Here is a 72089-nt window from a genome sequence, read left to right as displayed (position 1 = left end):
ACATAAGGAATTAGCAGTCCTCTACACTAGTTAACGGCCGTGATTGTCTATAGTTAGCTAGTGGTGGGCATGCTACTAACTTAGCTAGTAAGTTAGCAGTGCAGAACACATGGTGCCCATGCAATTTAATGTTTACCTGCTAGGCAAGCTCGCCAGGCAGAGACAGGAACGAACAATTACGTAGCTTTCTACACCTCTCCTTGCAGAAACCTTGTTGTTCACATATTCACAACATGTTCAAGGAAGCAGTGCAAACCTTGACCTTGTGCAGAAGCCATTTAGTCAATAATCTAACAGCCAAACTAGCTAAATGAAACTGGGCTGGCTAGTAAGATAGATAACAAGTAGCTCTTCCAAATCAGCTAGGATTGAGATGTGTCTGCTAGCTATCTAAAGCTGAAGTCGAGTTTTATTGTCCTTACATTGTCATAGATTTTAATACAACTCCTCTTTTTTAGGTAACGTTATAGGTATTCACGTATTCAAATGTTCCTGAGTACTGGACAGACCATATTTTCCAGAATACATTGACAAAGTATGTAAATATCTTCAAATGTCTGTGTTTTTTGATTGTAGCTCACATTAGGGCTTGTAAAGCCCTATGATTTCTACAATGCGGATCCAGGAATTTAAACAGAATACACGGTACCCCTCCGACAGGATACGCAGGATATTTTTATTACAGTTTCCCAATATTAGTGTGAATAATAGGTATTAGATATATACTGTTTTTTTTAAATAAACCAAATGGATTGAACAAGTTAGGCAACAAAAAGTTAACACAGAATTTCAGAAAATAAAACAGCAAAAGTATTTCATAGGGCCCTATTAGTGTTTTACACAATGCGTTGTCGCCCAGGCAGGTATTGACAATGTGTGTCTTCCTTATTTTAGAATGAGAGTATATGGGATGTGATAATGGTTTAAGCTTATATATACACACACAAAAATAATTGATTGTATCTTAATTCCGTAGGAATCAGGCGGCACATGCAATGTAAGATGCAATGATCTGCAGTTTTGCTGCATTCAAATAAACAGAACTTTTGAATCACTATAGACTGAGGCATGGACATAATCGAACACTGCCCTTCCTCCACCCAGATTGCATCTGTTCCTTCAAAACATGGGGTTCCCTTAAGGTACATTTGTCAAGGCAACTGGCAAGTCAGTAAGGCCAGGAGAGGTCTTTTCTTTAAAATGTTAAATTTGCAGAGCTTGCCATTTTCCAACAGATTTTAAATCTTGAACACCTTGGAAACCATCTAAAGAAACACGAAACTGTCCAATCAATCAATCAAATGTATTTCTAAAGCCCTTCTTACATCAGCTGATGTCACAGTGCTGTACAGAAACCCAGCCTAAAACCCCAAACAGCAAGCAATGCAGGTGTAGATGCACGGTGTAGAAGCATGTCCTCTGCATATTTGACAAATGCGGATTGTCGTGGACATTTCCTCTATTTACCAAATCATGGGAGCAAACCACACACACAAGTCAGAGTTAGTTATCAAAGTCCATCTTTAATTATATGAGCTCTATCACAATCATGTGACTCTCAGGTAATTCAGTGTCTCTCAGTGAATTCTCTGAGAGCCCCCTTACAATGCAACTGAGATCCTTTAATAGCAAAGAACACACATAGTCAGACAGCATAGACATAATAAATCGTTCAGCTTTGTCTCGTTACTCAAACCCCAGAACCATAAACCAATCCTCCATATCAACAGGCATATATCAAATTGTCATTTAGATACAACCAATCCTGGACAAGCTCACAGAGAGGAGTGAGGCTATAGGTTAAGATAAAAGGGAGCATGAGAATGATTCCAGACACTGCCACCCTCCTTTCCCCACTAGAAAAAGGTAGGGAGTAAAAGATGTTTACACATGATGACACTTTGACCTCTCCCCTCTCTGTGGCCCATGCAACTTAGTCTCGACATATAACAGATAACTGCAACCTCGCCACAGTATTATACAAAAATACCATTCTGATGAGAAGTAACTTACACACATTTGAATATAAAACATCTTACATATGTTACCAACAAATTCTGAATCTTCCACGACAGGATTCAGAACAAATGTATATGGTACGCTTGCATCTCATAGGAGTCGAAAACACAATCCTCATTCTCTGGGCGACTTTATAACTATAATACAAAAACACATTGACCAGTCAAATACACAAGTCCATGAGGAGGAAACTATAGAAGAACAAGAATTACAAAATGACACTGAGCAAAAAATGTCACCTTTTGCTAAAATTGGAAAGTATTTACAATGTGTCAAACAAGTATCAATGAGGGAGTAGAGGAACTGCAGTTCATATCGTGCTCTGTGTCAGGTCCAGTCATAAAATACATTGTTAATTCCTGTTTAAGGAAACATGGCTGTGTAATTGACAATTACATATTCTCAGATTTGGTTCAAGATGTCTGTGAGACAAATCCCATGAGCACAGTTTTAGGGCCGGATAGACCCCTCGCCACACCGTACAAGAGGAAGCAGTTTTTTAAGAAAGTGTTTCTGTGACGGAGCCGGTAGAATATATACTTGATGCAAAGAAAGGAAGAAGTTTACAGTATGTTCCTATTCCGCAGTCACTGTCACAAGTATTGAGCAACAAGGACATTCAGGAGAAGGCTTTAAAAAGGAGTTTTTCTCAATACGAGTATTTTTATGATGGCACACATTTCAAAGAAAATGACTGTTTATCAGGAGATGAATTAACCCTATCTTTACTTCTCTATGTTGATGACTTTGCTGTGTGCAATCCCCTTGGAACATCCCACAAAAATCACATTACAGGAGTCTATTGGGTGTTGGCAAATGTCCCATTACAGTTTAGGTCTACACTTAAGTCTATTTAGCTGTTCTCTGCAAGGCTGCTGATGTTAAAACATATGGATATGGGAAGGTGCTAGAGCCACTTTTAAAAGATCTTGCACAATTAGAGGAGGAAGGACGTTTATTCCTGTGCTGGGAAAGATACTGAAGGGCATTGTTTTTTGTGTGGTGGCAGATAATCTTGGAACCCACTCTATTGGTGGATTTGTAGAAGGTTTTAGTGCAACGCATGTCTGCAGGTTCTGTTTGGCAGAGCTATCTGTGATCCAGGTAAAAGTAGTGAGAACTGGGGCATTCCGACCCAGAACAAAGCAGCAACATTCTGAACAAATACAGACAGTTTTACAAAATCCAACCTTAATACATTGCTATGGTGTGAAAAAGCAGTGTGCTTTGGCTGAGAAATTGAAACATTTTGATGTACTGTCTGGCCATCCACCAGATGTGCTGTATGATTTTTTTTGAGGGAATCCTGCCTCTGGAACTAGCATTGTGCTTAAAGGTTTTAATCAATAATAAATATTTTACTCTGTTGGAACTCAACAATCTTAGTACACAGTTACCCTGTAAGTGGCTAGATAAAACTGACTGCCCAGAATCAATTCCTCTTGACTTGATGAATCCAAGGAAAATAAGTATTGGAGGAAATGCTCATGAAAACTAGTGCCCTACTGCATCTGCTTCCATTCATTATAGGAACTAAAATACCTGTAGGTGAACCATCATGGGAAATTGTTATGGACCTCAAAGATATTGTTGAACTTGTGGTTTCGCCAATTCACACAGAATAATCAATTTGGTACCTTGACAGCAAGATATCAGAGCACAGGCATAGATTCTTAAAGGTTTTTCCTCGGGATAGTCTTATCCCAAAACGTAATTTCATTGAACACTACCTACCTGCAGCTGATAAAGGCATTTGGAATCCTTATAGCTTTTTGGACTATACGCTATGAACCTAAACAGTTTTTAAGTGGATTGTTCGACAGACCAACAGCTTTCAAAACATTTAGCTGTCTCTTGCAGTGAAGCATCAACTAATGCTTGTGTACCATCTGCATGGCACCAATCTTGTCAAGCCTGCCCTATCTGCCACAAAGCTGTCCACTGTTGCTTTGGAAGTGTTAAAGGATGACAAAGGAAGCGGTACAATTTTATTTTCCAGATGAGACTTTTGTTCAGATGGCAAACACACTTTCCTGCAATGGTACCAACTACTCGGTTGGAATGATCCTAGCCTACGGATCGACCGGAGGTCTAGCGGACTTTGTTGAAATACTTATAATGAACGTTGTTCATGGAGAACTCGCTTTCATTGCAAAGTGTTCAGAATGCTTGGTATAATGAGCACCTTAAGGGGTTTGAGCTGGAATCTACACAGAAGCTTATGGTCATTGAGCAAAAGGAATTGGCAGACATCGTGTCGGAGATCTTTGTGGGCTATACTCGGCCTTGTCTCAGGATGGTAAGTTGGTGGTTGAAGATTTCCCTCTAGTGGTGTGGGGGCTGTGCTTTGGCAAAGTGGGTGGGGTTATATCCTTCCTGTTTGGCCCTGTCCGGGGGTGTCCTCGGATGGGGCCACAGTGTCTCCTGACCCCTCCTGTCTCAGCCTCCAGTATTTATGCTGCAGTAGTTTATGTGTCGGGGGGCTAGGGTCAGTTTGTTTATCTGGAGTACTTCTCCTGTCCTATTCGGTGTCCTGTGTGAATCTAAGTGTGCGTTCTCTAATTCTCTCCTTCTCTCTTTCTTTCTCTCTCTCGGGGGACCTGAGCCCTAGGACCATGCCCCAGGACTACCTGACATGATGACTCCTTGCTGTCCCCAGTCCACCTGGCCATGCTGCTGCTCCAGTTTCAACTGGCCTGGGCCCTAGGACCATGTCCCAGGACTACCTGACATGATGACTCCTTGCTGTCCCCAGTCCACCTGGCCATGCTCCTGCTCCAGTTTCATCTGACCTGAGCCCTAGGACCGTGCCCCAGGACTACCTGACATGATGGCTCCTTGCTGTCCCCAGTCCACCTGACTGTGCTGCTGCTCCAGTTTCAACTGTTCTGCCTTATTATTATTTGACCATGCTGGTCATTTATGAACATTTGAACATCTTGGTCATGTTCTGTTATAATCTCTACCCGGCACAGCCAGAAGAGGACTGGCCACCCCACATAGCCCGGTTCATCTCTAGGTTTCTTCCTAGGTTTTGGCCTTTCTAGGGAGTTTTTCCTAGCCACCGTGCTTTTACACCTGCATTGTTTGCTGTTTGGGGTTTTAGGCTGGGTTTCTGTACAGCACTTTGAGATATCAGCTGATGTACGAAGGGCTATATAAATAAATTTGATTTGATTTGATCTACCCACTAACAGCATACGCTGTTGGCCAAAAGTGCATGGTAACCCTGAAGCACCATATTTGCCTGCAATATTAGGTAGCAATCTTTTAAAATATATTAGTTTTAAATGTGGTGTATTTATACATGGGTTTAAAAACAATGCATTGCTCATAGAGCTCATACCGAATGTAATATTTGGTGTAGAATAGAAATGCTTGGTTTTGCATGTTTATTATTATGAGATCTAGTAAGCAGCACTTGATATCGATTTAATGGAATACCAATGTTTGACATCATACCCATTTGATAACTTTTATTCATTTGTTCTTGACAGGATCACTTTCGCTACAACAGAACAGAAACGTCAGGCTACGGGTCCTATTGGAGGGCCCCTGAAATCCGTAAGCTAACATTGCCTTTTGGAATCCCTGCTACTGTGGCTGAGCTTGGCACAATTGTGCAAGACATTTCAGCTTCAAAAATAATTTGTTCTACAATACATGGAGAGTGCATATGGAGATCAGTTATTTTCTTTGCTTGATACTGTAGACCTAACGGATAAAGACACCATCAAAGTGGTTGACCTTGACGGCCCACCTCTTATTATTTTAAATGTACAAGAACTCAATAACATCTCCACAGATACATCAGATGAGAGGTGCTGCCTTGGATCACGTGATACTGTGATATTGTCCTCTCCAGAAAGTACCTCTTCCCAACGCTCCAGTCCGTGGCCATCTGAGTTTGAAGTTCCTTGCTTTGCTTATGATACAGAGCTCATTCTTGAGGCAGCTAATGAAGCACACATGAAGGATGGAACACTACTCAACAATCTGCCTGTGAAATCAGACATCCTGGAAAAACTGTCTGAAAGGATCTTCCAGTTTACAGCCTATCCGTCAAGTCTACAAATTTGTCAGGTTGCAGAAGCTTTCGTAAAAAAGTACCCATGTCTAAGAGCTTGGGTCCTTCTCAGGCGTATACGGATGGCAAACCAGCCTAAAGTACAAGATGGGCAATTACAGATCGAAACTGAGAGGAATTGGTTGCCTAGAACTGGAAGTGAACTCTGTCAAGAGAAAATCACCAGAGGACAAGCCCGTTGCCAAGAACATAAACAAAACAAAGAAGGCGGAGGTAAATTACCTCCCACCCCACCCTGCTGGAGAAACAGATGAGACCCTGGAGAGGGAGCGAGTGGGGCTACTGGGATAAGTACAAATACGTGACAACCACAACATTGTGAGTGCCAAAATGGCAAAGACCTTCTCATATCGAAGACAAGATGTCATTCAGGCCCTTCCTGTAAAGGACTTCAAAGATAGATGGCCAGCCTTGTTTGAACCCATCCAGGTACAAAACACAGCTGAATGAAAATAGTCAATGTAGGTTAAAAAAATGTATATAGATTTAAATATTTTGTGTTGTCTTAACCTAATATTCTAATCTACAATTAAATATGTATTAAAGATTAGTCTAAACATTCTCACTCTGCACATGCTTTGGGAGGGGTTCTCAGGGGTTCTCGCATTCTGGCTCTCAGATCATCCTTTGTCCTTATCTGATCAGAATATGTTTCCTCCCCCATCTCCTCTCTCTCAGATTAAGGAAGACTTCAGAAGAATTACAACTGTTGCTCTTGAGTCCATCTTTATCCAGAAGCTGTAAGAATATACACCAAAACTATTGGACTTGTTTAAGACAAAAGGAGGTGCTGTAAAGGAGGACAAGCAGAAAATCCTTGAAGTTCTGTATGGGGTATTCACAGTAACACTTTCACAATAGTATATAGGTTGTACTATGTATTTATTTGGCGGTATTAAATGCAATTATTTGTATAACATCATATTACAATGCAACACCAGCCAGGAAAGAAGAGACAGTCTAATCCGTGGCCTGATCATATACCTCGGTGAGAGGGTTGAAGAACTTATCACAGAATACAAGGTAAAGGTTTTTGTTTTTGTATCCTTGTTTATCTCTAAATGAGATCTTCCCTCTCTCTCCTCTCAAGTTGCACAGTTAATCAAGTAGCCTAGTCTGTTATTTCTTATTTTTTTCACTCCGGATGCTGATGACACCATGATCCGAGAGAACCTTGTTCAGCATGTGATAAAGGTGTTCACTGTGAAGGATCTGTACCAGAATATAGAGCATGGGATCTGCACCAGAATATAGAGCATGGGATCTGCATCGAAGGAGCAGAGGTCCTGGCTGGTATTCGCAGTGTTACACAGTCATGTACCTTGCTTATGGGCCTCATCTATGGCTTAAATCTAAAGTACCCCAAAGAACTGAAGTATACCTTTTGAGGTGTTCCAAAAACTATTCTTGGAACTTGTGATCTCAGGACCTCCCCACGCGTCCAAGCTCTAAAGATGAAGTTACTTGTTTTCAGAGATATCTAAAGATGCCTATGAGAACTCTCAAAGGGCCACTCACAAACTGTGGTCTAAACCCTACTCAGTAAGCTGAAAAGCTAGTTGCTAGGTGGTATAGGAGCTACAGTTCACATTATGCTCTTTGTCAGGTGAAGTCATAAAAGACATTGTCAATTCCTGTTTAAAAAAACAGCTTTGTTTTAAAACTTAGTCCATATGCACTAGTGGACAGTTCCCGCTCAGCCCAGTCAAAACTGTTCGCTGCTCTGGCCCCCCCAATGGTGGAACAAACTCCCTCACGACGCCAGGACAGTGGAGTCAATCACCACCTTCCGGAGACACCTGAAACCCCACCTCTTTAAGGAATACCTAGGATCGGATAAGTAATCCTTCTCACCCCCCCCTTTAAGATTTAGATGCACTATTGTAAAGTGACTGTTCCACTGGATGTCATAAGGTGAATGCACCAATTTGTAAGTCGCTCTGGATAAGAGCGTCTGCTAAATGACTTAAATGTAATGTAAATGCATTAATTTTTTAAAATCCCAGGCCCCGTCCCTGCAGTAGGCCTTTTGTCTTTTGGTTTGCCGTCATTGTAAATAAGACTTTGTTCTTTACTGACTTGCCTAGTTATATGAAAATTGTAAGTCGTTGATAATTTTGTATTATGTATTAAAAAAAATGTAAATGCTGCTGCTAGGGAAAAAACCTTGTTCAGAGGAAGAACGACAGATTTTTTACTTGTCAGCTCGGGGATTCAATCCAGCAAACTTTCAGTTACTGGCCCAACGTTCTAACCACTAGGCTACCTGCCGCCCCTACATTGCTACATCAAACATGTATAACAAAACAAAACACAGGTATAAAACAAGAAAATACTACATACAAAAAAAATATATAAATAATAATACAAATTCTAGTGCAATTGTATTCACTCTGAAATAACGTCTTAACAAGATGATTAAAATCAATCCAAAATATTTTAATTTGGGTATAGCATTCTGGAATTTTTGTTTGTGTATAAAGTATTTGGCAACAAGAATAAAAAATTCACGATCATTTCAGTGGTCTTGTTATCATTGCAATAGTAACATATACCCTTCATATCAAAAACATGGGTAGTGTTCAAAATGGTAAATAAATATTCAGGTTTTTACAAAATTCTATCACAAATTAACATTAGTGAGTCAGATGTTCACCTTTTTACAGAAAATGCAGATATCATCAATAGCCACAAATTTGGACAACATATAATTACATGGATATATTTTATGTAGAATATTGAAGTGCACTTCCTTAAATTTGTTTGGTATACAGATTCGTAAGGAATTAACCAAGCTTTTTTTACAGACAATGTCAGGAATAAGCATGTCAGGACCACTGGGAATGGCTTTGACAACAGAAATAAACTCTGAAAGGTATTGGAAACTCATTCAACGTTATAAATTGTTCAGATTGTAATGACTTGACTAGATGATAAAGGAACAATTATCCAGACAGAGGATGAGTTTACGAATTTACGGTTTATTAACCCAACTTCACATAGGCTACTGTTTGGCCGTAGCCCACGCCAAATAAATGAAGGATACCCTATAAAACAACCGTAACCTTCTCTTGTGAAGGCCAGATGTAAGAGAGAGAACAATGGCTAAACCTGGTGTTAACTTCCAATGCTCCATCCCCCTGCCCAACCCTCCTCCACGCAACTCTGCCAACCACCAGGATGCCCGGCAGATAGCAATTTGATTGGCATGTCAGACCCCACGAACACTGGGTACTGGTAAGTACAATACAACCAACTAATAGCCTAACACATAAAACACAGTTTACAATATGACAATTTAGCGGGTAATCTTTCAGGAATATAATTACATTTCAGTAAAAATTGAGGACCTCTCAATTTATTAAACACATTGTTTGGAATGAAATACCAAATTGATTCAGCGTTGACCAAACATATTTTCAACCAACTGATCTTGAAAGTGTTATTTATGGCAACACCTCCAGACCTCCTTCAGCTCTTTTACCTAGCAGCAGCATCAAGTTAACCGACATTTTGACTGTATGACGCCACCAGGAAATAGCTCACAACCGCTGCAACCATTGGCCACTTGTCTGCCTTTCAGACGGGTACACCGGCAAATTGAGGCAATTTAATTGGATCCGTCTGCTGTCGGTCACCCTACAAGCATCAAAAGGGGCGGGAGGTTTGGGATTGGAGATTTTTCGTCGGATCAAGTAGCAGATTAATAAACACAATTGATCATTGAGTTCAGCGGCCTACACGAATTAATTTTACTCGGAGTTAACGTATTGTGAAGAAGGGAAATGCTCGATATATGGCTGAGGGAAAACTGTACAAGTTATGTAAGGTTGATGATCGTCTGAACATGGTAATGAAACTTTCAAGCTAGCATAGCAACTTCATCAATAACCATTTGATATAACGGCGTTAGCCAGCTGGCTTGAAATCATAATATTCGAGCTAACTCGCGTAATAGTTAGTAGCGAACTAGTAGTATAGGAAAATACTATTTTTCTATACTACAAGCTAACACGACGTTATACAAAGTACACCGTTCTGTTGGATTGGTGATTTCAATTGTCGACATGTTTTAATTAGGCCAACTGGTCTTTCTAAACAGTTGACTACGCATCACTTTCTTGCTCGAGACTAGTAACGTTCGCTCGCTTGCTAGCTAGTTTAATTAGCAAGTAGCTAGCTAGCTACTAGGCATTGTGCCTGTGTGGCTAGGCTAACTAGCACAGGCCAGGGCTTTGAGTGAGCTGTGATTTGCTAGCCTATTAGAAAAAACTACGTCGGTTTAGACAAATAACCAAGAAAGAATTTTCAAGAGCGTCACTTGCTGGAACTTGGGCCAATATAAACTAACTTTATACATGTCGGTGATATTTTTCAGATCCATCAATCAGCATTGGAGTAGCTAACGTTACCTACGTAGAACGTTGCTTTGCATCACCATGTAGGTTCACACACTGGTGGCCTGGAACGTTGCAGGCGTTTCTGAAGACATCTCGAGCCAGCTAAACGAAAGGACACCAGGATGAGCAAACAAGAGAAGATGGAATTGGACCTCGTAATCCCATCAACACTAGTTCAGAGCGACGGACACCTGAGACGATCCAACAGCGCCCCAATGATTAATGGCCTAAGGTTTTCAGAAAATGTCTTTCACCTCACTTGTATCACTTTAAATGTCAATTTGCTCACTGCTCCTCACAATATTTCTGACTTGAGATGTTGATCTAGTCAAACTGCATGGCTGTGAAATGTAAAGTGTATATATATATCTTTTTTGAAGTGCCTTCATTTCGCTGGACCTCTGCAGTAGCTAATGGGGGGGGGGTCTGTAATAATTACACACCTTCTCTGATGTCAGGAGTGTGGACAATTAAGTAATGCCACAGCAGACCAGCGACGTTAACAAGGCCACCAGTTTCTCAAGATCAGGCTGTTGGTAGGATAGTGCTGACATTCAGCATAGTAGTAGATTAATGTGTTCCAAATGTCGTCCTATTTACAATACTGTGCACTACTTTTGACTAGAGCCCTATCTCACACTATTGCCTACATAGTGGGCTATTTTGGGACCTGGTGAAAATAAGTGTACTATATTGGGAATAGGGTGCCATTTGAGACTCCAAAGTGGTGGTGTTAATCTTTCTGTCCATTTTTAGTGACAATTCCCAGGTTTTCCACAGAGAGATTCTACGCAGCAGGCGAAACAGCACCACTGTTGTCAACCGCCCTAATATGGTATGGAAATTGGAGTATAATCAAAATAGTATGCATACTACTCTTACTAAGAAATATCTTATAGACTGGGGGAATCATTTAATTCATCTTGCTCACCTTCACACACACATGCAGGTCCCTTCATCGCCCATTCGTGTCCCCAGCACAAGGCTTCATCAGATCAAGCGGGTAAGTACCACTGCAGTGCACACACTTGTCATGGAACCAAGCGATGATTTTAGCTGCTTTGCATTTCAGGCCTTCATCCATAGGGTGTGTCAGTGACTGACAGACGTGCCAGAGCCATAGACTGCCTCTCAAATGGCACCCTATTTCCGATATAGTACACAGAGCTCACGGTTTCCCAGAGCAGACCAATTGGTAGTACTCTCCAACAACGTTCACTCTTGACTGTCAGCCCGTTTGATCCATAGGTGAGATCCTGTAATATCACTCACCAACTGTCTATGCTTCTTGTTTATTTCTGGGTGGGGGGATTAGATCAGCTTCAATATTGCAGATAGATTGTAGCTTCCATAAATGTAATTGTCTGCGTCACTTCCAATACCCCATCATATTTGCAAAAAAATATTATATATACATGTGATGAACATGCATATCGATCTCTCTTTAAAAATATTAATTTCCCTTTATTACCCTCCAACCCTATCACCCCTCCCCCAATTGGAGTAAACTAGTGAACAACAACGCTTAGGCCTTTATTTCCAGCTTATTCATACTATATACATTTTATGGACAGTTTATTTTACAATAGTTCTTTGTTTTTACTCCTGTCGACCCTCAACCTCACCCATCTCTTTCTGATGTCTATCCAGTTTGATTTATATTTGCCATATCTTTCAAACTGCTCTTTCACAAAAGGTCTTAACATATATGTTTTACGGGCTCTGTATGTTTTACATTACTAATCTTGTTATTAGTTATTGTCTGCTACTTGTTTTTGGTACTACAGGAGGAAGGTGTGGATGTGATGAACAGAGAGACAGCCCATGAACGGTAAGAGACTTGTATAGATTGGGACAAGTTGGTGCATGATGAAATTCAGTTTATTGGCCTTTGAAAGCATTTTATTTATTAACCGCTCACTTGTCTTGTGATGGTTTACTATGTCAATAACCGCGGTTGAGTATCATTGGATCAACCCTTTTAGGAAAAAAGCATATTCATAGATGTCTGTGTTATCATCACAGGGAGGTTCAAGCAGCCATGCAGATGAGTCAGTCCTGGGAGGAGAGTCTGAGTCTGGTGAGAAATGATGATGCTCCCATGGTAACAATAAATCTGAATTTGATTCCCCCCCCCCAAAAAAAATACTAGGCTTACGCACTCCAATATTTAGGAGTGCATCATTGCATTTTGTGTCCTTCGGCCAGTGAAAACTTGTCTATTTTGTAGGGAGTGTGGCCCATACTCGGCCACCAGTCTCTCAAGAACAGAATCAGGGGGACAGCTGTGGTGAGGGGACAGTTTGTCGGTTACATTGTGCAATATTTATGCTCCAAATGCAGACTCTCCTGAGTTCTTTCATGCAATAGTACAAACACTACTGGGATGTGGTGACGCCCCTATAATACCTGGCGGTGACTTTAATCAGATTTCAGACAGACGTTGACAGATCCAGCCCTTTGCCCCAAATCTGTAAATGAATTAAGGCTGAATGATATGTGAATACTTTTTAATTTATTATTAATATTTTTGACCCATCATGGCACTTATACCAGAATTGATAATTGGTGATTATTTATTTTTTAACCTGGTGAACGATATTAAGACATTGGAACTAAGCTTTTCTCACTCTAGAGACCACAATAGGTAAGATTATTCGAGGCAAGTACAGTATGAGCTGAATAAGTTTTACCACAAAATAAGATGCTCCATTTCAACTGAATCCTGAGAAAATCTGAGCCGCTGCATATACACTGAGTGTTCAAAACATTAGGAACACCGTCCTAATATTGAGTTGCACCCCCTTGGGCCTCAGAACAGCCTCAATTCATTGGGGCATGGACTCTAAAAGCCGTTTAAAGTTTTCCACAGGGTTGCTGGCCAATGTTGACTCCAATGCTTCCCACAGTTGTCAAGTTAGCTGGATGTCCTTTGGGTGGTGGACCATTCTTGTTACACACGGGACACTGATGAGTGTGAAAAACCCAGCAGTGTTGCACTTCAAAGGCACTTAAAATATTTTATCTTGCCCTTTCACCCTTTGAATAGCACACATACACAATCCATGTCTTAATTGTCTCGAAGGCTGAAAAATTCTCATTTTAAACTGTCTCTTCCATCTACACTGATTGAAGTGGATTTAACAGGTGACATCAATAAAGGATCATAGCTTTCACCTTAGACAACCTTATACCAGGGATTTTCTAACTGCAGTCCGTGGCCCCAAAGTACTGCAGGGGGTCAGTTTTATAATTGTTTTTATTTTTAATGTTTTGGGGGATTTTATGGTAAGTATTTTATATTGCTAGCTGCAACAGAATACCATTGTGGATACCGTTTTTATGTTTCTGCATCCCAGATGAAGGAAGTTAAAGGTAGTTTCACAAGCCAATGCTAACTAGTATTAGTGCAATGACTTGACGTTTACAGGAACAGTTAGCATAAATGGCTTCTTTGAAAAAATCTCAAACTATCGCTTTAATATGGAGGAAATTAGTATTTATATTTTTGTAAGAAAATGTCACTTCCCCACAGTTCAATGGCAAGAGGAAGTTATAACAATGTAACTGTCTACCAAATATATTTTAAAATGTTGATTACGTAAAAAAATAAAAAAAATCTTAACATATGATGGGGTGGTCGCCGGTTTGCCTGTGCAGGCGTCCCTGGGCAAGGAACGTTTGAAAACCCCTGCCCTAACCCCTACGTTTACAGGAGCACAGAAGTATCCAACAATTTCCTCGTCCCGGGAGGCTCTGATAAATGTATTTATATTGTACAAAAATCTAAACGCAACCATGTGTAACAGAATAACATTACGTCCGTCCCCTCGCTCATACCCGGGCGCGAACCAGGGACCCTCTGCACACATCGACAACAGTCACCCTCGAAGCATCGTTACCCATCGCTCCACAAAAGCCGCGGCCCTTGCAGAGCAAGGGGAACTACTACTTCAAGGTCTGAGCAAGTGATGTAACCGATTGAAACGCTATTTTAGCGCGCACCGCTAACTAAGCTAGCCGTTTCACATCCGTTACACATGCTAACAGATACCCATAGACTTCGAGTCATTGCACTAACAGTAGTTAACATTGGCTAGTGAAACTACCTCTCAACTTCATTCATATGGGACACAGACATAAAAGTTATATCTTGAGTTCATCTTGCTCTTGATAAGTAGATAAAGGGTCTCATTGCCATACTCCTGAAGTATCCTTTAAGGGCACTGGGTATGGGGTCCATTCCTGCAGTGGTCAGCAGGTGGGGCTACTAACTAGTTATCCATGTTCTTAGATGCACAATGATCTGAGAATATAATTAATGATATAGAAATATTGGGGTAACTATAATCAAAAATATGCCACATTATGAACTGATGAATGAAAATTGGTCGTTGGCATGCCTACCTCTTGATGGGGTGGGAATAGAGAGAAGAAAGTATGGTTTGTTTGTCTCGCCTGAATAAATAAATAATATATTAAAATAAGTCATTCAGTAGCATATTAGCAACAACCACCTCATTGGTATGATTTGTATGCTCACCACCACCACTTTACAGTTGAATGAATGGTGGTACAATAGTTTGATTAATGCTGATTTACAGTTTTGCTTGTGCTAATCCCCATAGAGTGACAATGACTTTGAGAAATCTGCTTCGTCGTCCCCAAAGCGCATAGACTTTGTGCCTGTGTCCCCAGCACCATCCCCTACAAGAGGGATAGGGAAGAAGGTATGTGCATTGTGCAGCCACTGCAATTTGTATGGATGCCTGGCAGTTAGGACCACAAATGTTTTTCTGGCAGAGAGTCCTGGCTCATAATTATATATTTCCTTCCTCCAATGAGCAGCAGTGCTTCTCCCCTTCATTGCAAATTCTGGTGAGCAGCAATGGCCTATCCCCCAGCCCTATACCTAGCCCAACGCGACGCTTCAGGTGAGTGCTCTAAGGGAAGCTCTGATCACTGACAACTCCCATTCATAGTCCTACAACTGATGATCAGAATGCTTATTTAGTAACTGCTATAAATGTTGCTTTGTCGGTTTTCTCTTTTCTCTAGCCGGCGGAGCCAAAGCCCCATTAACTGCATCAGGCCCAGCATCCTGGGGCCCATCAAACGTAAAGGTGGGTCTGTATTATTTTTTTTTATATAGATATACACTACCGTTCAAAAGTTTGGAGTCACTTAGAAATGACCTTGTTTTTGAAAGAAAAGCTTTTTTTGTCCATTAAAATAACATCAAATTGATCAGAAATACAGTGTAGACATTGTTCATGTTGTGAATTACTATTGTAGCTAGAAATGGCTGATTTTATGGAATATCTACAACCATCACTCCTGTGTTCCAATGGCACGTTGTTAGCTAATCCAAGTTTATCATTTTAAAAAGCTAAATTGACCAATTTTCCTTATGAATTGTAACGCTGTAAAATCGTTAATTGTTTCAGCCAGTCAATGAGGTTTTCCCCACAAGGGTTTTATTACAGACATAAATACTCCTCAGTTTCATCAGCTGTCCGGGTAGCTGATTTTAGACGATACCGCAGGTGAACAAGCTGGATGTGGAGGTCCTGGGTTGGCATGGTTACACATGGTCTGCAGTTGAGGCCGGCTGAACCTACTGCCAAGTTCTCTAAAATTAGGGAGGTGGCTTACAGTAGATAATGTAACATTAAATGCTCTGGCAACGGCTCTGGTGGACATTCCTGCAGTCAGCATGCCAATTGCACGCACCCTCAACTTGAGACATGTGTTGTGACAACTTAACATTTTAGTGGCCTTTTATTGTCCCAAGCACAAGGTGCACCTTTGTAATGATCATGCCATTTAATCAGCTTGATATGCCGGGCATTGTTAAGAAGCAGTGCGATTTGGCTGGGTTGTGTTTTGGAGGATGCACGGCTCTCGACCTTCGTCTCTTGAGTCTGTATGGGGGTTGCAGCGACAAGACAAACTTCCAATTGAATAACACAAAATTGGGGAGGAAAAAAACGTTAAAAAAAAAAACAGTTGTATGAAAACCCAGCCCTGTTGCAGTTCTTCTCCCAAGCTGGTGCACCTGGCTTCTACTATACCCTGTTTAAAGGCACTTAACTTTTGTCACCCTCTGAATGGCACACATACACAGTCCATGTCTCAATTATCTTGATGCTTAACAATCCTTTAACCTGTCTCCTCACCTTCATCTACACTGATTTTAAGTGGATTTAACAGGTGACCCCCTAAGGGATCATGGCTTACACCTGGATTTACCTGGTCAGTCTGTTATGGAAAGAGCAGATGTTCATAATGTTTTGTACACTGTACAGTACAAATCAAGTTTGGACACCTGCTCATTCAAGGGTTTTTCTTAATTTTTTCTACTTTCTACATTGTAGAATAATAGTGAAGACATCAAAACTATGAAATAACACATGGAATCATGTGGTAACCCAAAGTGTTAAAACAAATAAAAAATATATTTTGATTTTAGATTCTTCAAAGTAGCAACCCTTTGCCTTGACAGCTTTACACCGTCTTGGCATTCTCTCAACCAGCTTCACCTGGGATGTTTTTCCAACAGTCTTGAAGGAGTTCCCACATATGCTGAGCACTTGTTTGCTGCTTTTCCTTCACTCTGTGGTCCAGGGTAGTTGTCTTAAGTCTCCTTTTATGTAGTGTTGTCTCTCTTGTGTGTGTTGTCCTGTATTGTATTTATTTTTAATCCCAGGCCCCCGTCCCTGTAGGAGGGCTTTCGCCTTTTGGTAGGACATCATTGTAAATAAGAATTTGTTCTTAAATGACTTGCCTAGTTCAATAAAAAATTGGGTTGAGGTCAGGTGATTGTGGAGGCCAGGTCATCTGATGCAGCACTCTATCACTCTCCTTCTTTGCAAAATAGCCCTTACACAGCCTGGAGGTGTGCTGGGTCATTTTCCTTAACAAATTATTGTCCCACTAAGCGCAAACCAGATTGGATGGTGTATCTCTGCAGAATGCTGTGGTAGCCATGCTGGTTAAGTGTGCCTTGAATTCTAAGTAAATCACTGACATTGTGACCAGCAAAGCACCATCACACCACCTCCATGCTTGGCGGTTGGAACAAAAAATCTCAAATTTGGACTCCAGACCGAAGGACAGATTTCCACCAGTCTACTGCCCAATGCTTGTGTTTCTTGGCCCAAGCAATTCTCTTCTTATTGGTGTCCTTTAGTAGTGGTTTCTTTGAAGCAATTCAACCATGATGGCATCTGAACAGTTTATGTAGAGATGTCTGTTACTTGAACTCTGAAGCATTTATTTGGGCTGCAATTTCTGAGGCTGGTAACTCTAATGAACGTATCCTCTGCAGCAGAAGTAACTCGGTCTTCCTTTACTGTGGTGGTCCTTTATGAGAGCCAGTTTCATCAAAGGGTTTGCTTTGTTTTTGAGACTGCACTTGGAAGAAACTTTCAAAGTTTTTGAATTGTTTCGCATTGACTGACCATGTCTTAATGTAATGATGGACTGTCATTTCTCTTTGCTTATTTGACCAGTTCTTGCCATAATATGGACTTAGACCTATTTGGTAACAAACATTCTGTATACCACCACTACCTTGTCACAACACAACTGATTGGCTCAAATGCATTATGAAGGAAAGAAATTCCACAAATTAACTTAAGGCACACCTGTTAATTGAAATGCATTCACGACCTCATAAAGCTGGTTGAGAGAATGCCAAGAGTGTGCAAATCTTTCAAGGCAAAGGGTGGCTACTTGAATGAGTAGGTGTCCAAGCGTTGGACTGGTATGAGCATAAATATAAACACAACATGTAAATTGTTGGTTTCATGAGCTGAAATAAATGTTCCATGTGCACAAACAGTTTATTTCTCATAAATGTGTTTACATCCCTGTTAATTACCATTTCTCCTTTGCAAGGCTCTAAAGAAGATGATTAAACAGCATGATCATTACACATTTGCATCTTGTGCTGGGGACTATAAAATTCCACTTTAAAATGTGCAGTTTTGTCACAACAATTCCACAGATGTCTGAAGTTGAGGGAGCATGCAATTGGCATCCTGACTGCAGGTATGTCCACTTGAGCTGTTGCCAGATTATTGAATCCCTCATTCAATAAAGATTCTGAAGAGTATTTCTGGCTCCAATAAAGCCCTCTTGTGGGGAAATACTCATTCTGATTTGCTGGGCCTGGCTGCTAAGTGGGTGGCCTATGCCCTGCAAGGTCCACCTATGGCTGCCCCCCTGCCCAGTCAGGTGAAATCCATAAATTGGGGACTAATTTATTTAAATTGATTAATTTTCCTTATGAACTGTAATTCAGTAAAGTCTTTGAAGTTTTGTTTTGTGTTTTTGTACACACACAGAATACTAGAGCCACTTCACTTGCCCCTTTGAACTCCTGTTTTGGAGGTTTAGGTGAAAGGGAATTTTGTGAGGTGTTTTATGTCCTATGGATATGTTGGTTCTCTTTAGTTGAATGTCTGTGCCTCCCCTTCTGTAGGGGAGATGATGGAGATGGAGAGCCAGCCAAAGAGGCTCTTTCATGGGACCACCACCATGTTGTCCTCTGATTTGCCTACTCCCCAACAACTGACAGACTTCAACTCCTGGTGAATGTTCCTCAAACTTCATAAAAGCCACTGCATGTTTAGGCCATTTAGTTCAATTTAAACACTTTCAGTTCCCTCCCTGCCATTAGGCTAAACCCTGCACCTTCATATGATGAGCAGAATCACAATGCCATTGTCATTGAATATCTTAACAGTTTGTGTGCTGAAATGCATATTCTTCACTTGCCAGTCTCTGTCCACCAGACGTGCTAGACGGCAGCCTCAGCAGCGTGGGTTCTTCCACTGGCTCGCCAGCCAAGATGGAGGGAGTCTCAGAGTGTCCTTCCTCCAGCAACTCTCCCTTCACCCCCCTCCACGACCACTCCCCAAAATAAACAAGGGAACATGAGTCTCTAAACAAGGGTGAAGATGAGGCACAAAAGCCACCTTGGCTGTATGAGTTTCCTTTGGACTTTCACTTTTCTTTAGTTAATGTGGTATTCCCTTCCCCTGCTGTTTGCTTTCGCAAGGCTGTTTGCTAGGGGAGGAGAAGAGGTGTGTGTGTGTGTTTTTCATTGAAAGGAAACCAAAGCCTTGGATATGTGCTGTGTGGACGCACCATGCTGTAGTAGGCCCTAGTAAGAGTAGGGGGTGATTGTGGATGCTATGTACACCAGCTGCTAGATATAGATCCTTTACATGGTGCTGCTTAGCACCACAGTGGTCAGAACCACCATGTCGTTTACCCTGTATCACATGACCATGTCAGCTGCAGCATTGGATGGAAAATTACTGCCTGGATATGGAGAAAGACCCCCCCACCAAGTTTGTGTTTTCTGAAACAATCTCCAGTCCTTTTGGTGTATGTGCACGAAATTGTCTGCAGACATTGTATGAATGAAATGATTAAACTTGTTTTTCCTGATTTACATAATTTTGTAAGTATGTACATAATTGTCAATTTATTATTATTATTATTATAGGTTTGTGATTGGCCCTGTGCCCCTATTAACCGCACAGCTTCAACAGTGAATGGACAATTCCCTCTAAACAGCGGATTAGAACATCTGTTTCCTTACTCTTCCAGGGGTGCGAATATGGTCGTTCTCTACTCGTCCTTGTACTGTAAGAGAAGAAAATGGTTATCCTCAGTAGTACTTAGATGTAGGGGATCAAGGAACTGTCATTCTAGTTGATGATCTACCTTTTGTTAGCCCTTAATCTAGTCCTTCACTGGCATGCTGCAACTATAGTTGCCAGTGAGTTGGGTAGTGTCACGTCCACCCATCATCCCTGCAGATTGTACGAGGGCAACAGCACGAGGGGGGGCTGTCAGGATTAGAACACTGTAGACTCCGATCGCTGAATCCTGTGTCTTTGCCTAGACATTGCCATAGACATGCAGCCAAGTTTTCACTTCAGAACCTTTTTTATGAAATAAATTGTTTTCTTGTTTGTTGGAGCCATTTTTTTTTGTGAATTGAATTGATTTTTGCCTACATAATTGCATTGGTTGATACTAAATATTAGAGTAGTGCATCTTGTTCTCCTTTTTACCCTGAAATGAAATCAATAGAATGGTTTAGGTAAAACGCACTGTAGTGCATGGAACAAAATCATGCCATTATATTTTTAAAAAGGGACATGGTTGTGTCCATATAGTGTGGTCAACATTTGGCATAGCTTATAGTGCAAAATGTTTCACTGGATGTGTTTGTTTATGAATAAAATGCGCAATGAACATTCGTAAGCAATACCAAAGATTGACCAGGGGCAGTAAAGGCAGACTTCGTTTTTCTCTGAAAATCCAGTTGTACACTGATTCACAAATGTGATTTTAGACCATTGTAAAACATTTGGGGGTTAGTCATTTCAGTTAATCCTGTTCGAATGGTCTCTTAAATTGATTTCTTAGTTATTTTTCCTGTTTTATTACAAGGTGTGCCATCTTACAGAGTGTGAAACTCCACTTTGTCATATATAAGTAAGCAAGAGTGATTGTAAATCCTTTTTATGGAAGTAAGTCATTGATCTATTTTTTTCTGAAATTAAGTTTTGAATACAAAAATGGCAAGCCGGTCATTCAGGTCTGCTTGCCCTGCTGTCAATATGATTGGTGTGATTTATTTTTGTCCATGTTTTATTTTGTCCTGTTCATTTTTCAATGTCTGCAATATGTCTAAGGCATGAGATGGGCAGAGTAAATCAAAGTGTTTATGTACGTGATGGGAGGGTGTAGACTAGTTAGACCAACCCTTCGCTCGTGACCCTTGCTGGAATGAAACATTTCCCCTGTGATCCTTTCATATCAAAGACATCTAAACAGGAAAGGGTAAATACGTTTGTCTAATATTTCCATGCAATGACTGTTTTGCTTTGTTGTTGATAGACAAATGTTTTATATATATATTTCCCCCTCTTAATAAACCATTGGATTGACAATTGGTCGGAAGATTGGAGTTGTTTCTGCCCATCTAGTCATAATGCATTTGATGGCCTTGTAGCAAGTACCAACTCAACTGGCAACACAGTACAATCGGAAAGTATTCAGACCCCTTCACATTTTCCACATTTTGTTACCTTACAGCCTTATTCTAAAATGTATTAAATTGTTGTATTAAAGTATTCAGACCCTTTGCTATGAGACTAAATTGAGCTCCGCTGCATCCTGTTTCCATTGAACATCCTTGATGTTTCTACAACTTTGTTGTACATGATTTGGAAAGGTGCACACACCTGTCTATATAAGGTCCCACAGTTGACAGTGGATGGCAGAACAAAAACCAAACCCTAAGGTTGAAGGAATTGTCCGTAGAGCTCAGAGACATGATTATGTTAAGGCATAGATCTGAGGAAGGGTACCAAAAAATATCTGCAGCATTGAAGGTCCCCAAGAACACAGTGGCCTCCATCATTCTTAAATGAAAGAAGCTTGGAACCATTAAGACTCTTGCTAGAGTTGGCCTCCCGGCCAAACTGAGCAATCGGGAGAGAAGGGCCCTGGTCAGGGAGGTGACAATGGTCACTGACAAAGCTCCAGAGTTCTTCTGTGGAGATGGGAGAATCTTACAGAAGGACAACCATCTCTGCAGCACTCCGCCAATCAGGCCTTTATGGTAGAGTGGCCAGACTGTAGGTACTCTTCAGTAAAAGGCACTGCTCCTGTGCCCTCTGAATCGTGGCATTGAACTCTTTAGCAGGATTCTTTCTCTTCACAACTGGCTATGTGATTATTGTAGCTCAATGGGTGTTAACAATTTTGATATAATTTTGTTTTACAAGGATAAAATCCACCCAAATAATTTGGGTTCCTGGGTACTTTCACAGCATTATAAGGCTTGCATTGAGACAATGACTTATCAATGACCCAAGCCCAACTCAGCTAGTCCCTACCATTGTGATGCAGAGTTGTCATAATGCTTCAGCAAATGTACATTATCCCGGGGGAGTTGGTAGACACAATGTAATAACCTAAATAAATGTCCCTCCAACTGCCCTGAATGACTGCTGATCCCATAGCTATTGTATGCAGTAATCATGTGTCTATAAACCAGATTTATACTGTTAGCACTGAGGTGGTGTGCCCGAGTAGGAAGTCCACTGTGTGCAGCTCACCCTGCACTAACATAAATAACATTAGCATATCTACTTCTGCTAAGCTTCCCAGTAAAGCAATGAAGCATCCTCGAAGAAAAGTGTTAAAAACAGCCCATGTTAACAGGCAGCTTAAGAAACAAGGTTCATAAAATCAATAATTTGCTAGTAACAGATGACATTCATATTCTGACTGACAATTTATGAGGAAAATAAACAATTTAATACCTTTTAAGACTGTAACGTAACAAAATGTGGAGAAAGTGAAGGGGTCTGAATACTTTCTCAATATACTGAACATAGTCTTGGGCTAGAGGAAAATTCTGAGTAGGTGAACTGATCACTATTTAGAATAGTATAAAGGAGATGGCCTTACTACTGATATTGTGCTGATTTGATGGAACAACATTGACATTGTACAGCAAGTAAACCATTGTCTTTCACGGGAAGAGGACATTTTATTTTGGTCAGATGTCATTGTAAACTCAATAAAAAAAGAAATGTCCCTTTTTCAGGACCCTGTCTTTCAAAGATCATTTGTAAAAATCCAAATAAATTCACAGATCTTCATTGTAAAGGGTTTAAGCACTGTTTCCCGTGTTTGTTCAATGAAACAATGATGGAACCTATGGAACGGTCGTTAAGACACGAACAGCTTACAGACGGTAGGCAACTAAGGTCACAGTTATGAAAACTCAAGACACTAAAGAGGCATTTCTACTGACTCTGAAAAACACCAAAAGAAAGATGCCCAGGATCCCTGCTGATCTGGGTGAACGTGCCTTAGGCATGCTGCAAGGAGGCATAAATTGCAATGTCTGTACTTTGAGACACCTAAGACAGCGCTACAGGGAGACAAGACGGACAGCTGATCGTCCTCACAGTGGCACACCACGTGTAACAATACCTGCACAGGATCGGTACATCCGAACATCACAGGTACAGGATGGCAACAACAACTGCCCAAGTTACACCAGGAACGCACAATCCCTCCATCAGTGCTCAAGACTCCGCAATAGGCGGAGAGAGGCCGCAATAGGCTGAGGGCTTGTAGGCCTGTTGTAAGGCAGGTCCTCACCAGACATTACCGGCAACAACGTCGCCTGTGGGCACAAATCCACCGTCGCTGGACCAGACAGGACTGGCAAAAAGTGCTCTTCACTGACGAGTTGCGATTTTGTCTCACCAGGGGTGATGGTCAGACTCCCTCTATCGTCGAAGGAATGAGCGTTACACCGAGGCCTGTACTCTGGAGAGGGATTGATTTGGAGGTGGAGGGTCCGTTATAGTCTGGGGTGGTGTGTCACAGCATCATCGGACTGAGCTTGTTGTCAATGCAGGCAATCTTACAGGGAAGACATCCTCCTCCCTCATGTGGTACCCTTCCTGCAGGCTCATCCTGTCATGACAATGTCACCAGCCATACTGCTCGTTCTGTATGTGATTTTTTGCAAAACAGGAATGTCAGTGGTCTGCCATGACCAGCGAAGAAAAGAGAAACAACAGTCCATCATTATTTTAAGACATGAGGGTCAGTCAATCCGGAACATTTCAAGAACTTTGAAAGTTTCTTCAAGTGCAGTTGCAAAAACCATCAAGCGCTATGATGAAACTAGCTCTCATGAGGACCACCACAGGAAAGGAAGACCCAGAGTTACCTCTGCTGCAGAGGATACGTTCATTAGAGTTACCAGCCTCAGAAATTGCAGCCCAAATAAATGCTTCACAGAGTTCAAGTATTTGTATTTTGTATTTATTATGGACCCCATTACTCTTCCTGGGGTCCAGCAAAATTAAGGCAGTTTATACAATTTTAAAACATTACAATGTGTGCCCTCAGGTCTAATCTCCCACTACCACATATCTACAGTACTAAATCCATGTGTATGTATAGTGCGTATGTGTGTGTGTGTATGCATGTGTCTGTGCCACCGCTGTTCCATAAGGTATTTTTTAAATCTAATTTTACCGCTTGCGTCAGTTACTTGATGTGGAATAGAGTTCCATGTAGTCATGGCTCTATGCCTCCCATATTCTGTTCTGGACTTGGGGACTGTGAAGAGACCTCTTGTGGCATGTCTTGTGGGGTATGCATGGGTGTCCAAGCTGTGTGCTAGTCGTTTAGATAGACAGCTCGGTGCATTCAACATGCCAATACCTCTCATAAATACAAGTAGTGATGAAGTCAGTCTCTCCTCCACTTTCAGCCAGGAGAGATTGACATGTACAGTTTAAATTGGAAGTTTACATACACCTTAGCCAAATCACAATTTCTGACATTTCATCCGAGTAACAATTCCCCTGTTTTATGGCCAGTTAGGATCACCATTTTATTATTTTAAGAATGTGAAATGTTAGAATAATAGTAGAGAGAATAATTTATTTCAGCTTTTTATTTATTTAATCACATTCCCAGTGGGTCAGAAGTTTACATACACTCAATTAGTATTTGGTAGCATTGTCTTTAAATTGTTTAACTTGGGTCAAACGTTTCGAGTATCCTTCCACAAGCTAATCCACAATAAGTTGGGTGAATTTTGGCCCATTCCTCCTGACAGAGCTTGTGTAACTGAGTCAGGTTTGTAGGCCTCCTTGCTCACACACACTTTTTCAGTTCTACCCACACATTTTCTATAGGATTGAGGTCAGGGCTTTGTGATGGTCACTCCAATACCTTGACTTTGTTGTCCTTAAGTCTATCTTTAATTCTGTGAATAACACTTGTATCTTTTATCAATGTTTATTAGTATTTCTGCAAAATCACCGGATGTTTTGGAATCAAAACATTACTGCACGTAACGCGCCAATGTAAACTGAAATTTCTGGATATAAATTTTCACATTATTGAACAAAACATACATGTATTGTGTAACATGATGTCCTATGAGTGTCATCTGATGAAGATCATTAAAGGTTAGTGATTAATTTTATCTATATTTCTGCTTTTTGTGACTCCAATCTTTGGCTGGAAAATGGCTGTGACTTGACTCTGACCTAACATCATCATATGTTGTGCATTAGCTGGAAAGCATTTTTGAAATCAGACACGATGGGTCAATTAACAAGATGTTTATCTTTCATTTGCTGTATTGGATTTGTTCATGTGTGAAAGTTAAATTTTTCTGATTTTTTGTTGTTGAATTTCGCGCACTGCCTTTTCAGCAGAATGTTGTCGTGGGGTTCCGCTAGTCCTGGATGGCATGAAGCTTGGCACCAATGATGTTCTGGGCCGTTCGCACTACCCTCTGTAGTGCCTTGCGGTCAGAGGCCGAACAGTTGCCATACCAGGCAGTGATGCAACAAGTCAGGATTCTCTCGATGGTGCAGCTGTAGAACCTTTTGAGGATCTGAGGACCCATTCCAATTTTTTTCAGTCTCCTGAGGGGGAATAGGTTTTGTCGTGCCCTCTTCACAACTGTCTTGGTGTGCTTGGACCATGTTAGTTTGTTGGTGATGTGAACGCTCTCAACCTGCTCCACTTCAGAGCTGTCAATGAAAATGGGGGCGTGCTCATTCCTCTTTTTCCTATAGTCCACAATCATCTCCTTTGTCTTGCTCAAGTTAAGGAATAGGTTGTTGTCCTGGCACCACACGGCCAGGTCACTGACCTCCTCCCTATAGGGTGTCACATCGTTGTCGGTGATCAGGCCTACCACTGTTGTGTCCTCGGCAAACTTAATGATGGTGTTGCAGTTGTGCCTGGCCGTGTAGTCATGAGTGAACCGGGAGTACAGGAGGGGACAGAGCACGCACCCCTGAGGGTCCCCTGTGTTGAGGATCAGCATGGCAGATGTGTTGTTACATACCCTTACCACTTGGGGGTAGCCCGTCAGGAAGTCCAGGATCCAGTTGCAGAGGGAGGTGTTTAGTCCCTTTGGTGTTGAACACTGAGCTGTCGTCAATGAATAGCATTCTCACATAGGTGTTTCGTCCGGTAGGTTGGTGTCACTGGGCAGCTCTCGGCTGTGGATGCTGACTGTAATCCATGGCTTCTGGTTCTGGTATGTACATACAGTCACTGTGGGAACGACATCATCAATGCACTTATTGATGAAGCCAATGACAGATGTGTTGTACTCCTCAATGCCATTGGAGAAATCCCGGAACATATTCCAGTCTGTGATAGCAAAACAGACCTGTAGTTTAACATCTGATTCATCTGACCACTTCTTTTGTTGATCTAGTCACTAGTGCTTCCTGCTTTAATTTTTGCTTGTAAGCAGGAATCAGGAGGATAGAATTATGGTCAGATTTGCCAAATGGAGGGCGAAGGAGAGCTTTGTATGCATCTCTGTGTGTGGAGTATAGTTGGTCCAGAGTTATTTTCCCTCTGGTTGCACATTTAACATGTTGATAGAAATGAGGTAAAACTGATTTAAGTTTCCCTGCATTAAAGTCCCCGGCTAGTTGGAGCGTCACCTCTGGGTGAGCATTTTCTTGTTTGCATATGGCGGAATAAAGCTCATTGAATGCTATTTTAGTGCCAGCCTCTGACTGTGGTGGTACGTAAACAGCTACAAAGAATATCGATGAAAACTCTCTCGGTAGGTAATGTGGTAATGCAGCTTATCATGAGAAACTCTACCTCAAGCAAGCAGTAGCTCGAGACTTCCTTAGATATCATGCACCAGCTGTTTACAAAAATACATAGACCGCTGCCCCTTGTCTTACCAGAAGCCGCTATTCTATCCTGCCGGTACATCGTATAACCAGCCAGCTGTATGTTGATATTGTCGTCGTTCAGCCACGACTCCGTGAAGCATAAGATGTTAGATTTTTAATGTCCCGTTAGTAGTTTAACCTTCCCAATAACTCATCCATTTATTGTCCAAAGATTGCATGTTTGCAAGCAGAATTGAGGCGAGTGGGAGTTTATTTGATCGCCTCCTACTCCTCAGAAGGCAGCCCGCTCTCCGGCCTCTCTTTCTCCGCCTCCTCTAAACGCAGATGATTGGGTACGGGGCCTGTTCCCGAGGGAGCTGTATATCCTTCGCCTCGGGCTCGTCAGAGTCGTGAAAGAAGAAAAAGGATTCTGCTAGTCTGTGGTGAGTAATCACAGTCCTGATGTCTAGAAGTTATTTTCAGTCAGACGATAGCAGCAACATTATGCACAAAAATAGTAAAAAAAATCAAAAAGTTACAAAACAACGCAGATAAACAAACAAAAAAACACAATCGGTTGGGGGCACTTAAAACGTCTGCCTTCTGCTCCGGTGCCATTTCACATGTATGTCTTACAGAGCCTTTTCATAAGTCTATTCAAGTTTCTTCAACTGTCTTTTGACTGTGATTAGAGCGACTGTCAGGCTGTGTATGAAGGTGAAGTCAGGTGCAGGAGAGCAGAGTATGATTAAATAAAGCTCACTTTATTATAGTTCCAAACCGGGAGCACAACGAAAACAAACGCGCTCAAAAAAAAACGGAACAATAAAGTAAAGCTCTTAACAACCACAACATAACATGAAAATAATTTCACACAAAACATGATAGGAAACAGAGGGTTAAATACAAGTAGATGATTGGGGAAATGCAAACCAGGTGTGTATGAAAACAAGACAAGACAAATGGATATATGAAAAATGGAGCAGTGAAGGCTAGAAAGCCGGTGACGTCGGTCGCTGAATGCCGCCCGAACAAGGAGAGGAGCCAACTTTGGCGGAAGTTGTGACAGTACCCCCCCCCCCCCCCCCCCTTTGATGTGCGCCTCCCTCAGCACGCCGACGGTGAAACTCCCGCAGCAGTTCAGGATCCAAAATATCTGCAACCGGAACCCAATACCTCTCCTCCGGTCCGCACCCCTCCCACTCCACGAGGTACTGAAGGCCCCCTACCCGCCTCGAATCCAGGATGGAACGAAAAATGTACGCCGGGGCCCCCTCGATGTCCAACGGGGGCGGAGGGACCTCCCGCACCTCAGAATCCTGGAGCGGATCAGCCACCACCGGCCTGAGGAGAGACATATGGAATGAGGGGTTAATACGATAATCAGGGGAAAGTTGTAAACTGTAACATACCTCGTTCACCCTCCTCAGGACTTTAAATGGCCCCATAAACCGTGGACCCAGCTTCCGGCAGGGCAGGCAGAGGTTACGGGTCGAGAGCCAGAGCCGGTTCTCCGGTGCGAACACAGGGGTCTCACTGTGGTGACGACGCGCGGCTCGCTGGTGATGAACACGAGCGGCCTCCCATGTTCCTCTGCGCGCCTAAACCAGTCATCCACCGCAGGAGTATCGGTCTGACCCTGATGCCACGGTGCCAGAACCGGCTGGTACTCCAATACACACCGAAAGGGGGAGAGGTTAGTGGATGAGTGACGAAGCGAGTTCTGTGCCATCTCGGCCCAGGGCACGAACACTGCCCACTCCCCCAGGCCGGTCCTGGCAATAGGACAGCAGAAACCTGCCCACATCCTGGTTGATTCTCTCTACCTGCCCATTACTCTCGGGGTGAAAACCTGAGGTAAGGCTGATCGAGACCCCCAGACGTTCCATGAACACCCTCCAAACTCTCGACTTGAACTGGGGACCCCGATCCGACACTATATCCTCAGGCACCCCGTAGTGCCAGAAGACATGTGTAAACAGGGCCTCCGCAGTCTGTAGGGCCGTAGGGAGACCAGGCTGAGGGAGGAGACGACAGGACATAGAAAAACGATCCACAACGACCAGGATCATGGTATTTCCCTGTGAGAGAGGAAGATCTGTTAAGAAATCCACTGACAGATGTGACCAAGGTTGTTGTGGGACGGGTAAGGGATGTAACTTACCTCTGGGCAGGTGTCTCGGAACCTTACACTGGGCACACACTGAGCAGGAGTAAACAAACTCTCACGTCCTTTGCCAAAGTGGGCCACCAGTACTTCCCAGTAAGACAGCGCACCGTAGGACCGATCCCCAGATGACCAGAGGAGGCAGATGTGTGGACCCAAGAGATCAACTGGTCATGGACAGCAGACGGAATGTACTTACGCCCAGCGGGACACTGGAGGGGAGCGGGCTCCGTTAGCAACGCTTGCTCAATGTCCGCATCCAGATCTCACATGACCGGCGCTACCAGGCAGGAGGCCGGGAGTCTGATCCATGGGCCGCTCCTTTGTGTCATAAAGTCTGGACAGCGCGTCTGCCTTCTTATTCTGTGAACCTGGTCTGTAGGATAAGGTAAACACAAAACGAGTAAAAAACATGGCCCACCTTGCCTGACGAGGATTCAGTCTCCTCGCGGCCCGGTTGTACTCCAGGTTGCGGTGGTCAGTCTAGATGAGGAAAGGGTGTTTAGCCCCCTCAAGCCAATATCTCCACGCTTTCAACGCTTTAACCAAAGCCAACAACTCCAGGGTCCCCAACATCATAGTTACACTCCGCTGGACTGAGCTTCTTCGAGAATAAAGCACAGGGGCGGAGTTTCGGTGGCGTGTCCGAGCGCTATGAGAGCACAGCTCCTATCCCAGCCTCGGATGCGTCCACCTCCACTATGAACCATATCACCTCCACCCTACCTGACACCCTAGACCCACTCCAATTTGCTTACCGCCCAAATAGGTCCACAGACGATGCAATCTCAACCACACTGCACACTGCCCTAACCCATCTGGACAAGAGGAATACCTATGTGACAATGCTGTTCATCGACTACAGCTCGGCATTTAACACCATAGTGCCCTCCAAGCTCGTCATCAAGCTCGAGACCCTGGGTCTCGACCCCGCCCTGTGCAACTGGGTACTGGACTTCCTGACGGGCCGCCCCCAGGTGGTGAGGGTAGGCAACAACATCTCCACCCCGCTGATCCTCAACACGAGGGCCCCACAAGGGTGCGTTCTGAGCCCTCTCCTGTACTCCCTGTTCACCCACGACTGCGTGGCCACGCACGCCTCCAACTCAATCATCAAGTTTGTGGACGACACAACAGTGGTAGGCTTGATTACCGACAACGACGAGACGGCCTACAGGGAGGAGGTGAGGGCCCTCGGAGTGTGGTGTCAGGAAAATAACCTCACATTCAACGTCAACAAAACTAAGGAGATGATTGTGGACTTCAGGAAACAGCAGAGGGAACACCCCCCTATCCACATTGATGGAACAGTAGTGGAGAGGGTAGTAAGTTTTAAGTTCCTCGGCGTACACATCACAGACAAACTGAATTGGTCCACCCACACAGACAGCATCGTGAAGACGGCACAGCAGCACCTCTTCAACCTCAGGAGGCTGAAGAAATTCGGCTTGTCACCAAAAGCACTCACAAACTTCTACAGATGCACAATCGAGAGCATCCTGTCGGGCTGTATCACCCGCCTAGTACGGCAACTGCTCCGCCCACAACCGGAAGGCTCTCCAGAGGGTAGTGAGGTCTGCACAACGCATCACCGGGGGCAAACTACCTGCCCTCCAGGACACCTACACCACCCGATGTCACAGGAAGGCCATAAAGATCATCAAGGACAATAACCACCCGAGCCACTGCCTGTTCACCCCGCTATCATCCAGAAGGCGAGGTCAGTACAGGTGCATTAAAGCTGGGACCGAGAGACTGAAAAACAGCTTCTATCTCAAGGCCATCAGACTGTTAAATAGCCACCACTAACATTGAGTGTCTGCTGCCAACACACTGACTCAACTCCAGCCACTTTAATAATGGGAATTGATGGGAAATGATGTAAAATATAATCACTAGCCACTTTAAACAATGCTACCTAATATAATGTTTACATACCCTACATTATTCATCTCATATGTATACGTATATACTGTACTCTATATCATCTACTGCATCCTTATGTAATACATGTATCACTAGCCACTAACTATGACACTTTGTTTACATACTCATCTCATATGTATATACTGCACTCAATACCATCTACTGTATCTTGCCTATGCCGCTCTGTACCATCACTCATTCATATATCTTTATGTACATATTCTTTATCCCGTTACACTTGTGTCTATAAGGTAGTAGTTTTGGAATTGTTAGCTAGATTACTTGTTGGTTATTACTGCATTGTCGGAACTAGAAGCACAAGCATTTCGCTACACTCACATTAACATCTGCTAACCATGTGTATGAGACAAATAAAATTTGATTTGATTTGAATGCCAAAGAGGGATCCGGATGGGCCGGTACCCCAATACACACTGAAAGGGGGAGAGGTTAGTAGAGGAGTGGCGAAGCGAGTTCTGTGCCATCTCGGCCCAGGGCACCAACGCTGCCCACCGGAACCGAAGTAAACAGAGCTCTTAGCTGTCCAAAGGCCCTGTCCGCCTCAGCCAACCACTGCAACCTTACAGTACCCCCCTTCAGCAATGAGGTAATGGGCGCAGCAACCTGACCAAAACCCCAGATAAATCTCCGGTAGTAATTGGCAAACCCTAAATATCCCTGCACCTCCTTTACCGTGGTGGGAGTCAGCCAATTACGTATGGCTGAAATGCGGTCACTCTCCATCTCCACCCCTGATGTAGAAATGTGATACCCTAGGAAGGAGACAGCCTGCTGAAAGAACAGGCATTTCTCAGCCTTGACATACAGGTAATGCTCCAACAGTCGTCCAAGTACCTTGCCCACCAAGGACACATGCTCGGCGCATATAGCGGAATAAATCAGAATGTAATCGATATACACCACTACACCATGCCCGTGCAGGTCCCTGAAAATCTTGTCTACAAAGGATTGGAAAACTGATAGAATATTCTTCAACCCGTGACGAGGTACTCATAATGCCCTGTGGTGGCACTGAACGCTGTCTTCCACTCGTCTCCCCCCCAGATACGCACCAGGTTATACGCACTCCTCTGAGATCCAGTTTCGTGAAGAAGCACACCCCATGCATTGACTCAATCGCCGTAGCGATAAGAGGTAGCGGGTAACTGTACCCCACCGTGATTTGATTGAGACCTCGATAGTTAATGTACAGGCGTAAACCTCCATCCTTCTTCTTCACAAAAAAGAAACTTGAGGAGGTAGGTGAAGTAAGGGCCGAATGTACCCCTGACGCAGGGATTCAGAGACATATGTATCCATAGCCACCATCTCTGCTTGCGACAGGGGATACACGACTCCTGGGAAGCACAGCGTCTGCCAGGAGATTTATTGCACAATCCCCCCGTCGATGAGGTGGTAATTGAGAACCAAATTGGCATATTCTGGGGGGGATGTGCACGGTGGAGACCTGATCTGGACATTCCACCGTGGTAGCACCAACAGAAACCCCTTACACACCTCCCTGAGCACTCTCGTGAGAGACACGGGGTGGAAATAGTAGGGTTATGCAGAGCTAACCAGGGAAGGCCTAGTACCACAGAAAATGCAGGTGAGTCAATGAGAAAGAGACTGATTCTCTCCTCATGATTCCCCTGCATAACCATGGCCAAGGTGGCCTCTAACCATGGCCAAGGAGATGGTGGCCTTCCTAATTAGCCCGGACCCTAATGGTTGACTATCTAGAGCGTGTACCAGGAAGGGTCTAACTGTAGGAAAAATGGGGATCCCTAACCTCTGTCGATAAAATTCCCAGCTGCGCCTGTATCGACGAGCGCCTTATGCTGGGAATCTGGGGAAAACTCAGGGAAACAAACAGGCACAAACAGTTGATCAACAGAGGACTCTGGATGAGTGTGGTGCAAACTCACCTGGGGTGATGCCAGAATGCCCTGCCTGTTGCCTCGACTCCCAGAGGAACCAACACGGCACCGACCGGCAGTGTGTCCTCTGCGGCCACAGATGGCGCAGACACTATAAGCTTCTACCTTCCCTCTGCGCAGGGTTCTTCGGCTCTCACCTGAGCTCGGTTCCCCGCATCTCCATGTTGCCTGGGTTGCCCCCGACCGGCTCCATTTCCCCTCTCCCGTTAGACACGGCCGCATGAGGCACCCCCTTTCCCCGTTAGGCACGGCCGCGTCCGAAGGGGATCAGGGGTTGCTGGTGAACCGGGTCTTTGAAATCGAAATCTCGAAAACATCGTTATTTTTTAAACAAGCCATATAAAGTTGGTTCCAATTTCAGTTTAATCCACCAGAAGACAGAACAAATATACAACAAATATTTTGGTTTAACATCATATATTAACATTTTTACAAAATCTTTATTTTTTAATATTTTTTTAGAAAGGTAACACTTTGTAAATTACATCATAAATAGGACTGGTGGACCTGTCACACATGCAGCTAACATAAAAATGGAAATGTCTGCAAAACACAAAATTACAACCAACTAATTGCAGCATTACTGCAAAAATGAGGCAAGTGGAAGTGGAAAAAAATATTTCAAACACTTGTTTTTCCACAAGGGCTATTAAGCAGGACAATAGACACGATGTGGTCCCAAAAACACCTCTCTGACATAGGGTACAGCATATCTCATTGAATGTCTCGCCAGCTTTGATCCATGCCTGGGCCTGCAAGGTTCTTTGTTTGTCAGCCGAATCATTGGGTCGAAACAAATACAAAACAGTACAAGACAAGAGAACACACATGGTTAATGTTCTGGGGAAAAAAATACATATATTATTTGTATCTCTAGTCTTAGAGCCTTTCCATAAGTCCACTCAAGTTTCAACTGTCGTCTGACTGTGATTAGAGCGATGTTGATTGCCTTTGCTGATCGCTCATCATCTTCAACCATCACTGAGTCCATCATACCAAGTCCACCAAGTGCATTGTTAAGTATTCTAAAAACAGGTTTGCCCCAACAAAAAAATGCAAATATAGGGGTTGGTTCCCCTCTCTCCACTGGGATTCTCTGCCTCTAACCCTATTACAGGGGCTGAGTGACTGGCTTACTTGTGCTCTTCCATGCCGTCCCTATGAGGGGTGCGTCACTTGAGTAGGTTGAGTCACTGATGTGATCTTCCTGTCTGGGTTTGGCGCCCCCCCTTGGGTTGTGCCGTGGCGGAGATCTTCGTGGGCTATATTCGGCCTTGTCTCAGGATGGTAAGTTGGTGGTTGAAGATATACCTCTAGTTGTGTGGGGGCTGTGCTTTGGCAAAGTTGGTGGGGTTATATCCTTCCTGTTTGGCCCTGTCCGGGGTTATCATTGGATGGGGCCACAGTGTCTCCTGACCCCTCCTGTCTCAGCCTCCAATATTTATGCTGCAGTAGTTTGTGTCGGGGGACTAGGGTCAGTCTGTTATATCTGAAGTACTTCTCCTGTCTTATCCGGTGTCCTGTGTGAATTTAAGTATCCTCTCTAATTCTCTCTCGGAGGACCTGAGCCCTAGGACCATGCCTCAGATCTACCTGGCATGATGACTCCTTGCTGTCCCCAGTCCAACTGGCAGTGCTGCTGCTCCAGTTTCAACTGTTCTGCCTGCGGCTATGGAACCTTGACCTGTTCACCGGACGTGCTACCTGTCCCAGACCTGCTGTTTTCAACTCTCGAGACAGCAGGAGCAGTAGAGATACTCTTAATGATTGGCTATGAAAAGCAAACTGACATTTACTCCTGAGGTGCTCACTTGTTGCACCCTCAACAACTACTGTGATTATTATTACTTGACCATGCTGGGCATTTATGAACATTTGAACATATTGGCCATGTTCTGTTATAATCTCCACCCGGCACAGCCAGAAGAGGACTGGGTCTTCCTAGGTTTTGGTCTTTCTAGGGAGTTTTTCCTAGCCACCGTGCTTCTACACCTGCATTGCTTGCCGTTTGGGGTTTTAGGCTGGGTTTCTGTACAGCATTTTGAGATATCAGCTGATGTTAGAAGGGCTATATAAATACATTTGAAATATATCAATGTATTATTCACCATGGCAACCAACGAAATGTATTTCTTAGTTAGGTTGGCTTGTTTGCAGAATTCACAGCCTGCTACGCTTGTGATAAACAAAATGCCTTTTATATAATTAAAATGAAGTGTTAATAATAACCGGTGCAACCGGTCAGCACCTTCGGAGTAAATGCCAGTTGGCTTTTCATAGCATTCAGAGGTCAAGACAGCATGTGTGTGGGAGCGAGAGAGGATCAGACACACACAGTAACACGTGTAGATAACTTCCTATTACCCTTCTCAGAGTTTTAAGAATTGTGTGACATTGTGGAATTTAAAGCTAATTGAAGATGGAAGCAATAGGATTTGAAGCAATAGCCTACCCGCGTGTGGTCAACTATTCCAGCTCGGTTTCATGCTGCTGAGAGAAACATGGGGACTGGTCTTGATAAATCATTTGGGTATTGGTTAGACAACAACTAGGGTGTGGAAATGTTAGGATTATTTCACTTTTAGTACTGTAGCCTACTCCCTACCGGTCACGTTGTGCAGCGCCATATTTTCTTAACAAAAACCCTGAGGTTTTCATTAAATTTTTCTTGGAATAGAAACACCATATTAATCAAATTAATTAAGCTACATTTCTTATTCTCTAGTGCAGCCACTATTTAAAACAGTCAAATGCTTCTCAAATATGCCCTCTGGTGGTCAAACTAGCATTGAATAAAATCTTTATTGGTCACATACACGTGATTAGCAGATGTTATTGCAGGTGTAGCAAAATGCTTGTAAATGGCATTAATGGAACCTATGGCTGACAAATAACGCGCCACAGAATTCTGCGGCAGCCCGCAAGATGCAGTACGACGTACAACTTTTACAGGAAGAACCACTATATGCACTGAATGAAGCTGTAAGCAAGCTGAAGTAGACATTATGAACATTACCTTGCATCTTGTATTGAATAATCAGTACATAACTTAAGGAAATAATTATAGCTCAAAGTAAGCTAGCACTTTGCCTTAATCATTTAGACTAATGTAGACTAATGTAGGCTTTTTAGCTAACTTAATGGCCGCATTTTTAATTTCATCCAAGAAAGGAAGACATAAGTTATATGATAAATCTTTCAATCCTAATGATTAGAGGCCAAGTTTGAGAAAGGGGAGACAACTGATAAGAAAATGTATTGTGAATCAGGGGGCCATCCTTGTTGACTCTGGTGGAGAACAATATATTTTGGTCTGGGAAGGCTGGAGCGCTCAAGGTAACAGAGCCATTATTGTCCTTTTCCATACACAGAGGAGGCTCTATAGACAGGACATCTACAAAGCTACTCTACAGCGGGTAAAACAGAGGAGAAAGGAGGCATTGTTTCAGAGGATCATCCAAGAAGAATTGGAGAGTGCGGCTTTGAGCATGAGGGCCACAGGCAGGGACGGAAAGGCAGAGAGCAGTAGGTGTATCTGGAACAATCATGACATTGGGGTCCACGAGGTGGAGTAGGACAGATGCAGGATGAGGGCTAGGCTGAGAGAAGCAGTGGCGGAGGCCAAGAGGAAGGGGGAGGAGAGGACGTATCTGCTAGGCCTGCTGGAAGAGCAGCTGAGCCTGGCCAGGCAGGAGGCTGCATGGAGGACACTGCATAAGGATGCACTGCAGGCAGAGGAACACAAGATATCTGTCCAGCTTCAAGCACAAGCAACCGAGGCCAAAGACACCATGGAGAAGAGGATGCTGTGAGAAACTGAAAAGAAAGTGTTGAAAGAAGCGCAGGAAGCCAGGAGAGAGAATGAGACTAACAATGGATATAAAGACGCTTGGAAATCAGCTGACAATTAAACTAGAGGCAGGAGGACTCTGTTGGAGCATGCTATAGCTCTACAGAGACCTAGAGGAGACCTTGTAATAAAAACACAAAGTGGCGTCTTAAATTTTTTTAATGTTTCCACACATTCACCTTTTAAAATAAAGCTATGTACACATTTAATCTTTTCCCACAGTAAAACTAAATCAGATACACAAAGCCTATGGGAAACAGAGTGAAAAACGTAAAGCATAAACATTTTAAAGTTAAAAATGAAAATTTTGAATCACCCAACAATTATTTAGCCTTGATAATTGTATATTGCCATTGAGTTGTTATACTAGCCAAGTAACCAGAGGTCTGAAAATGATCTGAAACATTTAGCTTTATATTTGATTTCCTCTAAAGAAATTATTCAGTTGAAGTTGTGATAAAACATTTTGATTAATGCTTGGTGTACCACAAAACAGGTGATCTGAAATTCCAATAAATAATAGTATGTGGGCTGATTATAGTGACCCAGATTAAGCCTACAGTACTAAACTGCACTTTTTCCAAAAGTCCTAGAATACCATCTCTAGTCCAGAAGTATTCCATTCATGGTTTATCACATTTGCAGTTAATTATTTGCCAATTAAAATGAATTTTATCTGGGCCTGTGAAGTTGGCGTTATGTTTGGGACTTGAAATGCATTATTTTCCACCTCAAATTACCTTTGGTTAAGAAAATTGAGCACATACATGGTCTTAACAATCAAATAAAAATTCTGAAAGTAAGGCAACATTCATACTTTTGTGGGGCCAATCCTGTAATTCATTATGAATTGACATGAGGCACCCAACAAATACATTTTGTTGAAGTCTTTCCCCTAAGAGAAAACCAGGTCCCACTCCCTGCTTAAGTTCAAACAAAAACATTGATTTATTTAGCATGCATAATACAAACCAATGCGGTTTATCCAAAATATCAAATCAAATATCTTGTCAAGGAAAGTAGAGAACACAGCAATTATGAACTCAAAACCCCATGAGGTATATACAAGAATTGTGCAAAACAGACACCATATATTTTTGTAATCTGTTATTATGCAATTTAAGTGACACCAGGTAAGGTAAAAACGCTGTCATTTCAAGATACTCTTTTTTTTTGTTCATCTGGGCAATTTACAAAGTAATTATTGATAAGAGTCGAACACCCATTAAGAGAATGTGGCCAATTTGGTGCTTTGGATTCAACATAAATCATCCCAATTGGCTTCAAGTTTGACAATGAAGGTCATTATGTGGAACATTTAATGTGTTTAACTTCTACGGGATCAGTGCCCCCCCCCCCCCCCCACCACCACCACGGGAAGGTTGAGCTAACGTAGGCTAATGTGATTAGCATGAGGTTGTAAGTAACAAGAAGATTTCCCAGGACATACCAGATATGGGCAGAAAGCTTAAATTCTTGAATGAATACCATGCTATTGTTTGAGGAGAGTGCACAGTTATGAACTTGAAAATGTATTAATAAACCAATTAGGCACATTTGGGCAGTCTTGATACAACATTTTGAACAGAAATGCAATGTTTCATTGAATCAGTCTAAAATTTTGCACATACACTGCTGCCATCTAGTGGCCAAATCTAAATTGTGCCTAACCTGGAATAGTACATTATGGCCTTTCTCTTCCATTTTGAAGATGGAACAAAAACGCATGTTTTTTTTCTTTGTATTATCTTCTACCAGATCTAAATGTGTTATTCTCCTACATTAATTTCACATTTCCACAAACTTCAAAGTGTTTCCTTTCAAATGGTATCAAGAATATGCATATCCTTGCTTCAGGTCATGCGCTACAGGCGGTTAGATGTGGGTATGTCATTTTAGGCGAAAATGGAAAAAAAAGGGTCCAATCACAGGCCTCTGCAATGGCTTCCTGAAAAGTGCATCTAATTGCATGAGAGTGAGGCCTGAAACACAGCATGCAGCTCATGGAAGCCCACGCTTACTAGCATCTTAGGCTCTATAGTATCAGAGCTCGGGCAGATTCTGTTGCACTGCAACATTACAGTGTTACTTTTGTGTTGCATTATTGTTGTCCGATAAGATACGTGTTAGTAATAGTATTGGGAGGATACATCTTATCAGTTGTCTGCAAAGTAATATTATTAAGTGATCATTTCTGAAGAAAAAACATCTTCATATCTCACACCAGTTCCTAACTGCATATGAAAACTAGCGAGCATCTGGGCGGGGAAAAAGAGAGTGCCAACATTGGGATCAATCAGCGTAAAGAATGGATGGCTGCCTATGGTCACCCTGCAGCGTTATCCGATAGTCTATTTTAGTCTACTAGCCTGGCTCCTACCAGCCTGGCTCCTACCAACCTGGCTCCTACCAGCCTGGCTCCTACCAGCCTGGCTCCTACCAGCCTGGCTCCTACCAGCCTGGCTCCTACCAGCCTGGCTCCTACCAGCCTGGCTCCTACATCACAAATGTAATCGATTCATGTTTCATATTTTTTTTACTGCCATCTCTGATGGATTCTATTAGGACAACTGAAGCAGAGGACTCGCATCTTTGAGCTTTCTATTGTCACTTTGTATGCTGTTAGGAGCTGGACTGAAGATAATTACGTAGTTATCAACTAAAGACCTACTTCAACCCAAGTGTTTATCCCAAGCAAAGAATAATACCACTAAGGTCATCCACATATTAAAAGTCCCAGATCAATGAAAGAGCTCTTAAATAAAGCAATAAACCAAGATATTATGGAATTTGTTAAGTGTGGTGTTAGTTACAAAATAAAATGTTAACTATTATAGAATAACGCCAGCAAAAGAATATCTTGATTTAAAAATTCTAGGTCCTAAAATATCATATAGGACATCGCCTTTTAAAAGCTTGCAAATCCATTTTACATTTCCTCACCAAGTTTGGTGAGACTTTGCCTGTTGTCAAGAGTTTATTCCGTTTTGTGTTGACCACGTATCCTAATTTCCCAGGAAATTGCTCAGGTGTGCTACTGTGCTTAAGAGAATAATGGCGTGTTTAAGGTCCAATATAACATCATCTGACAAAGTGCATTGATTCATACGAATTGGTTGAAATAGCTGTTCTTGGGTTTAAATAACTGTTCTTGGGTCACTCTTGTTGTGTGTGCCTTAAAAATTACCTCCGTTCCCACATGAGCATTAGAAACTTAAAAAGCGATGAGGAGGGAGTTTGTACAATATATTTGTCCTATGTTTGAAGTTAAGAGAAGGGAAGAGTAATAGATTCTAGTCAAGCATGACTCCCTCGCTCGCTCTCACCATCATTCTCACTCTCTACCACTGAACTGGCGTCCCCCTGCCTGTCCCCTCACGCCTCCTCTGGTGGCGGGGGCCTCTTCAGGTCGCGGATCTGCTTGATCAGGTAGTTCTTCTCATCACAGAACTGTTCGTCCTCAGAGCGATCTGTCTGGAAGTGGCTCAGGAAGTCCACCAGCTTGGCCTGGTTCTTCAGCAGAATGTCCAGCACAGGCTGAGTCTTGTTGGGGTTGGCCACAAACACCTAGGACCAGAGCGGACAGTCTTTGAATTGAGTGCCATAGCCTGACATCTATTCTAGTTGGTTAACTGGTAAATGTATACCTTAGTATATGTTAATGGAATCATTTATTTAGAATAATACAACAGTATGAAGTTAACTAACTTTTAAAGGCAGCATTAATATTTCTACATCCTTTATAAAGACTGAGAATGATAGATTAGGGGATGAAAATGTGAATAACATGTATTTTAGGTCAAGTAACCCAAAACGGTGGAAAGTAGGACAAGCAGAGAATGAGGCCAGAATCTGTACCTCAGCCTTGGCCGATCCCTTAATAAAATATTTCTACACACCTTGAAGACATGGAAGGCCTCAAACTGGATGTTGCGGCTGTTGTCTCGCAGCATGTTCATCATCATCTTCAAGTTCTCTGCACGACTGATGTACTTGGTCATCACAGTGAAGTTATGTCTGTCCAGAAGAAGCTCTCCCAGGAGCTACAAAACAGTTTGGTTAATAATATAAAGGAGGGTCATCATTGCTTTTAGGATAAGTTAGTAAGATATTTCAGTAACAGAATAAATAATTGAGTCACATGGGAGGTCAAAACTTTAAAATGTTGGGTTTTATGACAAAGTGATACCATGAAGCATCAAACGTGATATAGAGTACCTTCAGGGACTGCCGTTTGGTGACATAATTCTCAGAATGCAGTAGCTTCTCATATTCTGTAAACACCCTGTCATAATTGGTCTCCAGAAAATCTGCGCACATAATCTTATGTCTCGTGAGAAGATCCTAGCAACACATGAGAGAAAATAACAGGATATTAGATAAAGAAATAACAGATCATACTAAGGACACGAGTGCTAACGTCCTGTCCAGGGGATGTACAGTGGGGCAAAAAAGTATTTAGTCAGCCAACAATTGTGCAAGATTTGTTGGCTGAGAGAGGCCTGTAATTTTCATCATAGGTACACTTCAACTATGACAGACAAAATGGAGAAAAAAATCCAGAAAATCACATTGTAGGATTTTTAATGATTTTATTTGCGAATTATGGTGGAAAATAAGTATTTGGTCACCTACAAACAAGCAAGATTTCTGGCTCTCACAGACCTCTTCTTTAAGAGGCTCCTCTGTCCTCCACTCGTTACCTGTTTGAACTTGTTATCAGTATAAAATACACCTGCCCACAAACTCAAACAGTCACACTCCAAACTCCACTATGGACAAGACCAAAGAGCTATCAAAAGGACACCAGAAACCAAATTGTAGACCTGGCTGGGAAGACTGAATCTGCAATAGGTAAGCAACTTGGTTTGAAGAAATCAACTGTGGGAGCAATTATTAGGAAATGGAAGACATACAAGACCACTGATAATCTCCCTCGATCTGGGGCTCCACGCAAGATCTCACCCCGTGGGGTCAAAATGATCACAAGAACGGTGAGCAAAAATCCCAGAACCACACGGGGGGACCTAGTGAATGACCAGCAGAGAGCAGGGACCAAAGTAACAAAGCCTACCATCAGTAACACACTAAGCCGCCAGGGACTCAAATCTTGCAGTGCCAGACGTGTCCAGGCCCATCTGAAGTTTGCTAGACGGCATTTGGATGATCCAGAAGAAGCTTGGGAGAATGTCATATGGTCAGATGAAACCAAAATATAACTTTTTGGTAAAAACTCAACTCGTCGCGTTTGGAGGACAAAGAATGCTGAGTTGCATCCAAAGAACACCATACCTACTGTGAAGCATGGGGGTGGAAATATCATGCTTTGGGGCTGTTTTTCTGCAATGGGACCAGGATGACTGATCCATGTAAAGGAAAGAATGAATGGTTCCTTGTATCGTGAGATTTTGAGTGAAAACCTCCTTCCATCAGCAAGGGCATTGAAGATGAAACGGGACTGGGTCTTTCAGCATGACAATGATCCCAAACACACCGCCCGGGCAACGAAGGAGTGGCTTCGTAAGAAGCATTTCAAGGTCCTGGAGTGGCCTAGCCAGTCTCCAGATCTCAACCCCATAGAAAATCTTTGGAGGGAGTTTAAAGTCTGTGTTGCCCAGCAACAGCCCCAAAACATCACTGCTCTAGAGGAGATCTGCATGGAGGAATGGGCCAAAATACCAGCAACAGTGTGTGTAAACCTTGTGAAGACTTACAGAAAACGTTTGACCTCTGTCACTGCCAACAAAGGGTATATAACAAAGTATTGAGACAAACTTTTGTTATTGACCAAATACTTATTTTCCACCATCATTTGCAAATAAATTCATAAAAAATCCTACAATGTGATTTTCTGGATTTTTTTCTCTCATTTTGTCTGTCATAGTTGAAGTGTACCTATGATGAAAATTACAGGCCTCCATAATGGTTTCAGTGAGAACTTGCACAATTGGTGACTGACTAAATATTTTTTTACCCCACTGTACTTGTGCATCAAGCTGCCTCACGATACAGGAGGTTGGACATAGGGCAGGAGCCTTTCTGGCTCGGACAAGGCTTAGTTATAGTAACAACATAGGCCATAAAGAAGTGAAAAGCAGCAGTGTACCTTGAATGAAGCAAAAGCATCTGAGGCGATGTCGAAGGTGGACAGCTCTACATAGCGGAAGAAGCAGTAGAAGTCTTCAGAGAAAAGAACGCTGCGCGCCAGGGGCTCATGACGCAGGCACTCCCTTAGCATCATCCCACAGTTCAGAGCCACTTCCGCACTCTCGTACCTGCAAAGGTGGGATTCATGTCAGTAGTGCTCAACACTACTACATGGGTGTGTTTTGTTGGTGATTATTCATTTAGGATCTGTTGTGATTGTATGCACGTGGGTCTGTAAATAGGGATGTGGAGGTCATGAAATTTTGTCAGATGACTGTCAGGAAATTGACTGCTGGTCGCACGGCAATTGATCGTTAATTAACAAACATGTTTAGCATCTCCAGGCCTCCACGCACACAAGCATTTGGAACATTATATATATATTTTGAAGTCTAATAAATCCATTTTTATATACACCATCACAAATGCATTAAACCTGCCTAAAATAAATAAAGAAACATATGAAGAAAATGTATTTCAGAAGAACAGAATGAGTTGGCCAACTGTATGTTATCTGGCTATGCACCATTCCATAGGCTATTTCATTTAGCAGACGCAATGTGCTAATAAGTGCCATTATTTTATATTAAGAAGAATATAATTTACTTAAATTAATAAAATAGAAAGGATATTTTTCCCATTCCGGAGTGAGTGCACAAATGAAGAGGCTATGTTGAGCATAAAAGTGATCATTTGAAAAAAAAAAAAAAGTCCTATAGACTAGATTTAGAGTTATTTGGCAAGTTTAGTTATGAAAGATAGAAATCAAAACAAATATGGGCTGCATGATGCAACTATAGCCTATTTATGATGTGAGAAACTCACAAAAAAAGTTTGCACTCGTTTTTCCAATCATGCTGGGTAGTCTACTCCGGTTTTAGAGCTGGGCATGTGCTTAATATGAGCAGCTGAGAAATAAATATAGTTGCAGCTGGGATCCTCTTTTTAGTGGCAACCATCAAAACTCTGCTTTCACAGGATTGCATATAGAAATGTCTGGGCTTATAAGAACACATTTCACTCCACGCATCAACCACTGTTTGAGGAGCATGCGGCCTCTTGCTGCGCTCTTGCTGTGCTGTATCACATTTAATTTTTGAAATTTTAATTTGACCTTTATTTAACTAGGCAAGTCAGTTAAGAACGAATTCTTATTTTCAATGACGGCCTAGGAAAAGTGGGTTAACTGCCTGTTCAGGAGCAGAACGACAGATTTGAACCTTGAAAGCTCAGGGATTTGAACTTGCAACCTTCCGGTTACTAGTCCAACGCTCTAACCACTAGGCTACCCTGCCGCCCCAAGGGAGCTCTCCAACCCTGTTCCTGCAACCTTGTGCTTCATTTGGGAAATTTAAGTGAAATCTGTTTAGGAACATCGATAGTAATAGGTTCACAACTAAACATATTTAATTAAACTGTTGAAAGCCCCCCTCTCTGCATACTTGAGAAAGGAATGAAGGAGAAAAAGGAAACGCAAAGTGGTGAGATATTCTGTAGCTAAAAGTAATGTCAGCCTAAATTGTTATTTTATTTAATGCCCTATTACAAGGCTATTCAACATTGAATTCACTATAAATTCTAGGCTAACTCTGTAAGCCAATGAACCAATAGCATTGCCTAGGCCTATACGTTCTCTCCCAAACTCATTGATAGAAAGTTTGGAGCGTAGCATACGTTAACCAGTCCATCATGTATGCATTATCCAGTGCACACTCAAAGGCGATTACTAGTATTTGTTAATTGTTTTAGTATAGGCTAGACCAATTATGTAAAAAAAGACATCTTAAATCTTTATATTTTATGCTGTGCGTAATATACATAAAGGCCAAATAATTTATCATTCAGTTATTTATTTTTTAGCTTGGGCTCTTCTATAGGCCTATGCGTAAGCTCTAATAATATTGTCGTTCTGAATGAATCATCACCTTAGAAAGCGCTGTCCATTTTGTTGTGTTCAGCTTTGAAAAAACATCCACAACGACCAATGTTTTCCACTCAGTTCCATGAAAATAAAAGAGAGCCGCACACTCTAGGAGCTCAGATGCAAAAATGTAATTACCAACGTTTCGACAGCCAAGCTGTCTTCATCAGGGTATAATCACAAACACTGCGGGATGACTCGTTTATATAGTGTCAAAAGACACAGGTGTCTGTAATCATGGCCAAGAGTGGCCTAATATCATTGGTTAATAATCAAATATTAAAATGTCATACAAAGAACAGCATACAAACAACAAATGAATAGCATATGATCATAGATTAATTTGACTATACAAGTTTACAAACAATTACAATGGCAAAGTCACAATAATCACAAGAATGGCTTCAGATTAAAGTCTACGTTGAGACCGAAGGGCGCAACGGTCTTTAAATTAAAGATCCAGGCAGCCTCTCGTTTTAACAATAAATTATCAAGCTCACCCCCTCTCCTAGGGACGGTGACATGTTCGATGCCAATATAACGCAGAGACGAAATCGAGTGGCCTGCCTCCAAGAAGTGGGCCGCAACTGGATAAGTAAAGTTTTTATACCTAATGGTGCTACGATGCTCTGAGATATGTACTTTTAAGTCGCGCTGTTTTACCTACATAATTTTTACCACAAGGACAAGTTATAAGATAAATAACTGCCTTACTGGAGCACGTAATAACACCTTTTATTGGGATCGATTTCCCTGTTTGTGGGTGTTTGAAGGATCTACATTTATAAGTGCCATTGCATTGAGCACAGCCATTACATATATAATTTCCATCCAGTAGGGGCGCAAATAGACATTGTTCAGGAATATCTTGGGGTGGTAAATCAGAGTTTAACAATTGGTCTGAGATTTCTGCCCCGCGAGAATACGACCAAGGGAAGGTCCGAAAACACATTACCGAGACTATCATCGTATTTTAGGATGTGCCAATGTTTGTGAACAATTCCCTTAATTTGTTCAGAGCACTTTGAATAGCGGGTAGTTAGAATGCAAGAATGAGTCTTTTTGCAAGACTGACCTTGAACAAGGTCATGTCTCGTTTTGTTTTGAATTTTCTCAATGGCATTATTAATCTGATCATCATAGCCCCTCTCCTTGAACCTTCTTTGCGTCTCAGCCATATTTCTGTCGAAATCGGATTGTTTTTTGCAAATTCTTTTGATTCGACAGAATTGGCTCAGTTCCAACCTGCTGTTGAACTTCTTTCCTCAAATTGATCGATCACAGTGAGGTGAGTTTTCAAAACATGATACTGCTTTGATATAATTTTCAATTGCATTTCTATTAATATCAATGGCTAGAGGGAAAATATAGAGCAGAGTACCAGGCCATTAGCGACCTGATGGTCGTGAGCGAGTTGGGTACTACCAACGCATGTCCAGAGTGCATAAGAGGAGATTACTGTGACAATGGTCACGTGGAAATTTACTGTGGTCACGACTCATGACTGCCGGTCCGCGGTAACACGGTCACCGCAACAGCCCTATCTGTAAATGAACAAACAGGGGAGTTAAATGCCTGAAAAGGCAATGAAAATGGGGACAAACCTAATTAAAATAGATAAATAGATGCCTCTTGCTTATCATGTCTACTGATCTAACAGATGGCAAATGGGCAGCTTTGAGACTCACCCTTTCAGCAGCATGAAGAGGATCTGTGGGTGTGAGGAGATATACTCAACCGTGGGCGTACGGGTGCCAATCTGACGCCGTACAATGTTGCTGAACAGCTGGACCACATCCTTCTTTCCCTGGTGGACGATGATGATAAATATTACAATCACTGAAGAATAGGAGGGTGATACCCTATGCGCATGTTTAAAAAATACTGAGATAAAGGAATGAGAGGCCCACAGAACACAGTCACTCCCCAGTGCTTTATGCTCCTCCCTCTTCTGTATTGATTCATACATCCACTATGGACTACCGTTGTATCCTGAATATATTTCCCCCACACACAAAACTAATGGGAAGAACATTTCCCCACCTCAAAATCAATCCTTTGCAGGTTTGCAATGAGAGCAATAAGGAGGTTGGTGTTGTAGAGCTCCTGGGCCAGCTGGGCAACTGCCTCCGTTTGGGGCTCCTTGTCCCCTGTACCACACAGCACCTCTTTCAGAGATGACAGGTTCTTCGACACCTCTTCTGCAACCTGGTGACAAGAAGATATGAGGGAACAGCACTTAGTTAAAATCAGGGGCTGCATCTGAAATGGCACCCTATTCCCTATAATGTAGAGCACTATTAACCAAACCCATATGTCTCTGGTCAAAAGTAATGCACTATATAGGGATTAGGGTGCCATTTCAGACGCATCCAATTACTCTCACGCCATTTCTATATGATGCTGCTGTCTTGATGCTCAAACGTTAGAGACTAACTTTAACTAACAAAGGCCAAAAGACAATTTCTAGCGTGCTCTCAAAACAGCAGTCCACAAGTACCACCTGACCTTTTCACATTTTTTGCTTTCTGCCGCATCCAGCTTTTCCAAGTAAGCCACGTTCTCCTTCAGACTCTTCACAATCTCTGCTGGGCTCTTCTGAGACTTCCCGAAGGGGAAAGGCATGATGAGAAGGTGATGAGTTGAGTCTGGAACGGGAAGAAAATGCACCGCTTTCCCTTTGGATAAAATGTATTGCAGACGAATGATGAGCTATTACGTAAACAAACTGCAGCACACATGATCTGACTGAGATCATGGCCTATACAGTCACTGAAAAATGCACATTACAGTACACTATGGTAACCAGAGCCACACATACAGTTGAAGTTGGAAGTTTACATACACTTAGGTTTGAGTCATTAAAAATCATTTTTCAACTACTCCACAAATTTATTGTTAACAAACTAGTTTTGGCAAGTCGGTTAGGACATCTACTTTGTGCGTGACACAAGTAATTGTTCCAGCAATTGTTTACAGATTATTTCACTGTATCACAATTCTAGTGGGTCAGAAGTGTACATACACTAAGTTGACTGTGCCTTTAAACAGATTGCATAATTCCAGAAAACAATGTCTTGGCTTTACAAGCTTCTGAGAGGCTTACTGACATAATTTCAGTCAATTGGAGGTGTACCTGTAGATGTATTTCAAGGCCCACCTTCAAACTCAGTGCCTCTTTGCTTGACATCATGGGGAAATCAAAAGAATTCAGCCAAGACCTCAGAATTGTTTTTTTTTGTAGACCTCCACAAGACTGGTTCATCATTGGGAGCAATTTCCAAATACCTGAAGGTACCATGTTCATCTGTTCAAACAATAGTACGCAAGTATAAACACCATGGGACCAAGCAGCTATCATACTGCTCAAGAAGGAGACGCGTTCTGTCTCCTAGAAATTAAAGTACTTTGGTGGAAAAGTGCAAATCAATCGCAGAACAACAAAGAAGGACCTTGTGAAGATGCTGGAAAAAACCGGTACAAAAGTATCAATATCCACAGTAAAACAAGTCCTATATCAACATAACCTGAAAGGCCGCTCAGCAAGGAAGAAGCCACTGCTCCATAGCTGCCAGACTACGATTTTCAACCCCACATGGGGACAAAGTTCGTACTTTTTGGAGAAATGTCCTCTGGTCTGATGAAACAAAAATAGAACTGTTTGGCCAGAATCACCATCGTTATGTTTTAGAGGGAAAGGGGGAGGCTTGCAAGCCGAAGAATACCATCCCAACCGGGATGGCAGCATCATGTTGTGGGGGTGCTTTGATGCAGGAGGGACTGGTGCACTTCACAAAATAGATGGCATCATGAGGAGGAAAATGATGTGGATATATTGAAGCAACGTCTCAAGGCATCAGTCAGGAAGTTAAAGCTTGGTCGCAAATGGGTCTTCCAAATGGACAATGACCCCAAGCATACTTCCAAAGTCAAAGGCAAAATGGCTTAAGGACAACAAAGTCAAGGTATTGGAGTCTTCACAAAGTCCTGACCTCATCCTATAGAACATTTGTGGGCAGAACTTAAAAAGCATGTGCGAGCAAGGAGGCCTACAAACCTGACTCCGTTACATCAGCTCTGTCAGGATGAATGGGCCAAAATTCACCCAATTTATTGTGGGAAGCTTGTGGAAAGCTACCCGAAACATTTGACCCAAGTTAAACAATTTAAAGGGAATGCTATCAAATACTAATTGAGTGTGTATGTATGTAAACTTCTGACCCACTGGGAATGTGATGAAAGAAATAAAAGCTGAAATAAATCATTCTACTATTATTCTGACATTTCACTTTCTTAAAATAGTGGTGCTTCTAACTGACCTAAAACAGTGCATTTTTACTAGGATTAAATGTCAGGAATTGTGAAAAACTGAGTTTACATGTATTTGGCTAAGGTGTATGTAAACTTCCGACTTCAACTTTACATACATACACACACACACACACACAAAAAGTATGTGGACACCTCTTCAAATGAGTGTATTCGGCTTTTTCAATTCTTCAAATTGATGCACTGCTAGAGCTTCCCTGGTCCACTGTAAGTGCTGTTATTGTGAAGTAGAAACATTTTGGAGCAACAACAGCTCAACCGTGAAGTGATTAGGCCACATAAGCTCACAGAAAGGGACCGCCGAGTGCTGAAGCGAGTAAAAATATTCTGTCCTCATTTGCAACACTCAATACCAGAGTTCCAAACTGCCTCTGGAAGCAACGTCAGCACAACAACTTCTTGTCGGGAGCTTCATGAAATGAGTTTCCATGGCTGAGCAGCTGCACACAAGCCTAAGATCACCATGTGCAATGCCAAGAGTGGCTGGAGTGGTGTAAAGCTCGGCCACCATTTGACTACTTGTTTTTGTAACTGATGCAGTAGAATCAGATTTTATTTTTTATTTTTTTACTCATGGAACAGGGGGGACTGTGAAGAGACACACTCTACAGACAAGTACACATGGATTTTGTATTGTAGATATGTGATAGTAGAGAAGTGGCCTGAGGGAACATACTTAATGTGTTGTGAAAAGTGTTATGAAATGTCATCTAATATTTTGAATCGTAAATAACTGCCTTAATGTTGCTGGACCCTAGGAAGAGTAACAGCTAATGGGGTTCCTTTATAAATACAAATACTCTGGAGCAGTGGAAACACGTTCTCTAGAGTGGTGAAGCGTGATTCATCATCGGGCAGTTCGACAGACTAATCTGGGTTTGGCAGATGCCAGTAGATCGCTACCTGCCCCAATGCAGTGCCAACTGTAAAGTTTGGTGGATGAGGAATAATGGTCTGGGGCTGTTTATGGTTTGGCTAGGCCCCTTATTTCCAGTGAAGGGAAATTTTAACACTACAGCATACATTCTAAACAATTATTTGCTTCCAACTTTGTGGCAACAGATGGGGAAGGCCCTTTCCTGTTTCAGCATGACAATGCCCCCATGCACAAAGCGAGGTCCATACAGAAAATGGTTTGTTGAGATCGGTGGGGAAGAACTTGACTGGCCTGCACAGAGCCCTAACCATCGAACACCTTTGTGATGAATTGGAACTCCGACTGCATGCCAGGCCTAATCACCCAACATCATTGTCCGACATCAATAATGCACTTGTGACTGAATGGAAGAAAGTACCCGCAGCAATGTTCCAACATCTAGTGGAAAGCCTTCCAAGGAGAGTGAAGGCTGTTATAGCAGCAAAGGGAGGGGGCACTCTATATTAATGCCCAGAATTTTGGAATGAGATGTTCAATGAGCAGGTGTCCACATACTTTTGGTCATGTAGTGTATTCATATATGGCTCTGATGGTAACTGACAAATCAAATCATGTCCTGACAATGGCATATTTGCTCATCACCATAATTAGCCTAAGCTGTAGGCTACATTGACAGCTACACATTATTTATCTTTTTGGTCTTTTGCACCCCAGTATCTCTACTTGCACATCATCATCTGCACATTGGTCACTCCAGCGTTAATGCTAAATTGCAATTATTTCACCTCTATGGCCTATTTATTGCCTTTACCTCCCTAATCTTCTACATTTGAACACACTGTACATAGATTTTTCTATTGAAATTGACTGTACGTTTGTTTACAACTCTGTGTTGTTTTTGTCCCACTGCTTTGCTTTATCTTGGCCAGGTCACAATTGTAAATCATAACTTGTTTTCAATTGGCCTACCTGGTTAAATAAAAGGTAAAATAAAAATATTTGTGGTCAGACAATAGAAAACAGAATGATCAGATCACAGAAATCAACTGGGTCAAATCTAATGCAGGGTCCCTGGGAGCTACATGTTAGGGAGTTAGCTAGGTGTTTATCTGTATTGGGCCATCCCCACCCATAGCCAAATGGTAAACTCTTATGAGTTACTGGTGATTTTCCTAAGTAATATCCGGATGTCACTCAAACGTGCTGATTAAATCGCTATTATTGTATGCTACCTTTCAGTTAGACCGTGGCAATGAGTTCGTTGAGGATTAGTTAGAACTGATGATTGATTATCTAGCTCCTTATATTTTGGCTTGCTAGATAGCTTAGTTTGTTGACATTGTGCATGAACCTGTAGGACACTGTCAGCTAGCTACCTAGCCAGACAAATGTTCATCTTGTCTCGCTAACTTGGCTGGCTAAATCAAATTGCGACAACACACTGAATAACCACGAGAACACAGTCAAATACAATTTCCAGAAAGTTGCTAGCTATCTTAGTAGCAAGCGAAAAGTAGCTATTAGTTCAAAACAACGAACGATTAGCAAACTCACAGCTGGCTAGCTAGCTAGCTCGTTTAGCACGCTACAGTAGCTTTTTAACTCACCAAGCTTAGAAGGTAACTTCGAAATGTTAACAAAATGTCCTTTGGGAAGTGTAATACTTATACTAACCCTATACACCACACCTATTAACGAACTTCATCACTATCGTGCAAAATTATTTTCTCGTGATCTAAAAAGTATTTCTACTGGCTAGTTGTTGTCAAACAACTTAATTTCCCCTAACTCCTCGTTCTGGAGAACAGGGCGGTTATGTTACGTTTGAGATGTTCGATTGACATCATTTTTAAACCAATCAAACTTAAATGATGGAACGACACGGCCCTAATCCCCGCCCCTGAACTCAAAAATTGCATCAATGTTGCATTGATACATTATAATTAAATCTATTAAAAATATAATTTCTACAGATTACAGTAACAGATGTTTGAGGATACATTGTAGCAAACCCTGTGTACCGTTTTCAATCAACTTGGAAACTTATTTGAAATGCTCATCAAAATACTGCATCTAACAGTAGTGTCATGCAGGTGAAAGAGGACCCAAAAGCGACTTGGCGAAAACAGAGTCTTTAATCCAGTAAAGTAAATACAAACAAAAAACACAACTTTCACTCGAAATGACGAGGACAAACTGGAGACTCGATCTTGAACAGCAGGTGAACAGCAGGTTGCCTCGGGAAGGCACTTGAACCAGACAGACTCAGACACCTGCTCACCACGCAGCATCTGAGGAAAACACGACACGACAGGGCGATACACAAACACAGCACGGTGAATTCTAGACAAGGAACCGACAGGACAGGAACGGAACACAAAGGAAGAAATAGGGACTCTAATCAGGGGAAAGGATCGGGAACAGGTGTGGGAAGACTAAATGATTGATTAGGGGAATAGGAACAGCTGGGAGCAGGAACGGAACGATAGAGAGAAGAGAGAGCGAGAGAGTGAGAGAGGGAGGGGAGAGAGAGGGATAGAAAGAGGGAAAGAACCTAATAAGACCAGCAGAGGGAAACGAATAGAATGGGAAGCACAGGGACAAGACAAGATAATAAATGACAAAACATGACAGTACCCCCCACTCACCGAGCGCCTCCTGGCGCACTCGAGGAGGAATCCTGGCGGCAACGGAGGAAATCATCAATGAGTGAACGGTCCAGCACGTCCCGAGACGGAACCCAACTCCTCTCCTCAGGACCGTAACCCTCCCAATCCACTAAGTATTGGTGACCCCGTCCCCGAGAACGCATGTCCATGATCTTATGTACCTTGTAAATAGGTGCGCTCTCGACAAGGACGGGAGGGGGGAGGGAAGACGAACGGGGGTGCGAAGAAAGGGCTTGACACAGGAGACATGGAAGACAGGATGGACGCGACGAAGATGTCGCGGAAGAAGCAGTCGCACAGCGACAGGATTGACGACCTGGGAGACACGGAACGGACCAATGAACCGCGGAGTCAACTTACGAGAAGCTGTCGTAAGAGGAAGGTTGCGAGTGGAAAGCCACACTCTCTGGCCGCAACAATACCTTGGACTCTTAATCCTGCGTTTATTGGCGGCTCTCACAGTCTGTGCCCTGTAACGGCAAAGTGCAGACCTCACCCTCCTCCAGGTGCGCTCACAACGTTGGACAAACGCTTGAGCGGAGGGAACGCTGGACTCGGCAAGCTGGGATGAGAACAGAGGAGGCTGGTAACCCAGACTACTCTGAAACGGAGATAACCCGGTAGCAGACGAAGGAAGCGAATTGTGAGCGTATTCTGCCCAGGGGAGCTGTTCTGCCCAAGACGCAGGGTTTCTGAAAGAAAGGCTGCGTAGTATGCGACCAATCGTCTGATTGGCCCTCTCTGCTTGACCGTTAGACTGGGGATGAAACCCGGAAGAGAGACTGACGGACGCACCAATCAAACGACAGAACTCCCTCCAAAACTGTGACGTGAATTGCGGGCCTCTGTCTGAAACGGCGTCTAACGGGAGGCCATGAATTCTGAATACATTCTCGATAATGATTTGTGCCGTCTCCTTAGCGGAAGGAAGTTTAGCGAGGGGAATGAAATGTGCCGCCTTAGAGAACCTATCGACAACCGTAAGAATCACAGTCTTCCCCGCAGACAAAGGCAGACCGGTAATGAAGTCTAAGGCAATGTGAGACCATGGTCGATAAGGAATGGGGAGCGGTCTGAGACGAACGGCAGGAGGAGAGTTACCCGACTTAGTCTGCGCGCAGTCCGAACAAGCAGCCACGAAACGGCGCGTGTCACGCTCCTGAGTCGGCCACCAAAAGCGCTGGCGAATAGACGCAAGAGTGCCTCGAACACCGGGATGACCAGCTAACTTGGCAGAGTGAGCCCACTGAAGAACAGCCAGACGAGTGGAAACAGGAACGAAAAGGAGGTTACTAGGACAAGCGCGCGGCGACGCAGTGTGCGTGAGTGCTTGCTTAACCTGTCTTTCAATTCCCCAGACTGTTAACCCGACAACACGCCCATAAGGAAGAATCCCCTCGGGATCAGTAGAAGCCACAGAAGAACTAAACAGACGGGATAAGGCATCAGGCTTGGTGTTCTTGCTACCCGGACGGTAAGAAATCACAAACTCGAAACGAGCGAAAAACAACGCCCAACGAGCTTGACGGGCATTAAGTCGTTTGGCAGAACGGATGTACTCAAGGTTCTTATGGTCTGTCCAAACGACAAAAGGAACGGTCGCCCCTCCAACCACTGTCGCCATTCGCCTAGGGCTAAGCGGATGGCGAGCAGTTCACGGTTACCCACATCATAGTTGCGCTCAGATGGCGACAGGCGATGAGAAAAATAAGCGCAAGGATGAACCTTATCGTCAGACTGGAAGCGCTGGGATAGAATGGCTCCCACGCCTACCTCTGAAGCGTCAACCTCGACAATGAATTGTCTAGTGACGTCAGGAGTAACGAGGATAGGAGCGGACGTAAAACGTTCTTTTAGAAGATCAAAAGCTCCCTGGGCGGAACCGGACCACTTAAAACACGTCTTGACAGAAGTAAGAGCTGTGAGAGGGGCAGCAACTTGACCGAAATTACGAATGAAACGCCGATAGAAATTAGCGAAACCTAAAAAGCGCTGCAACTCGACACGTGACCTTGGAACGGGCCAATCACTGACAGCTTGGACCTTAGCGGAATCCATCTGAATGCCTTCAGCGGAAATAACGGAACCGAGAAAAGTAACGGAGGAGACATGAAAAGAGCACTTCTCAGCCTTTACGTAGAGACAATTCTCTAAAAGGCGCTGTAGAACACGTCGAACGTGCTGAACATGAATCTCGAGTGACGGAGAAAAAATCAGGATATCGTCAAGATAGACAAAAACAAAGATGTTCAGCATGTCTCTCAGAACATCATTAACTAATGCCTGAAAAACAGCTGGCGCATTGGCGAGACCAAACGGCAGAACCCGGTACTCAAAATGCCCTAACGGAGTGTTAAACGCCGTTTTCCACTCGTCCCCCTCTCTGATGCGCACGAGATGGTAAGCGTTACGAAGGTCCAACTTAGTAAAGCACCTGGCTCCCTGCAGAATCTCGAAGGCTGATGACATAAGGGGAAGCGGATAACGATTCTTAACCGTTATGTCATTCAGCCCTCGATAATCCACGCAGGGGCGCAGAGTACCGTCCTTCTTCTTAACAAAAAAGAACCCCGCCCCGGCCGGAGAGGAAGAAGGCACTATGGTACCGGCGTCAAGAGACACAGACAAATAATCCTCGAGAGCCTTACGTTCGGGAGCCGACAGAGAGTATAGTCTACCCCGAGGAGGAGTGGTCCCCGGAAGGAGATCAATACTACAATCATACGACCGGTGAGGAGGAAGGGAGTTGGCTCGGGACCGACTGAAGACCGTGCGCAGATCATGACACTCCTCCGGCACTCCTGCCAAATCGCCAGGCTCCTCCCGAGAAGTAGGGACAGAAGAAACGGGAGGGATGGCAGACATTAAACACTTCACATGACAAGAAACGCTCCAGGATAGGATAGAATCACTAGACCAATTAATAGAAGGATTATGACACACTAGCCAGGGATGACCCAAAACAACAGGTGCAAACGGTGAACGAAAAATCAAAAAAGAAATAGTCTCACTGTGGCTACCAGATACTGTGAGGGTTAAAGGTAGTGTCTCAAATCTGATACTGGGAAGATGACTACCATCCAAGGCGAACATGGGCGTAGGCTTCTCTAACTCTCTGAAAGGAATGTCATGTTTCCGAACCCATGCTTCGTCCATGAAACAACCCTCAGCCCCAGAGTCTATCAAGGCACTACATGTAGCACCCGAACCGGTCCAGCGTAGATGGACCGACAAAGTAGTACAGGATTTTGATGGAGAGACTTGAGTAGTTGCGCTCACCTGTAGCCCTCCGCTTACAGATGAGCTCTGGCTTTTACTGGACATGAATTAACAAAATGTCCAGCAACTCCGCAATAGAGGCACAGGCGGTTGGTGATCCTCCGTTCCCTCTCCCCAGTCGAGACGCGAATCCCCCCCAGCTGCACGGGCTCAGACTCTGAGCCAGAGGAGGGAGATGGTTGCGATGCGGAGCAGGGAAACACCGTTGATGCGAGCTCTCTCTCTAGAGTATGTGTTGGGTTGGAGAGAGAACACAATCTCACACTGCGTGAGAAAGGAGCGGCACTCAGTGGGCTGCCCGGAGTAGCAAGGTGGGTTATTAACCCTAGGTTCTGGAGGCTCGGCAGGCCAGGAAGTAACAGGTGGCACGAGACGTAGACTCTGGAACTGTCCAGAGAGGTCGGAAACCTGAGCGGCCAGGTTCTCCACGGCATGGCGAGCAGCAGACAATTCCTGCTCGTGTCTGCCGAGCATGGCTCCTTGGATCTCGACGGCAGTGTAACGAGCGTCTGAAGTCGCTGGGTCCATTCCTTGGTCGGTTCCTTCTGTCATGCAGGTGAAAGAGGACCCAAAAGCGACTTGGCGAAAACAGAGTCTTTAATCCAGTAAAGTAAATACAAACAAAAAACACAACTTTCACTCGAAATGACGAGGACAAACTGGAGACTCGATCTTGAACAGCAGGTGAACAGCAGGTTGCCTCGGGAAGGCACTTGAACCAGACAGACTCAGACACCTGCTCACCACGCAGCATCTGAGGAAAACACGACACGACAGGGCGATACACAAACACAGCACGGTGAATTCTAGACAAGGAACCGACAGGACAGGAACGGAACACAAAGGAAGAAATAGGGACTCTAATCAGGGGAAAGGATCGGGAACAGGTGTGGGAAGACTAAATGATTGATTAGGGGAATAGGAACAGCTGGGAGCAGGAACGGAACGATAGAGAGAAGAGAGAGCGAGAGAGTGAGAGAGGGAGGGGGAGAGAGAGGGATAGAAAGAGGGAAAGAACCTAATAAGACCAGCAGAGGGAAACGAATAGAATGGGAAGCACAGGGACAAGACAAGATAATAAATGACAAAACATGACAAGTAGACCTTTAAGTACCACAAAATAGTCAGGGACAGCTGTCTATCATTGTCTCTGATTTGGAACCATACTTAGGTAGCTTTGTCCCACAGGGTTTTTGTGGCTAGTTAATTTCTGTTTAGTGTTTGCTCCTTACAGGACTGTTTCGGTTATTCTTTTTGTTATTAGTGTTCAGTTTCAATATGATTCCTCATCCTCCCACGACGAATACCTTGACAGATGCGATGGATCATTGGGGCTCATTCAATATTCTCTTTCTTTTGTTGTTCAGTGAAATAATCCCATGTGAAGAGTCAACTCAATTTAATTAAAGTTCAATTCGCAACTAAATAGTTTAAAAAAATGTATATTGGAATGATTTAATCATTTGCAATTATGTCTACTTATAAGGTTAAAAGGTTTAGGTTTCTGTCTCCATATGATATGGTAAATATATCCAATGCAAAACCATCTACATTTAAATGGTATTAATTAATAATTTGCATATATTTCCATTAATTCCCCTTAATTTCCATATATTCCAGTTAACTCCCACGGAAAGTCACCTTTGAATATTCCCCAAAATGTGCAAGCCTAGTCCTGGCTTGATCCAAAATATTTCAGAAATCAAATACTTCCATATTATGCCACCTTCATACTAACAGACCAGGCCTATCTGTAGAACCGGTGGTGTTGATGCGAGATATGAGAGCTATTTGTTGTAGGCCTCATAGAGAGCATAATATTATTTGTTCGATGGCATCAGTGCTATCTTTGTACATTATTTGTACCAAAATGTGCATGCATAGTTTAGTGGTGTATGCTGACCACGCCGCCTTCCTCGCGTGCGCGAGCATTGCAAAATAAATGTACACATGCATGTTATTCAATCATTGCACCCACACTGCGCACACATCAGCGAGTGTCTGCGTTGCCAGCACTAAAATAGAAATTGGTTATATTTGTGACGCTCAACGCGCTGCAAGTCCGGCCTCTCCCATCTCCTCATTGGTTCTTAGGAGCATATACCCAGGTGCCGTCTCTGTTACAACTGTAAGGAGGCTTGTTGTGCAATTAAACTGAATGTCTTTACTTCCGAAGTTGACCACTCACTCATCCAATCATCACATCTCCGTCTACACACAACGTACTCGATACATTCTTAAAGCAACAGTATTCAATATTCAACTAAGCTACGACACCTTATTACTGAGCACAACACCCCCAACCCTCCTGCTCTAGTTCACTGTCATGTTTGTCATTTATTATCATGTCTTGTCCCTGTGCTCCCCATTCTATTCGTTTCCCTCTGCTGGTCTTATTTGGTTCTTTCCCTCCTTCTATCCCTCTCTCACTCTCTCGCTCTCTCTTCTCTCTATCGTTCCGTTCCTGCTCCCAGCTGTTCCTATTCCCCTAATCATCATTTAGTCTTCCCACACCTGTTCCCGATCCTTTCCCCTGATTAGAGTCCCTATTTATTCCGTTGTGTTCCGTTCCTGTCCCGTCGGTTCCTTGTTTAGTATTCACCATGCTGTGATTGCGTTTCGCCCTGTCCTGTCGTGTTTTTGCTGTGATTGTGTATCGCCCTGTCCTGTCGTGTTTTTGCCTTCATCAGATGCTGCGTGTGAGCAGGTGTCTCTGTCTACTACGGCCTGCGCCTACCCGGCGACCTGCAGTCTGTGGCCGCTTCTCCAGTTATTCCCCTCTACAGACTAGAGGATTTCTGTTATTCCCTGTTTGGACTTAAATAAACTCTGTTTCTGTTAAGTCGCTTTTGGGTCCTCTTTCACCTGCATGACAGAAGGAACCGACCAAGGAATGGACCCAGCGACTTCAGACGCTCGTTACACTGCCGTCGAGATCCAAGGAGCCATGCTCGGCAGACACGAGCAGGAATTGTCTGCTGCTCGCCATGCCGTGGAGAACCTGGCCGCTCAGGTTTCCGACCTCTCTGGACAGTTCCAGAGTCTACGTCTCGTGCCACCTGTTACTTCCTGGCCTGCCGAGCCTCCAGAACCTAGGGTTAATAACCCACCTTGCTACTCCGGGCAGCCCACTGAGTGCCGCTCCTTTCTCACGCAGTGTGAGATTGTGTTCTCTCTCCAACCCAACACATACTCTAGAGAGAGAGCTCGGGTTGCTTACGTCATTTCACTCCTTACTGGCCGGGCTCGAGAATGGGGCACAGCTATCTGGGAGGCAAGGGCTGATTGCTCTAACAAGTTCCAGAACTTTAAAGAGGAGATGATTCGGGTTTTTGACCGTTCAGTTTTTGGTGGGGAGGCTTCTAGGGCCCTGGCTTCCTTATGCCAAGGTGAACGGTCCATAACGGATTATTCTATTGAGTTTCGCACTCTTGCTGCCTCTAGTGAGTGGAACGAGCCGGCGCTGCTCGCTCGTTTTCTGGAGGACTCCACGCAGTGGTTAAGGATGAGATTCTCTCCCGGGAGGTTCCTTCAGATGTGGACTCTTTGATTGCTCTCGCCATCCGCATAGAACGACGGGTAGATCTTCGTCACCGGGCTCGTGGAAGAGAGCTCGCATCAACGGTGTTTCCCTGCTCCGCATCGCAACCATCTCCCTCCTCTGGCTTTGAGACTGAGCCCATGCAGCTGGGAGGGATTCGCATCTCGAATAAGGAGAGGGAACGGAGGATCACCAACCGCCTGTGCCTCTATTGCGGAGTTGCTGGACATTTTGTTAATTCATGTCCAGTAAAAGCCAGAGCTCATCTGTAAGCGGAGGGCTACAGGTGAGCGCAACTACTCAAGTCTCTCCATCAAAGTCCTGTACTACTTTGTCGGTCCACCTACGCTGGACCGGTTCGGGTGCTACATGTAGTGCCTTGATAGACTCTGGGGCTGAGGGTTGTTTCATGGACGAAGCATGGGTTCGGAAACATGACATTCCTTTCAGAGAGTTAGAGAAGCCTACGCCCATGTTCGCCTTAGATGGTAGTCATCTTCCCAGTATCAGATTTGAGACACTACCTTTAACCCTCACAGTATCTGGTAACCACAGTGAGACTATTTCTTTTTTGATTTTCCGTTCACCGTTTACACCTGTTGTTTTGGGTCATCCCTGGCTAGTATGTCATAATCCTTCTATTAATTGGTCTAGTAATTCTATCCTATCCTGGAACGTTTCTTGTCATGTGAAGTGTTTAATGTCTGCCATCCCTCCCGTTTCTTCTGTCCCTACTTCTCAGGAGGAACCTGGCGATTTGACAGGAGTGCCGGAGGAATATCATGATCTGCGCACGGTCTTCAGTCGGTCCCGAGCCAACTCCCTTCCTCCTCACCGGTCGTATGATTGTAGTATTGATCTCCTTCCGGGGACCACTCCTCCTCGAGGTAGACTATACTCTCTGTCGGCTCCCGAACGTAAGGCTCTCGAGGATTATTTGTCTGTGTCTCTTGACGCCGGTACCATAGTGCCTTCTTCTTCTCCGGCCGGGGCGGGGTTCTTTTTGTTAAGAAGAAGGACGGTACTCTGCGCCCCTGCGTGGATTATCGAGGGCTGAATGACATAACGGTTAAGAATCGTTATCCGCTTCCCCTTATGTCATCAGCCTTCGAGATTCTGCAGGGAGCCAGGTGCTTTACTAAGTTGGACCTTCGTAACGCTTACCATCTCGTGCGCATCAGAGAGGGGGACGAGTGGAAAACGGCGTTTAACACTCCGTTAGGGCATTTTGAGTACCGGGTTCTGCCGTTCGGTCTCGCCAATGCGCCAGCTGTTTTTCAGGCATTAGTTAATGATGTTCTGAGAGACATGCTGAACATCTTTGTTTTTGTCTATCTTGACGATATCCTGATTTTTTCTCCGTCACTCGAGATTCATGTTCAGCACGTTCGACGTGTTCTACAGCGCCTTTTAGAGAATTGTCTCTACGTAAAGGCTGAGAAGTGCTCTTTTCATGTCTCCTCCGTTACTTTTCTCGGTTCCGTTATTTCCGCTGAAGGCATTCAGATGGATTCCGCTAAGGTCCAAGCTGTCAGTGATTGGCCCGTTCCAAGGTCACGTGTCGAGTTGCAGCGCTTTTTAGGTTTCGCTAATTTCTATCGGCGTTTCATTCGTAATTTCGGTCAAGTTGCTGCCCCTCTCACAGCTCTTACTTCTGTCAAGACGTGTTTTAAGTGGTCCGGTTCCGCCCAGGGAGCTTTTGATCTTCTAAAAGAACGTTTTACGTCCGCTCCTATCCTCGTTACTCTGACGTCACTAGACAATTCATTGTCGAGGTTGGCTTCAGAGGCAGGCGTGGGAGCCATTCTATCCCAGCGCTTCCAGTCTGACGATAAGGTTCATCCTTGCGCTTATTTTTCTCATCGCCTGTCGCCATCTGAGCGCAACTATGATGTGGGTAACCGTGAACTGCTCGCCATCCGCTTAGCCCTAGGCGAATGGCGACAGTGGTTGGAGGGGGCGACCGTTCCTTTTGTCGTTTGGACAGACCATAAGAACCTTGAGTACATCCGTTCTGCCAAACGACTTAATGCCCGTCAAGCTCGTTGGGCGTTGTTTTTCGCTCGTTTCGAGTTTGTGATTTCTTACCGTCCGGGTAGCAAGAACACCAAGCCTGATGCCTTATCCCGTCTGTTTAGTTCTTCTGTGGCTTCTACTGATCCCGAGGGGATTCTTCCTTATGGGCGTGTTGTCGGGTTAACAGTCTGGGGAATTGAAAGACAGGTTAAGCAAGCACTCACGCACACTGCGTCGCCGCGCTTGTCCTAGTAACCTCCTTTTCGTTCCTGTTTCCACTCGTCTGGCTGTTCTTCAGTGGGCTCACTCTGCCAAGTTAGCTGGTCATCCCGGTGTTCGAGGCACTCTTGCGTCTATTCGCCAGCGCTTTTGGTGGCCGACTCAGGAGCGTGACACGCGCCGTTTCGTGGCTGCTTGTTCGGACTGCGCGCAGACTAAGTCGGGTAACTCTCCTCCTGCCGGTCGTCTCAGACCGCTCCCCATTCCTTCTCGACCATGGTCTCACATTGCCTTAGACTTCATTACCGGTCTGCCTTTGTCTGCGGGGAAGACTGTGATTCTGACGGTTGTCGATAGGTTCTCTAAGGCGGCACATTTCATTCCCCTCGCTAAACTTCCTTCCGCTAAGGAGACGGCACAAATCATTATTGAGAATGTATTCAGAATTCATGGCCTCCCGTTAGACGCCGTTTCAGACAGAGGCCCGCAATTCACGTCACAGTTTTGGAGGGAGTTCTGTCGTTTGATTGGTGCGTCCGTCAGTCTCTCTTCCGGGTTTCATCCCCAGTCTAACGGTCAAGCAGAGAGGCCAATCAGACGATTGGTCGCATACTGAAACCCTGCGTCTTGGGCAGAACAGCTCCCCTGGGCAGAATACGCTCACAATTCGCTTCCTTCGTCTGCTACCGGGTTATCTCCGTTTCAGAGTAGTCTGGGTTACCAGCCTCCTCTGTTCTCATCCCAGCTTGCCGAGTCCAGCGTTCCCTCCGCTCAAGCGTTTGTCCAACGTTGTGAGCGCACCTGGAGGAGGGTGAGGTCTGCACTTTGCCGTTACAGGGCACAGACGGTGAGAGCCGCCAATAAACGCAGGATTAAGAGTCCAAGGTATTGTTGCGGCCAGAGAGTGTGGCTTTCCACTTTCCTCTTACGACAGCTTCTCGTAAGTTGACTCCGGTTCATTGGTCCGTTCCGTGTCTCCCAGGTCGTCAATCCTGTCGCTGTGCGACTTTCTTCCGCGACATCTTCGTCGCGTCCATCCTGTCTTCCATGTCTCCTGTGTTAAGCCCTTTCTTCGCACCCCCGTTCGTCTTCCCTCCCCCCCTCCCGTCCTTGTCGAGAGCGCACCTATTTACAAGGTACATAAGATCATGGACATGCGTTCTCGGGGACGGGGTCACCAATACTTAGTGGATTGGGAGGGTTACGGTCCTGAGGAGAGGAGTTGGGTTCCGTCTCGGGACGTGCTGGACCGTTCACTCATCGATGATTTCCTCCGTTGCCGCCAGGATTCCTCCTCGAGTGCGCCAGGAGGCGCTCGGTGAGTGGGGGGGTACTGTCATGTTTGTCATTTATTATCATGTCTTGTCCCTGTGCTCCCCATTCTATTCGTTTCCCTCTGCTGGTCTTATTTGGTTCTTTCCCTCCTTCTATCCCTCTCTCACTCTCTCGCTCTCTCTTCTCTCTATCGTTCCGTTCCTGCTCCCAGCTGTTCCTATTCCCCTAATCATCATTTAGTCTTCCCACACCTGTTCCCGATCCTTTCCCCTGATTAGAGTCCCTATTTATTCCGTTGTGTTCCGTTCCTGTCCCGTCGGTTCCTTGTTTAGTATTCACCATGCTGTGATTGCGTTTCGCCCTGTCCTGTCGTGTTTTTGCTGTGATTGTGTATCGCCCTGTCCTGTCGTGTTTTTTGCCTTCATCAGATGCTGCGTGTGAGCAGGTGTCTCTGTCTACTACGGCCTGCGCCTACCCGAAGCGACCTGCAGTCTGTGGCCGCTTCTCCAGTTATTCCCCTCTACAGACTAGAGGATTTCTGTTATTCCCTGTTTGGACTTAAATAAACTCTGTTTCTGTTAAGTCGCTTTTGGGTCCTCTTTCACCTGCATGACATTCACATATTCTTTAAGCCACGGGGGAAGAGCTATGACCCGTTGGGGTATCCCAGTGTTCAAAGGTGTGGCTGGTGGCAGGGGAACTGCAGGCATTTGAGGCCTGACTGGTGGAAGGGCCCTGAACTGAGCCTGGTGGAGGTGCATGAGCCCCTTGAACTTGTTCCTGCCCATGGTGAGTTGTGGACAGACGGGTCAGGGAAGGATCCCCCACTGGCGAATGGACTTTTCTGAGGCAATGTGCATGCCAGCAGGATCCATCCTGAAGTTGGAAAGTTGTAGTCTCTTGATGTAAATGTAAAAACTGTATCACTAGCCACAACTTGCTGAGTGTAGGGGGCAGTATTTTGATGTTTGGATGAAAAACGTACCCAAATGAAACTGCCTATTTCTCAGGCCCAGAATCTAGAACATGCATATAATTGTCAGATTAGGTTAGAAAACACTCTAAAGTTTCCAAAACTGTCAAAATATTGTCTGTGAGTATCAGAACTGATATTGCAGGCGATAACCTGAGGAAAATCCAACCAGGAAATACTGTTTTTTTCCTGAAAGCTCTCTGTTCCATTGCATGCCTTCCCTCCATTTAAATGGATATCAACCATATTCCTTTTCCTATGGCTTCCACATGGTGTACACAGACTTTAGACATATTTTCAGGCTTTTATTCTGAAAAATGAGCGTCAGTGGATGGCTGGGTGCCAGCAGCGTTTTGCATGCGCCAACAGAGTGGAGTAGACATTTTCTCTCTCTCTCCTATTGAAGAAGCTACAGTCCTGTTGAAATATTATCATTTATTTATTGTAAAAACAATCTAAGGATTGATTATCAAAAAATGTTTGACATGTTTCTTCAAACTTTACGGATACTATTTGGAATTTTCATCTGCCCTGTCGTGACCGCTCAAGTCTGTGGATTTATGCACATAACGCGCCAACCAAATGGAGGTATTTTTGGATATAAAAATAATCTTTATGGAACAAAAGGAACATTGATTGTGTAACTAGGAGTCTTGTGAGTGCAAACATCCGAAGATCATCAAAGGTAAGCGATTCATTTGAATGCTTTTCTGACTTTCGTGACCAATCTACTTTGCTGCTAGCTGTTTGTAATGTTTTGTCTGCTGAGAGAGATGTCCTTACATAAACGCTTGGTACGCTTTCGCCGAAAAGCTTTTTTGACATCTGACACGCAAGGTGGATTAACAACAAGCTAAACTGTGTTTTGCTATATTGCACTTGTGATTTCGTGAAAATTACATATTTTTATTATTATTATTATATTTTATATATTTTTTTATTAATTTTTTTATTTTTATATTTTTATTAACCTTTTGTAACTATGGGGCAGTATTTTAATTTTTGGATAAAAAACGTTCCCGTTTTAAACGGGATATTTTGTCACGACAAGATGCTCGACTATGCATATAATTGACAGCTTTGGATAGAAAACACTTTGACGTTTCCAAAACTGCAAAGATATTGTCTGTGAGTGCAAAATAACTGATGTTACAGGCGAAACCCAGATAAAAACCCAACCAGGAAGTGCCCCATATTTTGAAAGCTCTGCATGCCAATGACTCCTTATATGGCTGTGAATGGGCTACAAATGCTTATTTACATTTAACATTTAAGTCATTTAGCAGACGCTCTTATCCAGAGCGACTTACAAATTGGTGCATTCACCTTATGACATCCAGTGGAACAGTCACTTTACAATAGTGCATCTAAATCTTAAAGGGGGGGTGAGAAGGATTACTTATCCTATCCTAGGTATTCCTTAAAGAGGTGGGGTTTCAGGTTTCTCCGGAAGGTGGTGATTGACTCCGCTGTCCTGGCGTCGTGAGGGAGTTTGTTCCACCATTGGGGGGCCAGAGCAGCGAACAGTTTTGACTGGGCTGAGCGGGAACTGTACTTCCTCAGTGGTAGGGAGGCGAGCAGGCCAGAGGTGGATGAACGCAGTGCCCTTGTTTGGGTGTAGGGCCTGATCAGAGCCTGGAGGTACTGAGGTGCCGTTCCCCTCACAGCTCCGTAGGCAAGCACCATGGTCTTGTAGCGGATGCGAGCTTCAACTGGAAGCCAGTGGAGAGAGCGGAGGAGCGGGGTGACGTGAGAGAACTTGGGAAGGTTGAACACCAGACGGGCTGCGGCGTTCTGGATGAGTTGTAGGGGTTTAATGGCACAGGCAGGGAGCCCAGCCAACAGTGAGTTGCAGTAATCCAGACAGGAGATGACAAGTGCCTGGATTAGGACCTGCGCCGCTTCCTGTGTGAGACAGGGTCGTACTCTGCGAATGTTGTAGAGCATGAACCTACAGGAACGGGCCACCGCCTTGATGTTAGTTGAGAACGACAGGGTGTTGTCCAGGATCACGCCAAGGTTCTTAGCGCTCTGGGAGGAGGACACAATGGAGTTGTCAACCGTGATGGCGAGATCATGGAACGGGCAGTCCTTCCCCGGGAGGAAGAGCAGCTCCGTCTTGCCGAGGTTCAGCTTGAGGTGGTGATCCGTCATCCACACTGATATGTCTGCCAGACATGCAGAGATGCGATTCGCCACCTGTCAGGTAGGACGCTTATGCTTTCTACGTATTCCCCAAGGTCTCTACAGCATTGTGACGTCTTTTTACGCATTTAGGTTGAAAAATAGCCGTAAGGAACCACATTGACCAAGTGGTCACATGATGGCTCCCGCAGAAAATCTTGCGTAAAGTACTGAGGTAGCCATTGTTCCAATCGCTTCAAATGAGAAACCAATTGTCCCGACGGATATATTATCGAATAGATATGTGAAAAACACCTTGAGGATTGATTCTTAACAACGTTTGCCATGTTTATGTCGATATTATGGAGCTAATTTGGAAAAAAGTTTGGCGTTGTAGTGACCGCATTTTCCGGTCGATTTCTCAGCCAAACGTGAAGAACAAACGGGAGCTATTTCGCCTACAAAAATTATATTTTTTGGAAAAAAGGAGCATTTGCTATCTAACTGGGAGTCTCCTGAGTGAAAACATCCGAAGTTCTTCAGAGGTAAATTATTTAATTAATTAATTTCTTATTTTTGTGAAAATGTTGCCTGCTGCTAGCAGGGCATAATGCTATGCTAGGCTATGATAAACTTACACAAATGCTTGTCTAGCGTTGGCTGTAAAGCATATTTTGAAAATCTGAGATGACAGTGTGATTAACCTCTTGCTCCTACCTGACACGCAGGCGTCCCATCTAAACATCTGGAAATGCAAATGCGCTATGCTAAATGCTAATAGTACTAGTTAAAACTCAAACGTTCATTAAAATACACATGCAGGGTATTGAATTAAAGCTACCCTCGTTGTGAATCCAGGCAACAAGTCAGATTTTTAAAATGCTTTTCGGCGAAAGCATGAGAAGCTATTATCTGATAGCATGTAACACCCCAAAAGACCCGCAGGGGACGTAAACAAAATAATTAGCATAGTCGGTGCTACACAAACCGCACAAATAAAATATTAAACATTCATTACCTTTGACCATCTTCTTTGTTGGCACTCCTAGATGTCCCATAATCACTATTGGGTCTTTTTTTCCGATTAAATCGGTCCATATATAGCCTAGATATCGATCTATGAAGACTGTGTGATAAACGAAAAAAAATAGCGTCTTATAACGTAACGTCATTTTTTTAAATTAAAAAAGTTGACGATAAACTTTCACAAAACACTTCGAAATAGTTTTGTAATGCAACTTTAGGTATTAGTAAACGTTAATAAGCGATCAAATTGATCACGAGGCAATGTATATTCTATAGGGCTACGTCTGGAAATAATGTCCGGGTAAATCTCAACCAAAATATCCCGTCGGAAACCAGAAGAAATCGGCTGTCTCTTTTTCGTTTGACCAAGAAACAAAGCCTAGGTAAATGACAAGACTGTTGACATCGTGTGGAAGCTGTAGGAATTGCAATCTCGGCTCCAGGTAATTTGCTTTCCCATAGACAATTCATGCAAGTGGCGCATTAATATATTTTCCAATATTCAGTGATCAGATTTTCCTGCGCTTTTCGATGAAACGCACGTTCTGTTATAGTCACAGCCGTGATTTAACCAGTTTTATAAACGTCTGAGTGTTTTCTATCCACACATACTAATCATATGCATATACTATATTCCTGGCATGAGCAGCAGGGCGCTGAAATGTTGCACGATTTTTAACAGAATGTTCGAAAAAGTAGGGGGTAGGAGTAACAGGTTAACAAAAGGCTAAGCTGTGTCTCAATATATTTCATTTGTGATTTTCATGAATAGGAAGATTTTCTAGGAAGATTTATGTCCACTGCGTTATGCTAATTAGTTTGAGGCGATGATTACGCTCCCGGATCCGGGTTTGAGAATTTGAATTTGGAGCTCTGACGAAAATTAATTCAGTGGATACTGACAGTGGATACTTATATAGCCCTTTGTACATCAGCTGATATCTCAAAATGCTGTACAGTAAACCAGCCTAAAACCCCAAACAGCAAGCAACGCAGGTGTAGAAGCACGGTGGCTAGGAAAAACTCCCTAGAAAGGCCAAAACCTAGGAAGAAACCTAGAGAGGAACCAGGCTATGAGGGGTGGCCAGTCCTCTTCTGGCTGTGCCGGGTGGAGATTTTAACAGAACATGGCCAAGATGTTCAAATGTTCATAAATGACCAGCATGGACAAATAATAATAATTACAGGCAGAACAGTTGAAACTGGAGCAGCAGCACGGCCAGGTGGACTGGGGACAGCATGGAGTCATCATGCCAGGTAGTCCTGAGGCATGGTCCTAGGGCTCAGGTCCTCAGAGAGAGAGAAAGTAAGAGAGAAAGAGAGAATTAGAGAGAGCATACTTAAATTCACACAGGACACCAGATAAGACAGGAGAAGTACTCCAGATATAACAAACTGGCCCTAGCCCCCTGACACATAAACTACTGCAGCATAAATACTGGAGACTGAGACAGGAGGGGGTCAGGAGACAATCCGAGCAGCTAGGAGACTGAATCCTCTTCAGGCAAGGTGGGCCATGTATTTGACCAGATTTTTATGTACGATCTCGTATCGACCAGGTTCCCTCAACACTAAGGCCGACGCGTTGTCCCGCCTCTACGACACTGAGGACCGGTCCATCGATCCTACTCCTATCATTCTGGCGGTGGATGCGGACATCAAGCGGGCGCTAAGGGAGAAACATGCGCCTCCACAGTGCCCGGAGGGTCGGAGGTGCGTGCCGCTCGCTGTTCGTGATCAATTAATTCGGCTCATAGTCTACCCTCGTCAGGTCACCCAGGTATTTCGAGGACAGTGCGAGGCCTTAGGGGGAAGTACTGGTGGCCCACCTTAGTGAGGGACGTGCGATTCTATGTCTCTTCCTGTTCGGTGTGCGCCCAGAATAAGGCTCCTAGGCACTTGCCACGAGGGAATTTTACAACCCCTCCCCATTCCACAATCCCCCGTTGTGGATCGGTTCACGAAGTCCTGCAGTCTTATCCCGTTGCCCGGGCTCCCTACGGCCCTACAGACTGCGGAGGCTCTGTTCACCCATTTCTTCTGGCACTACGGGGTGCCCAAGGACATCGTTTCTGATCGGGGTCCCCAGTTTATATCCCGTGTGTGGAGGGCGTTTATGGAACGTCTGGGGTCTCGGTCAGCCTGACCTCGGGTTTCACCCGGAGAGTAATGGGCAGGTGGAGAGAGTGAACCAGGATGTGGGTAGGTTTCTGTGGTCGTATTGCCAGGACCGGCCAGGGGAGTTGGCGAGATACATCCCCTGGGCTGAATTGGCTCAGAACTCCCTAAGCCACTCCTCTACCAATGTGTCACCGTTTCAGTGTGTGTTGGGGTACCAGCCGGTTCTGGCACCATGGCATCAGAGCCAGACTGAGGCTCCTGCGGTGGAGGAGTGGGTTCAGCGCTCTAAGGAGACCTGGAGGGCCGTCCAGGAGTCGTTACGACAGGCGAGTGGACGGCAGAAGAGGAGCGCTGACAGTCACCGCAGTGAGGCCCCCATGTTTGCACCGGGGGATAGGGTCTGGCTCTCGACCCGAAACCGGCCCCTCTGCCTGCCCTGCCAGAAGCAGGGTCCGCAGTGTGTGGGGCCTTTCAAAGTCTCGAGGAGAATAAACGAGGTGTGTTATCGATTATTACTTCCTTCGTATTATCGTATTAACACCTCATTTCATGTGTCTCTCCTCAGGCCGGTGGTAGCTGGTCCCATGCAGGAGGGTGAGGTTCCAGAGGTCCCTTCGCCCCCTCTGGACATCGAGGTGTCCCCGGCGTACACGATACGGGCCATTCTGGACTCGAGACGGGTGAGGGGCCTGCAATACCTCTTGGACTGGGAGGGGTACGGGCTGGAGGAGAGGTACTGGGTCCTGGTTGGGGATATATTGGATCCATCTATGCGGAGGGAGTTCCATCGCCTTCCATGCCTAATTGTTTTCACCTGTTCCTTGTTGGGGTTTTTGGGTTGGTGTTATTTAAGTTTGATTAGCCCGCTTGTGTTTGTGCGGGCTTGTATCTGTTATGTAAAGGTATTCGTTATATTGTGGGTTTTCTGCTGTCCGGTTTGATATCAGTGTGTATTTTAGGTGTAGTGTATTTACGCCTGTCTTTCGGCGTCACCTATTTGTACAGTTTCTGGTTGGACATTAAAGCGTGTTTTTCCTGTATCCTTGACTCTCTGCGCCTGACTCCACACCCATTCGCTCTTTGGTCGTTACACTCACAAATCCTCAATTTGCAGCTTCATTAAATAGTACCCACAAAACACCAGTCTCAACGTCAACAGTGAAGAGGCGACTCCATGATGCTGGCCTTCTAGGCAGAGTTGTAAAGAAAAATCCATATCTCAGACAGGCCAATAACATAAATGATTAAGTTGGACAGACACTGGACAGAGGAACTCTGCATAGAATGCCAGCAAACCAGAAGCAGAGTATTTATGGTTGTCATAAACTGTGTAGAGAGAGAGAGGGGTGGGGGCTAGGATCCTCCCCCCAGGTTACGTCATGACAGTGCACTACACCAAGTCTTACAGGGCTCTAGTCAAAAGTAGTGCACCGTATAGGGAATAGTGTGCCATTTTGGACACATCCCATAGTGAGTTGCCAGATTCAGCTTGTGAGATGGGTGCTGTAGCAGTTATGTTTACGAAACATGACAGTTGCTCTCTTTTCCTCCCTTTCAGATGTGTTTGTCCTGTCACAGACCTGGTGCCACTATTGGTTGTGATGTGAAGACATGCCGGTGGACGTATCACTTCTACTGTGCAATATGGAATATGGCCCAGGTCAAAGAAAATCCCTCACAGGGGATCTACCTGCAAGTGCCCTTTGAAAAATAACCGTATTACAATGGAGCTGGAAATTTCTGTTAAAAACGATCCTAATATTTCTGTATTCGTTGGTCTCTGGATGTAGTGTGTATTGTAGCAAACGCCGGGATGCCTCTCAGGACGCCAGTGAAGGTATCTAACTTATCTTTTACGTGATATTCAGCACACAAGGGATGGCTTATCTTTTGACACTTTTAAAGTAGACCACAAGAGGATAACTCAATACTGTTGTTGAAGGTGAATGGCCAGAATATTGACTATCCAATTCATATTTTTCAGGAGGATCAGGAGGAACAGGGAGGTGTGCCCAAGGACTCAGACTCCTCCCCTCAGCAGACTAGGGGCTGTGAGAGATTCGAGAAAGGATGAATCAAAGTTGGATCCGTTGGCCAATCGGAGGACACTCGCTCAACCTCCTCTCAAGACGTATATGATGAGAGCTCCTCGCATGTAAGGACCCCACACACACACTGTAGTTCCTTTGGACGTGCCCATTATTAGGACAGATAATGTAAAAAAGGTCACTGCACATTACAATTGCATGCTAAATCTCATCACGCATAAGTCTGTTCTAAGCTGTTCTGATCAATGTTCATCAGAGAACACATTTTCTGCTGAAGATGGTCTTTATACTATTGCTTGTCCAAGCATTACCTTGTGCAAAATGTATGGATTGGAAAAGCGCAATCAGTTATATAGGTCTTGTCTGATGTACTCATTATTTCCTACTATGTCTGTCACCTGA

At 43.9% G+C, this 72089-nt stretch overlaps 2 protein-coding genes across 6 annotated transcripts; one reads left to right on the top strand and one right to left on the bottom strand.

The window, feature by feature from the left end:
- Positions 1–9761: 9761 nt before the first annotated feature.
- LOC124043738 (P2R1A-PPP2R2A-interacting phosphatase regulator 1-like) lies at positions 9762–21487 on the top strand. Of its 3 annotated transcripts, none has more exons than XM_046362647.1 (11): positions 9762–9956; positions 10485–10738; positions 11263–11341; positions 11456–11509; positions 12294–12337; positions 12532–12586; positions 15135–15236; positions 15355–15440; positions 15565–15629; positions 18995–19103; positions 19294–21487. In XM_046362647.1, exons 2-11 carry the CDS (start codon positions 10629–10631, stop codon positions 19436–19438), a joined length of 849 nt encoding a protein of 282 aa, XP_046218603.1. In that variant the 5' UTR covers positions 9762–9956; positions 10485–10628; the 3' UTR covers positions 19439–21487. The 3 variants fall into 3 exon arrangements, with proteins under 3 accessions (XP_046218603.1, XP_046218602.1, XP_046218604.1); XM_046362646.1 differs by having other exon boundaries at positions 12532–12610; XM_046362648.1 differs by having other exon boundaries at positions 12532–12610; positions 19308–19449.
- A 15776-nt stretch (positions 21488–37263) lies between these two features.
- On the bottom strand, positions 37264–52217 carry LOC124043737 (calcium-binding protein 39-like). 3 transcript variants are annotated; one of them, XR_006840377.1, is made up of 9 exons: positions 52004–52216; positions 47699–47868; positions 47234–47398; positions 46879–46997; positions 43229–43397; positions 41341–41466; positions 41022–41165; positions 39522–40689; positions 37264–39491 (listed from the first exon to the last, which is right to left on the bottom strand). XR_006840377.1 is itself a non-coding variant. In XM_046362645.1 (8 exons), exons 2-8 carry the CDS (start codon positions 47813–47815, stop codon positions 40498–40500), a joined length of 1032 nt encoding a protein of 343 aa, XP_046218601.1. In that variant the 5' UTR covers positions 47816–47838; positions 52004–52217; the 3' UTR covers positions 37264–40497. The 3 variants fall into 3 exon arrangements, 2 of the variants coding, with proteins under 2 accessions (XP_046218601.1, XP_046218599.1); XM_046362645.1 differs by having other exon boundaries at positions 37264–40689; positions 47699–47838; positions 52004–52217; XM_046362643.1 differs by having other exon boundaries at positions 37264–40689.
- Between the last annotated feature and the right edge of the window lie 19872 nt (positions 52218–72089).

This window comes from Oncorhynchus gorbuscha, linkage group LG09 (genome assembly GCF_021184085.1).
Source record: "Oncorhynchus gorbuscha isolate QuinsamMale2020 ecotype Even-year linkage group LG09, OgorEven_v1.0, whole genome shotgun sequence".
In the NCBI taxonomy this organism is placed as follows: Eukaryota; Metazoa; Chordata; class Actinopteri; order Salmoniformes; family Salmonidae; genus Oncorhynchus; species Oncorhynchus gorbuscha.
Note: the sequence above shows the minus strand (reverse complement) of the source record. Positions and strands in the feature narration are given on the sequence as shown.

Bases quoted from the DNA above. Each gene is read 5' to 3' on its own strand.
- LOC124043738 (XM_046362646.1), top strand. From the start codon at position 10,629: ATGAGCAAACAAGAGAAGATGGAATTGGACCTCGTAATCCCATCAACA. The intron at 11,510-12,293 runs GTAAGTACCACT...TTGGTACTACAG, and splicing joins GGCTTCATCAGATCAAGCGG to GAGGAAGGTGTGGATGTGAT. The intron at 12,338-12,531 runs GTAAGAGACTTG...TTATCATCACAG, and splicing joins AGAGAGACAGCCCATGAACG to GGAGGTTCAAGCAGCCATGC.
- LOC124043737 (XM_046362645.1), bottom strand. From the start codon at position 47,815: ATGCCTTTCCCCTTCGGGAAGTCTCAGAAGAGCCCAGCAGAGATTGTG. The intron at 43,398-46,878 runs GTGAGTCTCAAA...CCACCTTTGCAG, and splicing joins CTCTTCATGCTGCTGAAAGG to GTACGAGAGTGCGGAAGTGG. The intron at 41,166-41,340 runs GTACTCTATATC...ACTGTTTTGTAG, and splicing joins CCAAACGGCAGTCCCTGAAG to CTCCTGGGAGAGCTTCTTCT.